Source organism: Astatotilapia calliptera, chromosome 20 (genome assembly GCF_900246225.1).
Source record: "Astatotilapia calliptera chromosome 20, fAstCal1.2, whole genome shotgun sequence".
NCBI lineage: Eukaryota > Metazoa > Chordata > Actinopteri > Cichliformes > Cichlidae > Astatotilapia > Astatotilapia calliptera.
Genome location: NC_039321.1, coordinates 25,920,899 through 25,988,013, shown reverse-complemented (window position 1 = coordinate 25,988,013; position 67,115 = coordinate 25,920,899). Strand labels below are relative to the sequence as shown.

At 40.3% G+C, this 67,115-nt stretch overlaps 1 protein-coding gene across 11 annotated transcripts; it reads left to right on the top strand.

Moving 5' to 3' along the window:
- Positions 1-13,556: 13,556 nt before the first annotated feature.
- Positions 13,557-62,056, top strand: chl1a (cell adhesion molecule L1-like a). 11 transcript variants are annotated; one of them, XM_026153862.1, is made up of 32 exons: positions 27,714-28,045; positions 31,174-31,336; positions 31,701-31,809; positions 31,909-32,096; positions 32,199-32,321; positions 34,291-34,461; positions 34,802-34,840; positions 34,988-35,099; positions 35,205-35,386; positions 35,524-35,658; positions 36,184-36,324; positions 38,014-38,125; positions 39,158-39,321; positions 39,621-39,786; positions 40,133-40,257; positions 40,426-40,530; positions 42,563-42,760; positions 42,900-42,970; positions 43,080-43,302; positions 43,457-43,492; positions 44,124-44,239; positions 44,662-44,866; positions 45,069-45,191; positions 46,955-47,140; positions 52,461-52,499; positions 52,946-53,008; positions 53,458-53,571; positions 53,855-54,016; positions 54,341-54,517; positions 55,497-55,569; positions 55,753-55,822; positions 61,235-61,295. In XM_026153862.1, the coding sequence occupies exons 2-31, from the start codon at positions 31,255-31,257 to the stop codon at positions 55,820-55,822; spliced, it is 3,810 nt and encodes a 1,269-aa protein (XP_026009647.1). In that variant the 5' UTR covers positions 27,714-28,045; positions 31,174-31,254; the 3' UTR covers positions 61,235-61,295. The 11 variants fall into 11 exon arrangements, with proteins under 11 accessions (XP_026009642.1, XP_026009647.1, XP_026009651.1 ...); XM_026153857.1 differs by lacking the exons at positions 27,714-28,045; positions 55,753-55,822 and adding an exon at positions 13,557-13,748 and having other exon boundaries at positions 61,235-62,056; XM_026153859.1 differs by lacking the exon at positions 55,753-55,822 and having other exon boundaries at positions 27,722-28,045; positions 54,341-54,472; positions 61,235-62,056.
- Positions 62,057-67,115: the final 5,059 nt, after the last annotated feature.

The window sequence follows — 67,115 nt, the reverse complement described above, 5'->3', positions numbered from 1 at the left end:
CTTCCAAATCAAGGTCTGCAGGGAGAAGACAGTGAATTAAATGTCTTTCAAGAAAATTTGTGCTATTAGCCTGCCTAATAATTGACTTTACTTGTCCTATTTTCAGCAAACTTCAAATGTTCAAAGACCCTAATAGGACCAAACTTATGCTATTTATTACTTCTATTTATGACTTATTTGTTTTTCTTTGTTCTTGATATTTATTTTCTTTAAGGAAGAACAGATTTTCTACCACCAGGGGTCACAAAGTGTTAAAGAAGAAAAAGAAAATGAGTTCTGCTCTGCCTTGTTTTTAACTTTCTTTATCATTTACTTGTTTATTTCAACAAGCCTCCATTTTACGCTAAACAGGCGGCATAAAGGTGGGTGGACTTGTGCAAGCTTTTGAGATAGGAGTGGCTACCTGTCATAATATGTGGGGTTGGTGAGAGCCATTAGGACTCAAGTATACATGTACCAGAAAACCAATGTAATGAGCTGTAAGTGGCTGAAAACATGGCAGAGTGGGGTGTTCAAATTACTCCAAAATATGTCGATGTGGCTTCTCCTTTGTGTGCAGTTGGGGCATGCATGGAGGCCGAGTGACATCCCTCAAACTAGTTTCTGATGGGATGAGATTGGAGTGGTGTGGGTACAACTGAACCTCTCTTTTTCCCACAGTACCAATCACGGTACAGAAAAAGCACCTGGTTGTCATGGAAATGTAATGGAGCCCTAACCCGTGGTTAAAAGCTATTAAAAACAATATGATAGCTCACCTGAGCTTTTGTGGAGATACAGTATGGACAGCATAGATAAAATATAGAGACAGCGAATCTTCCACACCCTCAGACATGCAACTTCCACTACACTCTGAAGATCTGGATGGAAGACAGACTCCATAAACTAAAAGCTGCAAAGTTGGCCAAAGTAATTATTTGATCCCCTGCTGACTTTTTAAAGTTTGCTCAAGAAATGAACTCTCTATTTATGGTAGTTTTATTTTAATGCAGAGAGACATAATATCAACCAAAAATAGAGAAAAAACACACGACAAAAGTTATAAATTGATTTGCATCTCATTGAATGAAATAAGCTTTTGGTTCACTGCAACCCAGCCAGAATTCTGGCTCTGGCAGATTGGCTGTGTGCCCATGTGGCACAGAGATTCCAATCAATCAATCAATCAATCAATCAATCAATTATAGATATTGACTAAACTACACACCTCTCCATGTAATCAATTTCCATTTTAATATTCACCACCTAAGAGCTGTCAAAGGACGTCAGGGACAAGACTGTAGACTTGCACAATAGTGGAATGGGCTAAAAGATTAGCAGCAAGAAGCTTGGTGAGAACCTGCTAACTGTTGGTGGAAGAAACATAAATTGACCTTGACCTTCGGTCTGGAGCTCTATACAGCATCTTGCCCAATGGGGTAATGATGATGATCATGAGAAAGGTTGTGGATTTGTTCAAAACTACCAAAGTCACTAACAACAGCACTGGTAGCACACTATGCTGTAGTGGGCAGTAATCGTACAACATCCACAAAGTCCCCCTGCTCAAGATGGCACACGTACAGATCTCTTTTAGGTTTCCCAGTGAACATCTAAATGATTCAGAGAAGGCCTCAGAGACAGTGCTCAGTGTCAGATGAAACAAAAAAATGCTCTTTGGCATCAACTTGAACCACTGTGTTTGGAGGAAGAGACATGCTGAGTATGACGCAAAGATAGGGTGACTAACCGTCCTCTTTTCTCCGGAGGAGAAGGTCGACAACTAAATGTGTTTCAAAGTATGTCTAAAAACATTCTGTCCGTGTGTCCAGGGGGATTTTCAAGATTGATGGAAATGTCTGGGTTTTCCTATAGGCCTAAAGAGGACCTATATGTGTGACGTTATTTGATTTGATTTGATATACCTTTATTAGTCCCACAAGGGGAAATTTCATAAGGCTGCCGATCTATTGCACGCAATGGCGGCGCCATCTTACCCTCCGACCATGCATACATTACACAAAACATCACATGGGGAAGACAGGTCAGAGAGGTATAACAATGGAAAATGCACCACATGAGGAAAGATAAGGAGAAAAAAAACACCTCTGCACATAGCACATGAAAAAACTCTTAATACACCAAAGAAACACATGACAAGCAACAGGGGTGGGTAAAGGGTGAGAGACAGCCGATTTAGACAATACATCCGGGCCTGCAGCCTGTGCGCTGGTCTCCTTGATCCACCGTCAGCATCGGAAGGGAATAAGCGTCGAAGGCGTTATCCCGTAGTTGCTGCTTTGTGAGTGGTTCTGTGCTCACAGATGGGACAGACAGCATGAAGCAACGCGCCTGATGATGTTTAAAAGATGCCAAAGCGCAAGTACATCTTTTCAGATGAACTACAAAAGAAATTTCCCTCGTACCATCCCAGTACTGGTAATTTTTTTAATACAGATGAGGCATTATTTCTGTATCATTATTTAATTCCAGAGGGTTATAAGTTATTTTTTGCACTTGTTAACTTGTAAAAGCCTTTATGACATTTTGTATTTCACCATTCGTTAACCGCACAGAGAAGGCAGCGTTTAAATATGTTAAAATTTTCTTTAAGCAAACAGTATTATTAAAGTTCTTCATGACTGGGGCAAGTGTCCTCTTTTCTGGAAATCAAAATATGGTCACCCTACCAAAGAAAACCAACCCTGTTCATACTGTAAATATGAACATAATTTCCAGGATGAACATCATGCTGTATTGAAGAGTACTTGAACGTATCAACTCAGACTATAAGCTTCTTAGTAAGATGTTAAATGAGGCATTAAAATCAACAAAAAAGTAGAATAAATGGCCTCATAGACCTCTATACGATCACACTTGATTTTGCAATCATAGGAGTCATCCCCTGCTGGCACTTGTTCATGGACTGCATTGACTTATTTATTTATCTTTCAACAGCGCCCAAGGCTATGTCTATCCTTTAAATATAGTCTATTCCTCAGACACACAGGAGGAAAAACTCAACCGATCCTTTCACCCACGAATAAAAGACATTATGGTCACATGGGACAAAAAAAATTTACTCATGTTTATTTTACTTAATTTACTTAATACTGTCATTGTGACTTAGCGGTTTATTGTCTTTCTCACTGAATTCTAGCACCAGGAAAAACCTGTGCTCTCACTGCCCAACTCTCACAAGTGCCGACCCACAGAGAGTTAAACTCTGACCTGCATATATAAATTTAATATAACAGAACACAGAAAAACAGAGATAATTCATAGTTCGTGGTAGAGAATACAAAATTCAATTGCAGCTCTGCTGATTTAAACAGTCTGTAGGTTTTAACATATAATTGCACTCAGGCACTGGTTAACTCCCAGCAGCCTTTGCTACTAGTTTTAAAACTGGCCAACCTCTAAAACAGGATTTATTGCTCACTGCTCCTTAGTAGGTTTTACTTTTTCCACTCATTATTTTTTCTCTTTGCTTTATCCAAATCTATGGATAAAATGAAAGTTTAAACTGCACTGATTCTAAAGTCGTCTGAAAGAAATTTCGAGCTGCAGAAAGAAAACTTATTAGACTATGATTCAAGTTTGTTTCACCGACTGAAAAGGCCTGTTGTAGGTACTGAGTTGCAGAAGGCTGATGTTTGAGTGTTCTTGATAAGCATCCGCTGACAGCTTTGGTTCATTGTGAAAGGATGCATTTCCCATGACAAAGACTGCAGGAAAACTGCTTTCTCTTCCAGTTCCAGCTCTTTCGGCTTCTCTTTCTAGTCACATTCTCCCGCTCTTACAGATAAACAACTTCCCTGCCTCTGTCAGTCTCTTCTTTTCTATCTGTCTGTGTCTTTCTCTCAGACAAAAACACTGAACGCCCTCTTCCTTATACTACTGTAATCAGGTTACCCTTTTGGACGTTACCAATCTTCCTCCAAAACACAAACACATGGGTCAATATCTTCGCTGAACTTCAGTGAAGTCTAACTATATTATTTAAGTCTCGTAGAACCCTCAGTCTAATAGGAACCCCATTAAACTTACATTGATCATCCTCATTCCAGGCCCAGGTTTCTTTAACATGTCCAGAACATCGTTAATAATGTTCCATACAGCAGCCATTTGACATTTCCTTTAATTAGGCCTGTAATTTATTCATGCACTTGATCCTAGGAGCTTGTTGTGAAAAGCTTCCTTGAGGAATATTTTATCCTGCTCCTCTGGAGGCTCGTGGATTAACCATCTTAATAGCAAACCCCTAAAGGTATTACTTTCTTCTCTGTCTGTATGCGTGCGTGTGTGTGTGTGCGTATGATGGCAATGAGGATTGTGCCTTGAATGCGTATGTTAAGCTGCAAAAAGTCATTAGGTCTTATTTCTCAACCATTCAGGAGACTCAGTAAATTCTCTCTTATAACTCCTGTCTTGTCTAATTTTGCGCGAGAGCATAAAGAAAAGAGCAAACGGTTGCAAGATGTGCGCTTATCGCACAATGCAGCGACCCCCATGTTTAACCCAGTTTTTGCGGAGGAAAAACATCACTGCTTAATTTGCTCACTCTGCAGGTTGGTTAACAGACAGCGAAACACAGCAATTTCCCACAAAGTAGAGCAGGAAATCTCAAATGCACACACACACACCGGCGCATGCACGCACACACTTGAAATGGGATTTAAGATGTTAATTATGATGTTTCTTGATCATAGAACATTGCTCAAATCCTGACTGCACACCTGACAGAATCTCTTAAGGCAGTGAGGGGGAAAATGCATGCATTCAAAGATTGGGAAGTAAAGGCTCTTGCATGAATGGGACACACACACACACACACACACACACAGAGGTAGAAAGGAAGGCAATTTGTCACTCGTAAATGGAATTTAATTTGACAATTTGTCATTTGTCGGGAGTGGAGGCAACACTATAGCATACTTTATTATTTCATGAAAAATTTAACAGCTATTGCTGCAAATATGTAAACCTATATCATCTTCACCTTTTTTATGTAATCATTTTTCACAAAAAACATAAATCCTCCTCCTGTTTTTTTTTTTTCATCCATTTGTTCTGTGTGGTAATACATCCAGACACAAAAAACATCTCTCGCCTTTACAGCAGTCAATCTAAAGCAACTTGGGTGTTTTCTTCACATCACTTAAACGTATATCACACAGCCACTTTGTGGGAGGGAGGGCTCGCTCTTTCTCTCTCTGCTATCAACTAACACAAGATTTTTTTTCTTTCTTTTTTTTAGCATTTCTGGTAGCTTTAGTTCATTAGCTAGCTAGGCTCCTTTCAAGAGCCTTACATAGAAGACTAATTGGCCAGCATACCTTTTATTGCATACAGCAGTTCCACGGCTGTGGAGGATCAAGAAGGGAAAGATCCACTTTGAGATAAATCCGCCTTTTATTCAATAAGAAATTCACTTGCCTACAGAAGACACCTGCAATTAGAAACCAGCTTGTGAGGTCTGACACGGGGTGTACCGAGAAAAAAGGCAATGCATCTGTTTATCTATGGAAATGCATATGAAGGCAATTCATTTATTACAAGGCAGCAGAAATAAATTTAATATCTTATGGTAAACAGCAAGAAGAAATACGGCTTATAGAAAAGGGATAATCACATAGACAGACATTTTGCACCACTTAGAAGAGATACTGTTTTGTACCATAAATTGCTACTATTGTACATAACACTGCCTCGTTAAAGATGTCAAGGTAAGTGTATGAAGTATAACTATATTCAATATCGATACCACTGCTGTTTAGTTGCAGCTCTAGATGACATTTATTTTCCTTTTACACACCAAAGGCAGAGTAAAGACAAATTTGGGAAAATTCATAATGATTAGATGTGCCAGAGACCATGGGAGGTGTTGTTTCAGCTCAATGGTCATTCAGAGGATACGGTTTGTAGTGTCATTAAGCAACTGTCCTGTTAAGTGTTTTCAGTCGGTTGTTGCTGAGGGTGTACTTGTGACTGCTGGTGCACCTTACTATAGCGTTCAATATGTTTATTGTGACGTTCCATTTGGTGTATTATATAATTTCACGGCTCGAATGATGCCCCAGAAATTTTAGCAGTGACAACTGCTAAAACAAAACAAAACAAAAAAAAAGCCAGCTTCACACAAGTGAGTCATTTTTAAGCTGAATACCAACCAAGCAAGAGTGTTGCCTGGTGTAGTGTAACAGTGTTCTGATAATCTCAGTTTTTATAGTAAGTTTTCAATCAGCATAAGGCAGCTTAAAGAGGCACAAAGACGCCGAAAAGTCTCTTAAGCAGTACATTACCCCTGCAGTAATTTGGGGTTTAGTGCCTTACTCAAGGGCCCTTTCGCAGTGTTTGTGGTCTGTAACAACTGACACCTTGCAGTTGATAGCTTGCACAGTTAATAGCCTACACTCCTTTCCCAGTGCCAGAGATGAAGCCAGCACAGTATCTTACAGTAGTTTATTGATAGTCAGTATCTCTATCTCTACGCCAACCTTGAAGTTTTGACAAGATTAAACTGCGCTGACATCATTATCGTCATCTCTTGGTATCTTTACGATCCTGGTAAGAGGTCCCTAAATCCTAAACTCGTGGTGCAGACGGAGTTAGACTTAACGCCTGTAGCCTCTCACTGCTGTGCAGCAACACTGGGAAAAGAGCAGGTGGCAGGAGACATCACTGCCCACGTCCTCATGCTAGTCTGAACAGGCATTTCCAGTGCAGCTGATTTAGATATAAACTCTGCCAATGGCAACACATGAAGTGATAGCCGTGTCAAAATTGCCTTAATGCTTTCGTTTCAGTTGAGAGAGGGGAGGGGACGAGAAGGGAGGTGTTAAGTGTGGTAACGGGTGAGAAGAGAAAATTGTTAAATGGGACAACTCGCCACGTGTTAGGAATTTTCAGAGAGGCAGTCTGTTCTACTTTCCGACTTTATGTGACATTAAGAATGGGATATACAGATCTAACAAATTTTTTTAAGACAATGAAACTCTTTGTATCCATAGCGATTGACAAGTCTCATAAACCGCATGTATATACTCATGTATACATCCTCAGCGCTTAGGTTGTACGGCAGTCCCATTTATTTAGGCAGCCATAAATATTTTAAAATGTATTCTGTTGTGAAGGCATTATACGCAAGCAGTCTCAGCTGAATATTCATGACCTATAAATATTTTAGCTCTCATTTCACCAGCTTTCCATTGACTCATCTTATATGGGTGTGTTCGCATGCGTGTATGTGTTAATACCTATGAAGATGATGTTTTCAGTGTTCACTTTGTGCTGCCTGATATCTGCAATCAGTAAAGTAAGGCTTCCTCACATGATGCTGTCAGGTTTCCTCTCACAAAGAAAAAAAATTGCGCACAATTACACGTTCTTTGGTTGTGTGCATGTTTACATTTATGTAGCGAGTCAATATTTACTTCGCTCATGCAACGAGGTCAATGAAAAGAGCAAATTGATGCATTAATATTTATTGTTTTGTACTTACATAAAACTTACAAGCAAATTGTTTATTTTTGGATCCACAGAGAAGAAGGCTCAGTGCTATGAAAATGAAGCAAGACCTATTTGCAGGCAATGTAATGTTACAAGATTTTTGTCTCCAGCTTCATCCAACTTGCTTAACCGAGCATGTGCTGCCTTGGTCCCGTAGCGTGCCTCCTTAAATGAAATGTTTGCCTCCTTCATGAGAAAACAAGGCAGTTTGGAGTTGTGTTTGCTTTCATTTTGAGAGCATTACGGGCTTATATGTATGTGAACCCCGCTATGTAATGGAGCAAACAGTGGGAATGTCACCCAAGCGAGGTATCTATACCATCCATTTCCTCTTTGGAGAGATCTCCGACACAGAAACACACATCACGAGTGTTCACCTAACACACACCCATACGCTCCCGCTGTTTGCCTTCACACATTGCTCTCAAGTGTTCAATGAAAAGATCTACCCCGGGTGACTGAGATTCAGATATGTAAAGATCCATGCAGCAGGCAGCTTCATGGATTTTCAATAGTCTCTTCTCAGCGCGTGTTTTCACTCGGTACTTCCCAGCGACACGATGATCCCCTGCATTTAGCACATTTAAGAAGCTGGGAGCATTAACAGCTTGAGCATAAAACCAAATTTTTCAGAGATGTACTTTGGTCGCAATTAAACACCAACATCGACACACAACATGTGGCGCTCGAAACAGTCTCTTCAGCATGCTCGAGAAAATGAGGAGTTACAATTAACCTCAAACAGCTGGTAACAAGTGACTACGATGCAATTCTCAAGTGTTAAGTTGCACATTGGAGACAAATGAGCCAGAAATAGGTTAAAAAAACTTGCAAAGTTTGATCATTACAGCCACTGTGAATGGCATTTCTGCTTGGCTCTCCAATTTTTATGGACAGCCATTAGCCGGTTAAGGGTGAACACATCTGTTTCCTGGTGCTTTTGTCTAGCTTGACATCTTGGTGTCAAACTCATGAATTATTCAAGCGTCTTAATTAACATAAAGGGTACGATGACGCTAACATGCTGGATAATAAGTGTAAGGTCTGTGCTGAACGAGTATTAGGATTAAACTCTGGTGCACTGACAACACGCTAGTTATAAATATATATGAAAACAACGTATAAATGCCGTTCTGTTGTATTAGTTCATATTGATAAACGTATCAAATTTAATTTTTCCCCTGGGGACCAATAATCTTATGAACTGCCTGTAATATTGTTAAGTGGTGATGATGTAAGTTCTCGTATTGCACAGCAACACTGATATTACAGCACTCTCGCACACATTCACACTCCTGGGTATTGAGTCAATAAATGAAGGCAGCTGCCTCTGACTGCACTTATCAGTCAACATTTATTCCCGGTCCGTCTCCATGTAGCTCCCACTGCATGGTTGTTATCTCAATTTCTTTCTTTTTTTCTGTGCATGATGCTCACAGTGTAGTATACAAAAGGAGCAGTCATTAAAATACCCACACAGCGCAGGCATTCTTTGTAGGTATGAGACACATCTCTCTTTTTTCCGACACCTTTGTCTTCCACTGTGGCTCTCTTTTCTCAGTCACCTGACACGTTGGAACCCCTCGGCTTCTGCATTATAGTATATCAGAAAAATCCCTGACATCTGCAGGTCAGCGTGATCTGCAACACAAAGAAATTAATAACCTGAAGAGTTTATAATGTATGCAACAATACCGCTTTGGTTTGAATAACCACTGAAACACTGTTATTATTCCCAGTCTGTATGACAGCCTGCCCAAAGGACTAGCCAGTGTGTTTGCAGCTGTAGTGTCTGTGATTTTACTGCACCAACATCTTTTTTTTATTTTATTATTTGTTTATTTTTTGCTTTTTGATAACATTGTATATATTTTATATATCTCTAAATTCCTTATCTTTGAGTTCACCTCTTTAAATAGATGGATGAGCAGCAAAATATCTTCCTTATTAGTAATTAATGATAAGAAGAGTAGTTTGGAGAGCTGCTTTAACACCTGGATGTCTGTGCTGTGACTACACACGGAGCAGTGTGGCAAAGAAAAAAGAACTCAGGAGCTCCCTCTGGTGTTAATACATAAAATGTTTCCATAACAGACCAGTGGAAACAGAACAAAACCCAGAATTTCCCAGCTATCAAAGGCTAAAACAGCGGGAACGGAAGGGCTTTTGCAGCTTCTGGAAAACATGGTTTTCTACTAACATAAAGTCCACCCAGTGAGGTGCAGCGAGCCTGTGAAAGAGCGTTAAATCTCATTTAGATATCATTCAGATTTCAGCTTAATTAACCAGTTTGCGTCTCCCTGCCCGTCGCCGCAGATGGCATCAAGGAGTAATGCTTGTATCCCGCACACAGACACACAGAAACACGCATGCACAAAGAGGTCTGGTTAAACGATTTCAAAGCTTTCCGAACTTACTGAATAAGACGACTTCGGATTGTGCCTCTGCTTCCCTGGTGTGCAGAGCCATCTAAGATATCACTAGGGGGCATTGTTACACCGCAGGAAAGGCCGCCAATCAAATATAAGTAGATTTCCATGGCAACTACATTTTCTACACTCCTTTATCTGTCGAATATATTCCGTGTGTTTCCACTGTAAGTCAAAACCTTAAGACAGAGTACAGTGTGAACTACCATTGTGAACATCCTTTAAAAGAATGCAAAATGATCAGATTTATCACTTTGAATAATCAGCATTCAACTTGGGTGAAGCGTTGTTTTTTGTTTTTTTTTTAATATACATTGGAAATAATGTTATTATTAGTACTTGGGTCTATACGGACTCAGATGTGGAGAGGTATCAACAGCCCTCGCTTATTTGCAGTGAAGTGTTTTGAGATGGAGAGAAACACAACTCGAGGTCAAGATTCCAGGTCAGTGCAGCACAATGGCCCCATAATGGGTGAAAATGTGTGATGTCCTGGCAGTGTTCTGGTGCCTCTCTCAATTGGGGCTGATGTCAAGGTTCAGGACTCAGTGTTCACTGCTGGTTTGAGTGGTAATTGGAATGTAAGCTACTTCTCTATAGCTCTACGATTGAGCTTAGTCCTTATGGGAACAGAGAGTGGCACAAACTTGAAAGTGAAGAGCTCCATTTTCTTCTCTTCTTATTGATCGGGGTGCTGTTTTGTCTTTTTTATTCTCTATTTTTACTTCATGAAGGGCACTAGATTGAGATCAATGTTTTAAAATTATAACATGCTTATTCGTGTTTCCATTAGAAGTGTAAACTTTGGTTTTGTCACAAGGACACAGTGAGGTACCTGCAAATATGAAACTTCTTAAACCTGATTCTGAGTAAGAGTTAACAGATGTGAGAGAGGCAATAATGATGCATCAACACTATGCAGATTGCATATAGTAACACTTTTATTGTATAGTGGGGTTTTTTTAGCATGTGCATGGCAAAATGAGCACAATGAACAAACTGATTTATTGTCTGTTTAGGTTTGGTTAAATGTTCCAGGTGTCTTCAAAACCTTCTGTGTGCACGGTCACGCAACATGCTTGGCAATCAACAAATCAATCAGATTATTAAATCTGGCACTGGGTGCTCATCTTTTATACAAATGGTTTATACAAATATCCAAGAAAGTCTTTGCTTCCTCAAAACTAAAAAAAAAAGATGACATGAACTGTGTGATGTGACAGTCAGCTTTTGATACCTTCACACCAGCCCAGCCTTGACATAAGCATATACTATGCCATGTGTTGTATAATGCAACATACACTCACCATGTGCACCTTGCTAGTACCAACAGGGACCTGGTTTTGCCTTAAGAACTGCCGTAATTCTTTGTGTCATAGATTCAGCAAGCTGCTGGAAACATTCCTCAGAGATTTGGGTCCATGGCATCACACAGTTGAAGCAGATTTGTGGGCTTGCACATCAGTGATGTGAATCTCCTGTTTCACCACATCCCCACGGTGTTCTTTTGGACTCAAATCTGTGGAGACCGTTTGAGTACAGTGAACTCAGTCATGTTCAAGAAACAGGTTTGATACGATCTGCACTTTGTGACATCCTGCTGGAAGCAGCCATCAGAAGATGGGTACACTGTGGTTATAAAAAGATGGACGCGATCAGCAGCAAAACTCAGGTAGGCTGTGGCATTAAAATTATGCTCAGTTGGTACTGAAAAGTCCAAAGTGTACCAAGAAAATATCCCCCACACCACTGAAACACTTATACAAGACAGGATGGATCCATGCTTTCATACTGTTTATGACAGTTTGTGTAGATGCTGTAGCTTATCTGCTTCAAGGTTTGATGCCCTTTAAGTTCAGAGAGGCTCTTCATCATACCTCGGTTGTAACAAGTGGTTATTTGAGTTAATATTGCCTATCAGATTGAAGCAGTCTGGCCATTCTCCTCTGACCTCTGGGATCAACAACACATTTTCTCTCAGGGAACTGCAGCCTACTGGATGTTTTCTGTTTTTTGGACCATTCTCTGTAAACCGTAGAGATACTCAGACCAACTCTGGTACAAGCAATGCCACTTAAATCTCCTTTCTAAGCTATTCCGATGCACAGCTTGAACTACATGTATACACTGCTTTGATCAGTTTTTTGTGTTAAAGTGTAAAGAACTAAAATAAAATGTCCTTTTAGCACACTTTGAAATTATTTCATTTATTGTTATGCAACAGGACTCAAATGACTTAGCCCAGCGTCGTCACAATAATCATGTTTTATGCTAGAATTTGCCTAAATCAAAGTAACTGATAGATTAAAATGCTCAGAATCCAAAAGTTTAATAATTTGAGGAAACTTTAAATTAAACAAACAAAAACATCTAAACACAGTCTGCAGTTTAGTACTTATAATAGCCTTTGTCCACTTGTGTTTATGTCAAAGAATATTCCACACACTCAATAAATAAATAAATAAATAAATCTGTCCAAAATGCTGAATTTGACTAATTTAATTGCATGTAAATTTTATATGTCATTTTGTCACATAGGTACAGTCTAAAATGTTGCCTCTAATGGATCCTGGTCAGATGAAATTTACTTGACATTCAGTTTATACCAGGCACATTTTCCTTAATGGTTTTATTATATGACTTAAAAAACAAACAAACAAACAAACATTGTTTTCATACATTTCATTTGGACTTAACTCAAAACTACTGCTTCATGTTTGCAGAGGGTAAACAGCATGTTTTTGTTTTTCAGTGTCTATCTGCACTTCACATTCTTGTTCATGCTCATGAAAAATAACTTCAGGCGACAGTGTCTGTCAAGTGTATGGTTGCAGACAGTTGACACACACAGCCCATCTTTATTTGCATTTGTAACCCGTATTATTCACTTATTACGCTGATATCAGTTGCACGTGGGTGTGGACTCAGTTTTACATACTGTACAAACTTTTTAACCTACATCCTCTCTGTGGGCATAAAAAGAGCAGGACTGGGCAACTGTATTCTCTAGCGGTATCGACTTCAAATTCAAGCAGGTAAAATGGTTGATATGCGTCGATGGGGAAAGTAAGGTCCACTCAGCAGCCATTCACCCTCTTTATATATCGGGAAAGGGCAATTACGTGCATGAATGAGCAGTAATTGTGCTTTGAATTCATCAATAAAGAGGCTCAACTGTTTTGAATATTAGAAATGGGCGCCCCGTGTGTGTGCAGGTACAGTATGCGTGGGAGTGACGAACCTGTGGGCTTGGGCTTTTTGCCTCGATTGATTGACATGCCACAGACTCGCGCGCACGCACATGCGGACAAAAATATTTCCCAAGGTTTTCTATATGCGCATATTTAACTCCAAGCCCAGGTGCCGATATATGACAGACAGCAGTCCACACACACACACACACACACACACACACACACACACACACACACACACACACACACACACACACACACACACACACACACACACACACACGCACAGACTCACTGCTTGTCCTTTGACCTCTGAAGCTTCCAAAATAGAAGAAAGACCTTGTGGAGACTTGTTGCAGTTGTTGACTCCGCACTTCTTGGCTGTCGTTCAAAAAAAAAAAGAAGTTTCTCACAAGCGGAGGATGAGGTGGAGGAAAAAAAGTGCGCATGCAGCTAACTTGACGTAAAGTCTTCCAGAGGGAGATGTTTGTCATACCGTCAGCGCTTAATCATAGCGTGGACTAAAAAGTTGTCATCCACTTAAAATGTTAAATAACAGAAGCGCCTACCGTGAAAGCTGAGGGCAAATCCCTGATAGATTGATTCATCACTCCAGCTGCTCTTCTTCGTAGGGGTGAGTAGTAGAACAAAAAATGTGACTGCCTTATGTTATTTTAGTCTGACTTGCGGAAGAAAGAGGCGTTCAGCTTTGTAATAGAGGGATATAATGCGAGAAGAGTGGATGGGCTATTTATCAGTGTTTATATACAGAGGCAGACTTTTAAAAACCTGCACTTTTACCTCAGCATGATACCGGAGCTCAAGTGCCAAATCATTTAGTGAAGATAGAGAGCCACAAATCCCTGCAAAGGTTCTCATTAGACTCTTACCTTCTTACTTTAACGTTAAAGTCACCTGCTCACTTTCCTTACATCTCTTCCAAATGGAGGAAGCTTTACGTGCAAACGGTTCATAGCCAATAAAGGGGGCAAAAGATCCAGCACTGGTACTGGTATCTGATCCGTATTTTGTTTCTATCCCTTGCTATATACATGCACAAGCCTTTTAGTGTCACCTGTCACACCTAAAGTGCTTTAGAGACAGATACATTTAAATTCCATCTCTCCCCACAAAAAAAACGTAGAAGAAGAAAAAAAAAGGTTCAGAATACGTGAAATAGTGAAAGGTGTGTTGGGTTGTATCATTTATCTATTTATTGTGGAAATTAAGCCATTTAGTGGTCATTAAATGTTTAAAATGCGCAAATTGATGTTGATTCATCTCATAAATCATGGCACCCCCTAAATAAGCTGCCTTTATATGTTAAAAATATTGCAATCAGATCCGTACTAAAATTTATAGTATGGCCCAGCACTAATAGTGCGTTTCACTCTCTGTTACTCGGTTACTACGCCTCTGAGAGGGTGAGGAGCAGTGGTGGGTTAGTGGGTGAGTCGCCCAGAGCATTAGCCAGGCTTAGTCCTGTGAAGCTGGCCTATTCAGGACTCTGCAGCTTTGTCATGGTGAAATGGGTCGCATCTCTTTCTTTGCGTGACCCAACATGACTGAAATGTGGTAATTGGGGAATTCTGCGGTCCTCACTCCCTGTGGTGATGTTTGTACAAAGCTTTCAATAAAGTAATTTACAGTAGAACAGGCTGTGGCACGAGAACAGGGTCAGCTTTTAATTTTAAAAAAACATCCTGTGTTGCGATTGTTGTCAGCTTTTTCAGATTTTTCTCGCGTGTCAAGGGTCCTGTAGTCTCAGCCGATGGAAACACACACTGTGAATATGTGCATACAGATGCTCTTTGCAGATGTCTTTACTGATTTTGTTTGGATATGTGAGACACACGCACACGCGCACACGCACACACGAATGTGACAACAATGTTGTTTGGTCTGTCTGATGGGTGGCCTGCAATCAATCATAAGGAGACATATTTATGTGTACAGTAGCAACTACTATATATCTCTCTTTTTTAATGAAGACCATCTTTAAAGGACAAATCATAATTTTGATGACCACCGCAGATAGGACAACATTTTCCAAGATGTAGAAATCACCCATGACTGGTTACCTTATGACTAATGACAGAATTCAGCCTCCGGTGCTCTACATCCTCAAGTCCAGCTGCAGATTTTTAACCTTCAACAGTAGGGTAAGCAGTTTATACTGAAAAAATATTTACTGGTCAAACAAAACCAGACATTCGATTTTCTCACATTTAGAAACATAAAAAATTTCAAACACCCACTGCAGTTTCCCTGAATCCAAACTGAAGCTTGCATTTGATGTTTTTTATGCAATCAAAGTCAAAGATCCTCAGTTCAGGATAGAATTTTGGTGAAGAAACGACTGCAAACAATACGCTGATCAAACTAGTCAGTTCAATTTTCTATTGTTGGCTCAAACAGTGCACAGAAACACTCAGTTATTTTGGCTCTTCCCAGTTTAGTTTTTTTTTTTTTTATCATCCAGGTTGTTTTAAATAAATGCTTCCAGAACAACATGAATTGAACCTTCCACATTCATGACTCACCGGCATTTTCTGGTTTATTACAGGCACAGAAAGGATGGTAAATTTGAAATGTCAGATGGTGAGTGGTTTTTCTGAGTGCACTTATTGTGAAGCAAGTGACTGAATGCAAACTGATGGTGGATTCATGCAGGAAATGTCATAACACTTTGACACTGTGAAATAAAAATCAAAACTTTCAAAAGCAAACACGGGAGCTCCACAGTGGCACCAATGAGACACCATAAATGAAACGGAGTGCCAGGAAAGCACCTCCTGCTCCTGCTTTTCACTTCACAGGTTGTACAATACATTGTCACCCCGGTACCGGCATTTCAGCATGTGTTGTAACATGCTAGGCATGTTGTCTCCACCTATCTCAGCTACCTTTTGAGGCAAAAGACGAGATAATTGCTTTTTGGCAACCTACATAACCCTCTACTGCATACATATACTCTACTGCATTATATAATTGGAGCCTGCTGCATTAGTAAATCATGTCCTTCTATTCAGAGGCTGAAACTTGACAGAGACACCTCCATAACTCTGTAACATACACATTTTATTGACTTAATGTTACACTCTAATATCCTGTTGTACATGGCATATGTTTCCAACAGTCAGCTGTTGCTTTATAGATCGCGTGGATTTAATATCTTGCCAAATGTGTTGTGACAGAACAGAGTATATTTAGCTGCCGTCAGCATTTGAGCAGCTCATGGTTATCCATTAGAAGCAGATAGTTTAATGTAAGAGCCTTACCAGGCAGGGGGTGAATTTCTCAGCCACTTAATCAGTGATGCATGGGGAAGAGTAAAACTCCATGCCAGTCACTTATAGTCAACAAAATTATGGTATCAACATGAGGCCACTGCTTGAATGACTATAACATAACCCAATAATCAAATTTAATGGTAGAACAGACCTGATTACTAATGGCTTTGCTTTTCTGTCGCTTCCAGAGACATTTCAGGCAGTTTAATGTGCGCGTTTCTTGTTTTCAACAGAAATTGATTTCTGTTTTGAAGCTGCTGATGAGGCGGTTGGAGATTGCCATTGTGAGAAAGTGAAAGAACAAAGTCAAATAAAATTTTCAGATCTGCGATTAGCTGTTTATCATAATGGTCTTTGTGACTTAATGGGCAGAAGATGTTAAATGGTTTTGTGTGCACAGCTATGCAGCCACAGTAAATTGTAAACTAATAAATTCTTTGCTGCATAAGTTAAGTTACAGATAATTCACAGAAGGCTTCAAACAATTCATCTGTTTGAGGGGAACAAATTAAAGTTAGTGTTTTAAAGTAGACGGCAAAGGCAGCAGGATACTGCAGCAAAAAGGAATGTGAACGAAACAGGGATGATTACTATCCTAGAGAAGCACAGCGATCACATCTTTTGCATATTAGTAGACTCAGAGAACACGTTTGTGTGGATTAACTGGTAATCTGAGAATACCACACATATGAATAAATTAAGAGGAGCATGTGTGTGTCTGTGTGCTTCTGAACTTGTTCTTTAGAGTAGAGAATGAAGATAACAGCTGTGAGAATAGTGTCTTGATTGATCTTGGCAGGTTTAACTAATGCTTTGTGCAAACTGTATTTGTATATTTTTCTTGCATTTGATTCACTATCGAGTACCACGGCGCCATACGCGATCTGTGCACAGCCTTTGATACAAAACAAATCGACCAAAGAAAATGAAAGAAAAGTTCGACAAAGGTGGCTCTTTTTGCTCCAAGACGTTGCCTTTAAACTTGGTCGATAATTTAGTTCTGCTTCGTTGGTCCGTGTTAATTAGAAGATGACCACTGAAGATGCACTACAGCTCTGTGCGTATTTGGTGGGGGAATTTATTGCTTTGCTCCAAGGACAGCCAGTCCACCTTTGGAATGCTTGTAAAATATTTACAGCAGGCACTGACACAGGGAGTCACTGCGCATCAACACAGTGGTTTAAAATAGCGGGGGCACTGCAGCGTGAGAAACTGATTGTGTCTTCAGATTGTCTATCTTGCCATCTATTTAAACAATTGGTGACAGCTTTTGCAGGCATCAAACTTTCACTCATCATGGGATAAAGCTTTTATTCTCTGGAAATCCCTTACAAATTCCCAGTAAATCTTCCCGACATAGATACCAGTATTTCTGTTACCATGGTTGTTTGGCTTTCTGCCTTTCAGCTCTGGCAGTTCCTAACTACCAGGAGCAAAGGTCATGACTGCTCCAGCCGACAAATGTTGGGTGAAATCAACGCCTCACGCAGGGGGCACAGATAACTTTGGACCCCGTCTAAATTGGAGCAACTGATACTTCTACACGAGAAGGTTGGGATGATCTGGCTTTGAGAGCGGTCACGAAGGCTGTGCTCAGCCTACTTTAACCCCCCATGCCGCACCTTCAAGAGTTTTTCGACAAGTTCAGTTGACAATAGGATGAATTCCTTCCAGTGAGTGGGGAGCATGGTGTGTTGGCACTTGAAATGCTCTTCACAGCATTCTGTTGGACTCTCGCTTTTGAACACTGCCCTCACTGTTAAACCCCTTTTCCAGGACAAAAACATACTTTTAGACAGAAGGGACAGAAATAAGATGCGCCATCTTCAGCACATCGCCCTGTTGACTGGGACAGCGTGTTCCTGTTCCCGGCTATGAAGTAAACATCCTCTCTAGCAAAATATATCATTGGAGTTTTGTTGTTTTCCTGGAACCTGGAGAGAGATGTGCACCTTTAGATAGACTTCAGCAAAGTTAGGGCATATCACAAAACCAAAACAAAGTCTGAGATTGCACTTGGGTCACAAATGTGAAAATGTAGAGTGCTTTTGTTGAACAGGAGTCAAGAAAATTTGCCTATGACACATACCTTCTGTGTTCTTACATGTTGCCCTGCTTTGAGACTGATTTACATGAGCCAGGACAAGTTCACACTACACAACAAGAAGGCTGAAAGCAATTCTTTTAGACTTCATTCTTCTCTGCTCACATGACTCATTTAGTTGGCGGTATTCCTTGATGTTCACAAAAAGGATAGACTTTTGTGAAAGGAATATTTACAATGCTCTATATTAAAGATTGTGTGTAAATAAAAGCCACTGTTTTATCAGGTTTCCCTCCAATTAGTAGTAACTCTATATCATTTGATTACTATTTCTTATTTATGTGTTAAAATAATTATCATTTGATTATAATCACATAGTTGTAGCTGGTCAGCATGGGGCCCATTTTATTTAAAGTGGGAAATCTACAAATCTACAACCATTTCAACATTTTCAAATCTAAGGTAAGGTAATTAAAGGTAATTAAAGCATTTTTAGATGATGAAAATAGTCAATGTTTGCACTGAAAGAGCTAGTGAGGATAACCAGTAACAGAGGCCAGTGACTGTTTGTCCCAACTAACTGTTCAGTTGATTGCAGTAAACGCCTAATGTCATTATTGCTAATTAATGTTATTACCATATATTAAAATTAAACTCAGGGGCTTCTTTAATATTCAAAAGCAGTGATGCCTTTCAGAGTTTAACTGCTCTGTGCACATTACAACAGTAATACCACAGTATGCAATAATAATACTTTTTTACAATAATTGTTATCTTTCCCAGGTTTCTGAAATATTAAGCTCTCCATTTGTTGCAAAGATTAGCTTTGACCATAACATTCAGTGCAATAATTTCACTAACAACAGTCCTGAACTCAGTGTCTGTCTTTTCCGCCTGCTGGAATTCAATTCAAATGCTAATGAGCAGAATTCCCATGGATTTCTCTCTCCTGTGCCATAGATATCACCTCCACAAAACTCAACAACACAGCCCCCCCCCCCCCCCCCCCCTTTCTTTCTGTTTTTGTCTCTCTCGTACTCTCTAACTTTCATTCTTTGTCAGGGTCGAAACCTTGCTCACAGCAATCTGGCACTAAACTGGTAGTACCCAGCGCTACCTTTCCAGCAGGTATTAATATGCATATGCATCACCATCAGGTCATGCAGCGGCTCTGAAAAATCAACTGCTATTTTCCTTCTTGCCAGAGATGCTACTTTCCCATGAAGATAAGATGGCTTAATATTTCTATTCAGATAAAATTTTTCTTTTGGGGGACATAATTTATTTATTTATGGTGGAGAAATCCCCTAAAACTCCAGTGCAAAAAGACTGTGGCTCACATTTGCTACTTAAAAAAATGACAGTTATAGCAATAAATTTCTTTTAGACCTGTTTAATTGTATGAAAATGGTGATTGTGTATCCTCCACAGTTATTCACTGTTTGACTTTTTCATCATGAGCTATTGCCAAAACTGAATAAACAGCACTAGTAACCATATGACTACTGTCCATGGGCTCCATCTAACTGTAATTGTAGCAGTAACATGTGTTTTAAAATGTGTACTTGTAACTACTTAAAAAAACTATTAAAACTGTCAGACTTCTTTCTTCATGGCAATATTTTGTGCTACCTTGAAGTCTCATTTTTCACTGCTAAGCTACCAGAGTGCTTCCTCAGTCCTAGTAGTAACCTTGTGTGAGAAGTGGAGGTATTTGCTAATTGCAAGCTAGCAGAGTCGCTTGGGGGGATGTTGCAATCTCTGAGGTGCAGTTATGAGACTTCACTTGATACTTGGCTCTGAATGTGGGACGAGCCGCCCTGGTTTTAATCACAGCTTGCCAGCTTGTTGAGTCTTTGTTGAAACATTTACTATTCTGATTGCTGTTGTCACATGTTACGCGGTGCACCTGTTCGTGACTGAAAGACGCAAAGCAGTGTGTTGTCTTCATATAAACTAATGTGGGTGGAGGGTAAAGGTAGCGTCGTGTCTCTGTTCTTTTTCGTCCATCTTCTGGCGCTTTCCTCTACACACCAGCTCCCAAACTTCCGACCTAACACAGAAGAGCCCCTAAAACACTCTTTAATGGACCCTTTCAATTGGACGCACAAACCAGAACAAACACTTTCATTCATGGTGTTCCAAAAATGCTAATGAAGCAAGGCCCTGACACTTTCACAGGGGTACCCCTGTCATGAGCCTGTGTTAGACAGCAGTGATGCTTTTGCTCAGACAGAGAGATGCAAGGTACAGCTCTTATGGTAGTTGTCCCAACAGTAACTTAAACCTACCAAGGCAAACGATCTTCTCAAGTGCACCTGGCTCTGAGCCATGGCATATATGGAAGAAATCAGGGGAAAAACCAGATTGAAATTCTGAAGAACTAATTGTCGCCTTTTCTCAAACAATTCTTGAAATTCCCCAGTTGCCTTTTACGCTGTCAACGATGTGGACAGTGCCAAGAATTTCTATATGTCATAGTTGAGATACGTAACATTTTCCAGGGAATCGCTGTATGCAAGTGACAGCCAACATTTGGTGATGATCTTCATACCTCAGCAGATAACTGCATGTGCTGCTGTGCTGCACTCACCAAGCTGCAGAGAAGACCATGGATTCCCAAGTGTGGTCAAAGTCCATTAATCTGCAGGTTGAGAGACTTCTCATCATTTAATCGATGATATACACTAACCGGACACATTATTAGGTACACCTGTTCATTAACACAAATATCGAATCACTCAATCATATGACAGCAACTTTATGCATTAAGCCATATAGACATCGTCAAGATAATCTGCTGTAGCTCAAACTGAGCATCAGAAAGGGGAACAAAGGTAATTTAAGTAACTTTATATTCACATGTAGTGCTTTTCTACTCTTCCGGAGTACTCAAAGCACGCTATGCAACATGCCACATTCACCCATTCACACAAGCACTGTCTTCTATGCTTTTTAAGTGCTTACTAACTACCATTCACAAACACTCCGATGGCTGCACTCATGCAACTTGAGCCAGAGATCGAACCACTAACCATCTGATCAGTAGGTGACCTGCTCTACCTCCTGAGCTACATTACAACTAAGGTGATTTCCCCATATAATTAATTATCCTAGAGTTTACAGAGAAGGGCCCAAAAGAGAAAAGTTCGCTTGGTGAAAAGATGGCTTTGAGGGAACAGTAACTCAAATAACAGCCAAGCTATGCAGAAGAGCATCTCCAAACACAAATGGACTATGACAGCAGAAGACCACACTGTGTGCCCTAAGCTAAGAACTGAAGCTGCAAATCATGCAGGCTCACCCAAAATTAATGGACTTCTGCATTTTGATGGTAGGGTCAGAGTTTGACATAAACAACATGAAATCATGGATCCATCCTGCCTTGTATTAATGGTTCAAGCTGATGCTGGTTGTGCAGTGGTGTGGGGGAAAGTCTTGGCTCACTTTAGACCCCTTAGTACTAAATGAGCATCATTTAAACGCCACAGTCTACCTGAGTTGTTGTAGTCCATAACCATCCCTTTATGATCACAGTGTATCAGTCCAATGATGGCTGCTTCCAGCAGGATAGCTGACCATGTTGCAAAGCTCAGATTACCTCAAACTGGTTTCCTAAACATGACAGAGCATTGAGTGTACTGAAATGCCCTCAACAGTCACCAAATGCACATTATTTACATTTTACCCAGCATTTTACTTGGACAAGTACAAACCTCGATTTTCAAAATCAGATTGCATTTGACTGAAAGTGATCACCACGTGAAGTAGACGACGATAACATCTTTTTCGGTTGGTTTCTAAATAGCTTTGTAGTTATCTAACTGAGTTACTGGGATCCGCAGATTTCTGCGGTATAGGTTTGAGGGAAAACTTCGAAGTGACTCATGAGCCTTATTCTCTTGACATGTTGCAGCAGATGCTTTGAAACTCATTTATTTCCAGCTCATCAACAATAGGCAGACAACTAATTTATTTCTGATGAGTTTCTCACGAGTGAATTCTTTTTTAAATTAGTTGATACATAATAAATTACCTTTGCTTGTGGTATTTGTTTATTTTTTGGCTGTTATAGATATAATCCACGTTCTGTGCTGGTTACTCATGTCATTTCTTATTCTCACACACATATGAAAGTGACCTGAACTGTGTCTGTGAATGCTTTTCTTAACTGAGGAGGCTGCGGGCTGAATTTGTTTGAAGCGAGATAGAATAATTTATGTTTTTTAAAATGATACAAAGATTGCTGTTTTAACAGCCAGAAACTGTGTTTTGAGTCTTTAAAAGGCGAGGTGAGAGGTGATGTTGAGTAGAGTGAGAGTGTCCGCAATTATGTGTTCATCCTACAAGATGAGGCAAGTTGCATTCTTCTGTGAGGATTTATTACTTTGTCTGTGGAACTGATTTCTTTTTACACTTACAAACAGTGGATCCATATGGATCCATCACAAAATACTTGATGCACTATGACAAAACTACAGATTGAATACACATATTCTCTGGCATTTCAAAAAGAATTAATTATGACTGAAAACCACATTCTTATTTGTTACTTTCTTTCACAAACAGTGGCAGCAATGTGTTTATGGGTCACTGGAAACATTGCTTTGAATGAAATGAAATTTGCTGCCAATGTGAATTATGTGTTCTCCCAATAGCTAAAAAAAAAGCCACACTGACACCTAAAACTGAGTTGATCATTTTTAGTACATTACAAACAGAAGCCAATAGGGGCATATTAAATGATTTCCTTCTAATGTCTTCAATAATAGTAATTCTGTTGTAATATAGAAACATATAATGTCAAAAGTTGGTCAGAATGTAAACATTGTGCTTTAACTGACAACTTTTGCAAGTTTGTTAAGCAAACTAACGAAGGACAGCTGCTGCACAGATGACTGTTTTGAAGCAAAAACTCTTACAAGACTTTACTAACCCAGCTAAATACCACTTTAGGCCTTCGAGATTATCCCATAAACTAATTACCGGCTTAGTTCAGACAACAGAGCACAACACTGCTCCTTTATCTGCCTCTCTGCAACGGTGATGAACAATGTTTTGAGATGAAGGCAGGTTTGATGAGGTCTTCTTGTGGCCTGACTGTCTGAAGGGAGGAAGTTGAGTGTGACAGCTTGTCTCCAAACTGTCTGTCTCTTTGCTGCTAGCTATGGAAACTGATTAAGCTTCTGAATGCCACCCTTTGTCACCCTACAACTGCAAGGGACATATTTCAATAGTGATTCATGTTCTTTTATAGGCTGTCTCACTCAGAGGACTTTGACTTTTTCTATGAATGGAAATTCAGTTTATCTAGCAGTTTTTTAAAGAAAACACATCATTTCTATTGAGATGAAAGATCTGCAAATGAACTATCCTGCGCATAGTGAAATTTAAAGACTGTGGGTTGAGCATTAGGAATTTATAATCCTTATAGCGTGCGTGGAATGCGTGCCATTTGCGTGCCAGGCTAGCTCTTGTTTATTGAGGCAGCTCTTCACATGTCACTCCACAAATCACTGTGTTCCACAGCGGGAAGCACTTAAAGCACAACTGAGTGAGCTTGGCAGCACTTTCATGAGCAACACACACTCATCAGGCCTGCGCAAAGCACATGTGCTTTGCAAGTTACAGTCACATTAGGCAGTGACGCAAGGAAACCTCTGTTGTGGTGCTAAACTGAATGAGCATGTGTTAATGACTGAAAATCTGTGTGGTGTTTGAAATTTCATAACAAATCTGCGGAGGAGATGAATTTCAGGAAACGAGCACAAAGACAAGTGTGTTTTCAGGAGAGTGATTAATAGCACAAGGAGCATTTTTATGTGTAACTTGCCACGTGCCTTTGTATGCATTACAATGTTTTTTTTGTAGCTTTTTCTAGTTTCGAATGTGAGCTGCTGCACATCTGTGGTTTTAAACCTGTTATGCCTGTATAGAGTGTAAAGCGGAGAGCTCCGGCCTCTTTACATAACACCGGCAGCACAGGTTTGATGTGGAAATGTTTGATGTATGTCAGGGAGCTGTTTGTGTGAATTCCGGGCATAGATGATTACCGGCATGTTTAATTGCTTGAAGGACTTAAAGTGAAACGATGAAACCAACAAGTTACTACAGATCAACGCTTTGAATGTGGAGGTAGGAGCAGGCACGTTGTTGCTGTTGACAGGGGAAACAGGTCAGTTAAGGCCACATTACATATCACTAATGCTAATATTGTATTACAGCCACTTTGAGCTGGAACTGTACCAGTTTACTGGTGAGTACAGGTAGTTTTTAAGATGGCTCTGTATTTTTGAATACATTTTTTTGTTTTTTAGTACTATTACAGCCGGAATGAGTGGCCTACCGATACTTACCCATCAGCGAGACTGAGTAGGTAAAGAAATCATAGAAAGAAACCAGTCATTATCTGAAGAGATCTCAGGGTTTGTCATAATTGTGGACAGTTGAAATATCACTTCCACTTCCACAAAACATTGCTTACACTTATTTTGTCTGGGTGTTAGTTTTTTTTCTCCAATTTTGTAGATCAAACTCTAAACAATCTGAATAGAACGGCAGCTTGGATTACTTATAATAGTTAATCTAACCAAATAACTATTATTTACTATGAAATCAAAGGTACTCTGTAACATAGTAGTTCTGATTTACAAACAAATATTCTTCATGATTATATTGTTTTCTGAAGAAGTTGTTTGCCAGCAGATGTTTGTCAGAAACCCGATAGCTGCCATTTCAATGCTGACAGCAAAACTAGTCATGCTTTCCTGTGCGCTTTTGTCACCTGACACACTGAAATTGTAACTCAACATCTAAGAATGTGAAAGAATGAGTTACAATCTTAGCTGCCGTTGCAACTTAAAGCATAGGTGTGCCTCTCTTCGATGATACTCATTGTATGCACGTCACAGACATGTATTGTTGTTTTAACCTAGTCATCTCGTACTACGCGCCCTGCTCCATTATTGTATGTCAAGCTTTTTTGAAGGCAAGTTTGTTTGGTAGATATTTTGCAATTACCATGAAGTCTGTAGAAAGAAGCCTTGTAATTATCAGAAAGTACCAAGAAGGTTAGAGAGGACATGCATTATGACAAAGGTACTGGGGAGGGCTACGCTGCAGGGAACCGAAAGTCTCCTTAAAACATGAAAGGGTGGAATTTGCAAATGACGTGTTTCTGTCGTTTGTTTTAAAAGCTATGCGTGGATTTAACAAACACAGTGAAGCTGGTCATGAGCAGAGACTCTGAAAACACTTTTTTTGTCCATTCTCCTGGAACGCTCTTTATTTATTTGTGTAGGAGCTTTGCTAAGCTGAGTCATTTATGGAGTGGGCTATAATTAGAATAATGATATTGTGAATCTGGAGTATATCATTTCTTTTCTTTTTGTCAGTTAACACAGTTTAATAGCAAATATTTGGTCCTGTCTAGAAAGAGCAAGGCTGTTAGACTTAGAGTTGGGAAGGTGCGGGTGACTGTCCCAATCACAAGAATTTGATGGGGTTTAGTTAGCAAATAGCCGAAAGACTAAAACACAGTGGACAATATATTAGGTCAATGCCACAAAACATAAAATTCTCAGGAGAATTTTTAAGCAATCGGCGGGCAACCTGCCTTATTTCATGGACACACACATGCTGAGAGACACACACACACACACACGCATGCACACACATGTCGGGTATTCATATCTTGTGGGGACATCTAATTGACATAATGCCTTGCTAGTCCCTTACCCTAACCCTAACCATAACCCTGACACTAAAACCACATTTTGAGTCTCAAAAACGCCTTCAAACTTGTGGGGGACCAGGATTTTGGTCTTCATAAGGGCTGTTGGTCCCCACAAGTATAGTAAACTTCCAATTTTGGTCCCCACAAAAATGTTAATATCCGTATACACACACACAGACACACACGCACACACACTCACAAACGTACACAGTCTCTCCTCTCTCCTTTTCATCGGGCTGTAATTCGTGCCTGCTGCAGCCACCTTTAACGAGGTAACTCTATACTGGATGTATTTACTTAGATCAGATAAGTGGTCGTGCTACAGCGATTGTCTTTTTATTCACGTTAATCTGAATGCCCATTCAGCCTAATAGCATGTCAAACGATGACTGAATTCGGAAGTCTGTAAGAGGCTTGGCCTTTTAAGTTTTTATGTGTTTACAGGAACTGTGCTCTTCTAAACATGGAATAGGTTCATTTAAAGCGATGACAGCTCTCTTAAATGAAGTGCATAATTATGTCCAGCCCTTCAGTGCTAAAAGCGACTTTAGGTTAAACTGTAGTCAAGTGAATAAAACGCTTTGATTTAAAAGTAAAAAAGCTGAACAGTAAAACTAAAAAGTGCAGCTTTTGTAATTGTAATTGTAGACAGATTGTTAAGATATTTAGACTTCTAATTTTAGTGCAAATGCTTTTCTTTTTTTTCTTTAATTGCTTATTTTTACTTTTTAATTGGGGTTATAGATGTCCTAAAAGTGAGAGAATATTGTGTAAGCCAAGCAAGGAGCTTACACTAGCAGTCTTCAGACTTTAATATACTAGAGAGTAAATGTCAGCTCTTTTTCCTGCTTGGATGACCCTACAAGGCACCATGAGAATTCTTCACCCTCTTAGTTCAGTCATTATGTCTCCATTAGAATAAAAAAAAAAGATGTCTAAGGTAGAGTATTGTAAAACAAATCTGGAACAAACTCAAGACCAATTTAATATGTCTTGCCCATATTGCAAATCCCTGCTTTTTTTTTTTTTTTTTACTTGGAATATAAACAAGACCTGATGAGGGAACTACAGTTAGATAACATCAGAGGCTCTACATACGAGAAATATTTGTTTGAATAGCTGAATGAGAAATGCAACCTTCGTAACATATCTCCAGATAAGAAACTACCTTGAGAAAATACAGGAAGGTAAAGCCAAGTCATGCCTTTTATCAGTGCCATCGAGTCTGTTTCAGACATGTTTTTCCATGCCTCCGTCTATCAATACCCTGGAGCACTGCATGGGAATGAAAGTACACTTCCACAAAAGATCTGGCCTTCTGAGAGAAGATGACTCCGTTCTCTTTTCAATGGAGCTAAGACACACTGCATTAAAATCATTGAGACCGAGCCCGGTGTAAATGGGCGTGCATAGTTTGTAGAGGGCAGGATGGAAAGATCAAGGAAAAAGGGTGAGAGAGAGTGAGCTGGAGAGGGGGACAGACATGCCTGCGCTTCCTCTCCACCCATTCTTTAATGCTTACTGAGTAGCCCCGCAGTGCACCCTTTGTCCCAGTTATTGTCACAGGCTTAGAGAGCTTCTTTGCCAAGTGAGAGGCTTTGGCGACATATGTCACTTCAGTGAGTCTCCTGTCGCTCCTTGAGCTGCTTGAGTAGAGGGGCGGGCAGGGAGGCGTGTCTGTGTACCAGGAGGGGAGCAACGTGAGGTGGAGGAGGAAAGGACATGTCAGAGATGTTGATTCAGAGAGAGTTGTTGGAATGATCCCCTGGAGGTCCTGTACTTTTTATGCGGACTTGTAGGGCTGCTGCCTTGAGCCTCTGCTAGAGGTGGACATAAGATGTCAAATGACTCAAAAAACTGTAAGTATTGGTTACTTCATGAACAGGCTAAGTTGTAGTCCTTGGGAAATGGTTGGTTTCTGTGCTTACTCCCTCTGTATTTGAGTGGAATGACATAAAATCAGTTGTCTGTAAGTTTGCAGCCTGTACTCTGCAGCTGCACATGCACAGTCTGCAGAGCTTCTGGTCTGTCCGAGGAAAGGCTGTACTAAGTTTGCTTTTAAGGAAGTAGAGGAGATCATTGTATACAGTGTGGGCTGACAAGGATTAGTCATGTAGAAGACACACTCTCTTCTGGCCAGGTATTAGCCTGGGTTACACAATCCCTGTGGATTTGTGGCTATGAGCTGTCATGTGTCAGGTAATGCATCTCTCAGCTCCGAAAACAAATCCTTTGTTATGTGTTTACATAGTGACTCCACCCCATTTATGCTCCAAGGATTTTTGAAATGGACTATGTCAGCTTTGTTTGAGTTCTCAGTGAAGTGGCAGGTTTGCAGATCTCGACGTGTGTGCAGAGTTGAGTAATTTGCCTGACCAACAAAGCAACCAACAGTGCATTTGTACCACATGAATGAAATTGGCCTAAAATCTGTTGTCGTGTTGTTAGGATAACTGAAAATCTTTTCAAAAGCTCGAGCTTCCTTTCCCCCCCCTCCTGTGTCACTTGAGGACTTGCGGGCCTCTTGCCTGAAGACGACTTTGCAGAGTCTGTTTGGCTGATGGAGTTTTCTTCCTGTCACATAAATCTCAACACTGTCACTAAAGTTGTTTTTAATGCCAGTGCAGTGGTACTCTGGGTGGTCTCCAGTGGAAAAACTTTATCTGTGTGTGCCGGTGTGCGAGTGTGTGTTTTCCTCTGGGCTTGAAATACACACTACTGTTGTACCAGACTAGAATAAGCGTGGCTTCCAGCTTCACTGCAGCATGAAAATGTTTGTTCACTCCACTGGAACAAACATCTAACAAGCTTTGTAACTGTTCCAACTCAGGAAAGATAATCACAATAAGACCTTATTGCAAACAATACTTTGCAGCAATCTCTCTTAATTTGTTTAATTGGTTCTAAATTCGAGTGGCTTAATCCTAAATCGAGTCTATAACAATCACCACATTAACCTTGCTCACTAAGTGGGAGCAGCACATGCAGCCATGTGTCCTTAGAAGAACCCAGAGTAGCGCTCAGCCATTGTTAAGCAGCGTACTGTATGACTGCTGGAGCTCACCGACTTCATTCTACTGATAGCAGGATTAACTGGAGGGTGAACCCATTTGGCATTGCCGGTGCTGCTGCCACAGTCTCAACACTGTGAGAGCTAAGCCGTGAAACAGTGACGGGCTTAGACCAATTTATAAACTGCCATCTTGGATCTAGCGATCGTTGCAGACAGCAGCTTAGCTTTTGTGCCAGTCGGGTTTACTGTAAGCATGTCATGCGATGCCACCAGCCAGGCTTTACAGTTCAAAGGGTAATCACAAAACAAGTGCTCTGCCACAACTTCACAACAATGAAGGACATGAAATGGGTGTTGTCTTCAATAGGATATCTTGCATCAAGCAGTCACAGCTTCTTTAAACTGACCGTTTTCAGAATATTAAGTTTGCTTTGTTTTGTAATCCATTGATATTTATCATGGAGCCTGTTCAGAAATCATTCAGCATATTTAAAATAACAAACTAAGGAAGAACATTTAATATATTTTTAACTGGGATTATTATTGCATTATGTGTTTTCAACAACACCTTTGATGACTTTCAGAAATGAGCCTGTCTGTGCTTTATCAATCAATCAAAATTTATTTATATAGCACATTTTAAAGACCGAAGTACACCAAAGTGCTTTCCAGTAAAATCATGATACAGATAAAAATCACAATATAAAATATAAATTACAGATATAAATAAAATATAAAATAATTACATAATCTAAATGCAAAGCCAGATGTAAATTACCCTAATTAGCCTTGAATGCCAGGTTAAACAAATAGTTTTTAGACGTGATTTAAAAGACTGAATGGAATCTGATGCGCGAATATGAAGAGTTTAAGAGTATTCCATAACCTGGGTGTGGCAACGGCAAAGGCACGGTCTCCTCTGGTCTTCAGCCAAGACCAGGTTGCACTAAGAGCAGTTGGCCCGATCTTAGTGCTCTCTGAGGGCTATACAGACAGAGGAGATAAGCTAGGTAGACAGGTGCCATATTGTTTAGGATTTTATAAGTAAACAATAACATTTTAAAAATCAATTCGATATTTAATAGGGAGCCAATGTACGTTGTCCAGAACAGGGGTGATAGGATCATACTTTCTAGTGCCGGTCAAGAGACGTGCTGCAGCATTTTGGACCAGCTGCAATCGCTGAAGAAGAGAAGATTGTAGGCCCACGTAGAGAGAATTACAATAATCCAGTCTTGAAGTGATGAAAGCATGAATGAGTTTCTCCAGATCTTTGCGTGGTATATAAGGTTTAGCCTTAGAAATTAGGCGTAGTTGGTGAAAGCTGGTTTTTACCACAGTAGAAACCTGTTTATCTAGTTTGAAGGAACTATCCATGAAAACGCCACGATTCCTAGCAGCATCAGTGAGGTGGTTAGCAACAGGCCCGAGTGTGCCAGTCAGTTGTCCCAGAGGCATATTTCTATCATTTAAAGTAAGAAAGTTACGCGATAACCAGTCTTTGACATCCCTCAGACAATCAAACAGAGGATGTAGTGAAGATGAAACATCCCCAGTCAGGTGGAGGTAGATTTGAATATCATCAGCTTAGCAGTGAAAAGAGACATTATGTTTTTCAAAAATGGAGCCCAAGGGCAGCATGTACAGAGAAAACAACACAGGACCCAATGCCGAGCCCTGGGGCACACCACAGCGAAAAAGGGCAGAAGAAGAGGAATATTTTCTCATCATGACAGAGAACGACCTCTCAAAGAAATATGATTTAAACCATGATAGAACATTTCCTTTAAGGCCTACTACTTGTTCCAACCTTGCCAAAAGGATATCATGGTCAACCGTGTCAAAGGCTGAAGTCAAATCCAATAGAACTAAGCGCCCAGAGTCAGCGATTAGAAGAAGGTCATTGAAAACTCTTTGTAGGGCTTTTATGGTTGAATTACTGAGCGTAGGACTTCTGTTTTCTGACTCTTACAGGTCCTCTTTGCCTTCCAAATTACAAGTGACAGCAGTTGACCAACACATTCTCCTGATCTCTGTTGTCTCCAGTGGAGGGTGATGACTTTGGCAGGGAGCCTGTCGCTTCGTCTGCTTTTGGCCTTGACCACCATGGCCTCAGGCCTTAATATCCCTCTAGAAGGTATGAGTGTCATGACACAAGTGCTTACTAGTTCTTACTTGTGCTGTGCTGAAATATGAAGAGTCATTTAACACAGTTAAATTCACATGGAATGCCTGTGCTCTGCTTCATGTGAATACCGTAAGATCCACAGAATCAACACTCATTTTTACGGCTTTTTAAAGCTAATTGACATAAACTGAGTAAGAGTAAGTTTGTGTTTATTATTATTATTATTATTATCATTGTGTTTGACCGTTCAAGGCTTTATTTGTGCAGTATGGCTGGCATACACTTGTGTGTATTATATCTTATTTACTTCAACAACTTTAGTGTTACCTGTCACCGTTCAGTAACGATTTTTGTATGTGGCTTTATTTCATAGTGGAACAGCCTCCGACCATAATAACGTATACATCAGGTCCCATAATTGTACTTCATTTTGACACGGCCATTACTGTCAAGTGTAAAGCCCGGGGCAATCCACCACCAGAGTAAGTGTTGTCAAGTGACATGAGTTGAAAAAAACAAACAAGCCAAACATTGAAGCCTTGATCAGTTGCATGGATGTGAATCGTATTTTGCTCTAACAGGTACAGATGGGAAAAGGATGGCCAAGCATTTGTCCCCCCAAACTTCCAAACAATCAGAGCAAACCAGACAAAGGGCTTACTTGTGCTTCACAGTGAGGACATGTCCAAGTTCGAGGGAAAATACAGATGCTATGCATCGAACAAGTTGGGAACTGCTATGACAAATGAGATCGAGATTAAAGCTTTCAGTAAGTAATCTTTAGATAAAAAAGATCAAAACCCAGAATTTTGCATTTCAATGTCATCACTGTTTTGTTTTTCATGTTGTTGAACATTTGCTTTTCAACTAGGTATCCCTAAGTTTCCAAAGGAAACCCTCAGTCCCATTGTTGTTACTGAGGGAGAACCAATCACCCTGAAATGCAACCCACCAGAAGGTGTGGCCCCACGTCTTATCTACTGGATGACTGTTGGTAAGCCATGAGGCGGTTTATCATTTTTGTGATTTATATATTGCGTATTCCAGTTTATTAATTTGTTAAAAAGAAAAAACAACTCTTATTACTGCTTCAAAGCAGTTTTTCTAAAAGTGACTGGGGGACAGCTGAACGATTATTACCCCACTCCAGGCTCGCACTCATGTTTGTGGCGAACCAGATGCTGTATTTAATGCAGTAATAAATACAGCCCCAGCTTCTCCACAGGAACTTGGAGCTGTATTGATCACCAGGGTCTCCACAAACAGGAGTGTAAGATTGGAGAGGGGTGACTGTTGTTCAGCTGTCCTTCAGTCCAGTCATAGCTCTCCTTCACCGGGTGGAGCTGGCTATGCAAGACCAACCAAAGGTCCACAACACTACAGTATCACTGCGTCTAGGCAGGATTGTGATATTGAGGCATTCAGTCATAATGGTAGCTCCTCAACATTGGGGCGCCAGCTGAGTGCATAAACTAGATGTCTAAATCTACAATTTCTCTCATACTGAACTGGATTATTATTGCAGCGGTGCTTCATCAGTAGGCTGACCTGCCTAATGATAGTCTAACGATGAACATTTTTCCAGGAAATGCTTTAAAAGCACTGCTTAAAAGATCACAGCAACACTCAAGCTAGTGTTTTAATTTTTCCTAAATGGTTTGTAGATGAAAAAGGAAAAAGGCACACTAACTATTGTATTTTTACATGATAAAGCCCCACTTTTTAGTAAAGTTGGTCATATGTTCTAATGAGTGCTATTGAAATTGTTCAAATAGGCACCCAGAAATTCAGGAAAAAGGAGTAGTGTCTCAGGAAGAGCTTAACCACATGCTTTGATCTGCTTTGCACACTTGGGGCATAAATGTGCCAACCACATAATATAAAGATTCCTGGCTTCCTAATTTTCCACATATCCGGTCAATTACAGCATAATTGTCAGTGTGGTCAAATGACTACTGCAGTCTATTACTGTCTATGATTGACATGTTGCATCTAGTAGTTCGGAAGGTGTTTGACGTAACAAAAAGTACTTAGTTTAAGCCATGCCTTCGCTGTTCCTGAGTTTGTCATTGGACTTGCACTGTGGAGCGCTCAAAGCTGGGGTAGTTTTAGATAGTGTGAATCTCTATCTGACTGCACCAGAAAATCCCCACAGATGAATGTGGCTGGTGACACATTGTATCCTCCGGCTATCAGCAAAGTTAGCAGTGACAGTAAAGACAGTTCAGGTAAAGGTACACACTTGAGGTCCAAGTGTTTATTGCACATCGGGGTTCTTTTCCCTCCACCACCGCCAGAGAAAGTGATTCACTGTGTATAAGGTCACCTCAGTTGTGTCTGAAGTACTTCACTGAAGATCCTCAACCTCCTCCAACAAACCTGACTGATGTCAGGAAGAAAAAGTTAAGAGGCTTTCAGCTGCTCAGAAGGATAGATCCAAAGCCATAGGGCAGAATGAATGAAAACACTTGTGCAGAGCTGTTGTTTTATATTATGTTTCAATCTGTTTTTTTTTATTAGTTTCTTGATACAAGATGCAATGTGGAATCGAAAGGCTGCCATTAAGCTTAAAAAACTAAACAGATGTTGTCCATCTGGTGACATCTCTGTGTCTGCTTTGCGTCCACAGTTGTGCGTGTCACCGATCCATTATTGAAATACTGGCTATATATACCTTATATTCTGTTGCAGTGCACTTATGAGTTCACCAGGTCTTTGCAAGAACACTCTTTAGAGAATAACTTCCATATAAGATATTAGGCCACACTGCAGTTAATTTTCAGGCATGGCTGATTTGACGTGTTATCATCTAAAAAAAGTCCCTCTGATGCACCCTTTAAAAGTTTCTGTCCAATTGGCGCCTTCTTATCAGCCAACATGAATTTCCTAGGCACATGCTATGAAGAGTTACAATTGTTGTAACAGTGATTTCACATTATTTATACAACTATGTTGTTTTCCAGATCTCCAGCACATTGAGCAGAATGAGAGGGTTTCCATGGGAACTGATGGCAACCTGTACTTCTCTAATGCCTTAAAGAATGACAGTCGCCAGGATTACGGTTGCTTTGCTGCCTTCAACAGGATACGCACAATTGTCCAGAAAAACGCCATGGCTGTCGTGGTCAAACGCTGTAGGTTTATGACAAAATCTCTCTGGCTTGGAAACTGCACTGTAGCTCACTTGTTTAGCATTTTGTCAATATCAGACCTGCAAAAATGTTACGTGTGGTACATCTCATCTTATCACACAATCGAAGATGACCAAATCACTACGACTTCTTCAAAGCAACTTTTGATCTTGTAATGAAGCGGGGCTTGCCTTGTCATGTTAATGCTGAAGGAAGTTTTTGTTATGACTCAGACTGATGACTGATATTGCTGATTGTGTAACTTTTGTTGGTGAAAACAAGCCAACACTCTTACTTCCAGTAAAATTGCTCCTGTATTTTATTATGTTTTTTTATGTTCCAGTAAAACCTGCCAATGACTCTTCAGAGAGCAGCCACACTCGTGAGTGATAACCACACATCAAAGCTTTCTTTCATATTATCTGAACAGCCACTAGAAATTGACAATAAAGCGTGTGTGCAGTTTAGAAAATAAGTGGATAAAATTATACATCAGAGCAAGAAATGATATTGTCTGCTTTCGATGCAGCTGTGGCCCCCCCAGCGAGAATACCCAGCCTTTTGCTGCCCTCTGGTGTTCAGACTGAGAAGGTGTTGTTGAAGGGAGAGGATCTACAGCTCGAATGTATACCCGAGGGATTGTAAGTGCACATTCTGTATCATCGCTTCTGCAGTCATGTTGTCACCATATATAAATAACCGTTTTGTTCATTATGGTGTTAACACGCTATTGTCTCACAATCTAGCCCTACACCATCTGTGAAGTGGATAAAAATGGGAGAAGTCATGAGTCCTCGGGTAAAATTTAACAACTACAACAAGCTGTTGAGCTTATCAGCAGTGGAAGAGAGTGATGAGGGGAAGTACATGTGCACAGCTGAGAACTCTGCTGGGAAGGCTGTCCACTACTTTGATGTAATAGTGGAAGGTTAGTCAACATCAGGAGCTAATTACGCTTCTATTTGTGGGCACATTTGTTTATTTGCATCAAAGAGAAAGCTCTTGACACGTGGATGGCTGTTTGTTTTATCTGAAATCATCATGACTCCTCTTAACATCTCCCAGAGCCACCAAAGTGGCTGACAGAGCCTCCTCAGAGCCAGCTCACTGTGATTGGGTCTGATGTGCACATCAAGTGCTCCGTCAGTGGAAAACCACAACCAGCAATAACGTGGAGGAGGAATGGAGTAATGTTCAGAGGTGAGTGAGAATAATTGTTGATGTGGTTTAATTCATATTGCGCCTCCGGGCAGGAGGGCAGTGCAATGAGCAGCTATCCCTGACGTCAAGCTGGAGTAATGTGACAGGCAACAGTCTGCTTAGTGTTTGAAATGATGAGATAACAGATTTTATTTTTCTCCTTCAGAAGTTGAAAGGCAAGGTATGCTGAACAGAAGCATGCGCTAATTAAAAGTAGTTGGTGCCTTCTCTTGTACAGTGTCTGAGTAGGAATCATTTGTTTTGAATATTATTAAATTTCTCAAAAGGAAATGTGTTGTGGCAATGTGGCAATATACACATAATTACGTGGGTTTTTAAAAGGTTATATTAAAGAGAAGCTGCTATCTGACTCTTATATATTTAAGTTGTATTCAAAACATCTAGATTTTTTACAGATTTATCCAACACTGATGCTGGTGCTATCCTGAAAAGAACATGTTGATATATTGAGTTGCTTTTATGATGATAAAATTGGTAATTTATTTATGTCTGTGTTGCTGTCAGATGACCCAGATAAGAGGATGCAAGTGTTTGATGACACTGTGATACTTTTCAATGCCAAAGCAGAGGACAGTGGCGTCTACCAGTGTGAAGCCTCCAACAGACACGGAAATATTCTAGCCAACGTTAACATCGTGATCATGAGTAAGTTCTGTGTTGTAGTGCTTTACCTAAAAAGTAGCTCATAATATAACATCTTATAATAATATGCTATAAGGAACTGTACTGGAAGCCAGTTTTCTTTAGCCAGTCTCATTATTTTTGCTGATAGAGATTGTTTTCCTGGTATGATTCATAAGAAGAAACACTTACACCCACTGCTTCATAGCCCTGAGATTTTCTCCAGTATCTTATCATTGTACATCTAAGATCCACATCTAATCATTATTTGCCTATTAGGGTGAATGTAGAGTTTTCTTTCAGCTGAAGTCTGAGTGGACTTCCATTTGCTGTAGTATTCTTTAGAAATGATAATGGAGCCTTTATCCAAAGCACCTCTTTTCTTTCTTTCCTCTCATTCACACAGTGGTGGCAAGGAGCTCTAATGCAAGCGTAGCCTGATCATCAGGAGCAATTTCAGGGTTCAGCGTATTGACTAACTGCAGTGTAACTGATTTCTTAGTTATTTGAGTATTTGTTATGCTTAAATGATTTAGATCATTAAGCACATTTTAATATTACACAAAGATAACCCCAGTAAATACAAATGTAGTTTTCAAATGATCATTTTAAAAAGTTCTTCAAAGATACCTGGAGGAAAAAGCAACTACTGGTCTGTGCCAGTCTTAGCAGCAAGAATTGCTTAGGTTGGACAGCCTTGAATAAAAACTCCTTTCTTAGATTATCCAGTTTTTAAGGTTGAGTAAGTAATTTACTACATTTTAACACTTGGTTAATGTTAGTTGTTAATATTACTTCTAAGGCATGAGTCACCAGGAGACATTAAAGGACCAGTGTGAAAAATTTAGCAACACTTTAGGAGGAATTTGTAGATTTCAGCCAAATAAATACATAAAATAAATTAAGATTATTCTAATACTTATTATACTTATTCAGTAAAAGGACTACGTGTTAGAATCCCTGATAATGCTTTGCTTCAAATGGAGAAAATCTTGAGGGATGGCTGTTATGAGGAAAGGCAGCCCAGAAACTTTACCAGCGAAACACATCGTTGTGTGCCTCAACTTCACACGTGTTTCGGTCTTTTACCCAAGCTAATCTGCCTTTTTTTTTTTACCTTCCTTGGTTAGGGTTTAGGGATCTGATCTAGTTTTCTACAATTTTCAGTTGCTAGTTCCCGGACTCACTGAATGATCTTTGTAAGTTTTGGTCTGATACAACATCAAAAACAATGATAAAACAGCATATGTGTTAGAGTGGACCTGCCTTGTGTCTCTATCTTCACATCTGGTTTCAAGACCGCAGGACACCAACAGCATTTTGTTCCTTTTAGCTATTATCTTAGCTGCCTCAAATGACCAAAATGCGGTGATCTTATATGTGCAAATTACTTTCATGATCAATTATCAATCACAAATATGTGAAAATTAGAAAAGTCATTCGAAAGATGGAACTAAATTTACTGATGATGAAGATCACGTCCGTTTAGTTTGTGTCCATTAAAGTATTGTTTAACAGGCAAATAGTTTTATCTCTACAGTCGTGTTTGATCCAGCTGTGTGGACATAACTAACTGGTGTGTATCTATGGATTAGGGCACAGGACTGAGAAAGATCATGTTCTTGGATCAGTAGAATTGTGCAGTGTTACCAGAGCCTGTGATTATCTGTATTTTCTTTGGCATTTGAGTCAGCTCCTTCCTCTTGCTTTTAGATATGGCTCCGCTTATACTGACAGAGAACAACCAGGAGTATGCTGCAGTAGTAGGAAAGGAAATCACCATGAACTGCAGTGTTTTCAGCTCTCCACCATCCAGCATCTCTTGGTAAGTAGAGCTGGGTTTGTCTTAACAAGTAAGACAAGCAAGCAAGTTAAAAGCGTCATTAGTAATTTACACTTGCCTGCCTTTTAAAATATAAGAAATAGCCACTTTTACATATTAATGTGGAAGAGTGTAAAGAGAAGCAGTCTAAAGAATGAACCCGAGAGCACTATCACAGCAGTGAGTCATGCTATCACTCCCACACTGCTTCAGGTGTCTGTATGACACGCTGTGATGTTGACACTTATGTCTGGTTAATGAGATAATCATCTTCTGTTCCTTGAAATTGGGCAACATGAATCCCATTTACTATCACTGCTGCTCAAAAGAGAAACAGACAGTCCGAGGCAAGACACAGACGATGCCACAAATGCCAAATATTAAGATAGAACTTGTCATTGTAGAAAACCTGCGCTTCATTTCTAATCAGCAACCCTGTGTGTTGCTTTAATTAAGTAAACTGTGTAGCCCATCTGTTAAAGTTTAGTGGTGGTCTTGGGAGCTTGAAAAACTTCTTCATCCCAAGGATAAAGGAGTGCTTGGAGCTCTACACTGGAGAAATCAAACAGCCACTCCACAAACAACATAGAAGAGCCACCTCCACAGGATGAGACTCACCTGTACATTTACACCTAAAGGACAAAAAATATTTTGAGGATGCCAAAGTTCTCATTTTTGCATCAAGATGGTTTGAAAAAGGAGTAAAGGAGGCCATCTTTGTCTGCTGTGAATGACCATCGTTGACCTACATCAGCCACCTACAACGCAGTCCTTTGAATACTTCAACCCCCACTCACACCTTGTCTCAGGTGACCTCAATAGGTCACATGATAGGATCTAGTTGCCTCCTATTTTTCAAGCCCTTAAAAATAAAACACGGAATAATATATGACATTCTTTAAAGTCGCAAAAGTGAAAACACCAGACGCTTTCAAACTCTGAACTTGCAGCAAATCGGCACCTTTTGATTTGCATTTGAGGTGTTGGATAAGTTGTGTGGAAGCACCAAGTAAAGTTGAAAACTTTCTCTCCTAGGACCAAAGATGAAAAAGCCATCGAGGGGGAAGGTTTCCTTGCTTTTGAGAGCGGACAATCATTGAAAATCATTAACGCGGAAAAAGGTGACAGCGGGAAATACATCTGCGTTGCGAGTAACATGGAGGGCTCGTCGGCTGTCACTGCTGTGCTGGATGTGAAAGGTATCTCAGCAACATAATTACTGCTTTTTGTAGGCAGGGATATTCGTAGTCGCTGCGCACAAAGGTAAAAAGAAGAAAAGAAGGAATGTATTTCTTTTGAATATTCTGTGCTTTAAGTAGTTTAATAAAGCTAGGCAGTCTCTCTCATATGTTGAAGGAAGTTCCAGCCATAAACAGTCATTTATGAAATCAATGATTTGGCTCAATTTCAGAGACTCACATTGCTATTTAAATCAAGCTGGGCTTGTGAGGATTATTTCACTTGTGTTTTTCCCCCCTGGTTTTTGTGTTATCTTTAGACGCTACAAAAATTGTAGGTCCACCTCAGAACACGCAGGTTGACAGTGGGAAGTTGGCCAAATTGATGTGCAAGACTGAATATGATGCAAGTCTGCAGGACACGTTTGAGCTGGTGTGGAGAAAGGAAAACAAGGAGATCCCACTTTCCTCTGAGAAAAATTCCAGGTAACTGGTTTTGCTTTGATGGTGCTTTTATGCTGATGCTCTTACTGAGTAGAATAATAAATTCATCAATATAAACTTTTATGTGTATCTTGATCGGAGGATGCATTTTGCTGACATATTGTCTGCTCATCTCTATTTATCGTTTAACATGCTACGGTTTTAGTTACAGACATTAGAAAGTTAGGCTGTAGCATCAACCAGTGCACTTACTGGATAATAAAAGGCTAGCATGACTAAATTATGCATGGCTTTAAATTCTCTTTTATTATGCAGCTTTGGTGGAGGGGCCTCTGCTTGAGAGGTGGATTGAAATTACTTACTCTGACAAATCTTCACTTATGTTCAGATACTCTGTGAAAGGTGCCATGCTGGAGATCATGAATGTAAACCTGAGTGATCAGGGAACATATACATGCACTGCTAGAACAAGCCTAGATGAGGACTCTGCCACTGCAGTACTCACTGTACGGGGTAAGATGAATTATGTATGGTTAAATATTTATCGCACATTTTTGGAAATGATTTGGCTTCAAACAGTTAAATAAATATTCTGGTATTTGTTCATTAACACATTTGAGATTCTCTAGATGTTTTAGTTATCACGTTGACGGTTGACGGCTCTTTTGTTCTGCACGGCAGATGTTCCTGATGCTCCGATAAAGTTAGACCTGTCCGAACTTGACAGTCCAAGGAATGTTGTTTTGTCTTGGATACCTGGAAGCGATCATAACAGCACCGTAACAGGTAAAAGTTAATGGGCAAAAAGCAGAAAGCCTGGAAGAAGGTTTTTGTGTATTGTTGTAAATACTTGTTAATAAAGATAGGATAACAAAAAAATGGAAGGTGACTGAATACTTTTCATTTATTAGTTACTTTTACATGTAAGACACACCCTAACTGAACAGAGTATTCAATTCAGTTCAATACTATTCATTTACATAGCACCAATTCACAATAAGAGTCACCTCAAGGCACTTCATGCTCTAAAGTAAAGACCCTGCAATGTTAGAACACAACCCCAACCATCAGATGAGAGTCCAATATCATTGTCTAGTTCTGCAGTTCTTTAGCCTCGCCACTGGGAAAAAGAATCGTATAATGCATAATCAGTAAACAAAGCATATAAAATGCATGCACACAGCTGTAGTGCCTCCATAGTGTAGTAGTTTGCACTTTTGCTTGGTAAGAGAAAGGTCACTTGTTTGATTCTAGCTGAAGACACAAAACCCTTTGGTATTGCGTCAGGAACACCTCCAGTGTAGAGCTCTGCCAAATCAAAACATCCAGGGCGATTCGATGTTGCGACCCCTTGTGACAAGGGAGCAACTGAAATTAGCATTCAGGCACACCTGTGCTGTACGTGCATGCACTGACCAGAGCCCGAGTATGCGGACTAAAGCTGCTTCACAGTTGGAAAAAAGTCTGCAGGTTATTATTAAAAACTGAAATTGTTTTTTCGATGCAACTTTCAAGTGATTTACTGCAAATCACTGAGCGTTTTCATGCTTCCCGTGTGAAAAAGAGATTTAGTTGATGCTGTGATCACTTAAACAAGTGAAGAAAGCTGCAAAGCGCTGAGAATCCCAGCAGGGGAGCTTGTCTCTCATTTAGGCTTCAAAAGGGAGGGTGAAATTATTTTTGGTGGTAAGAATTTGTATGGGTTCATCAGTGTTGTGTTATTAATATTCTTAGCTGTGATGGTTGTTACAGTGGGGAAAAAATGGCTGTTTTTTGTGACTGAAATCAGATAAATCTTTTAGAACAAAAAGCATTTTCAATCCCGTGATACTCATCAATAAGTGTTAATATTTAACAAGGATGACAGCATTTTTTCTTAGAAGAATCTTTCATTATAGCCATTTTTACTAGTTTCATTCTTCCTTTCTTTCTTTTTTTGTATCATTTCTAGGTTTTTTGGCACATAATCACCACCTGTTGATCAGGAACAACATAACGCCTTTTTTTTTAACAAAACAAAAAACCCCCAGATTATTTACAAAGTCACCCACAGGCTCATGGGGGCGCTTTCAAAAGACACACAAAACATTAGCAGTAAAAAAAACCTATATACTACATATCTATACAGAGTTTATTTAAGTGCATGCTAATGAACATCATAACCAAAAATATAGGATTGAAAGAAAACTGTAAAGTAATGAACATAATTAGTCTTTAGGAAGATAACAAAATCAGAAGCGCAAAAATATACAATGGACAGGAGGCTTTTAGCTCTTTCTGTGATGTGCCAATTTGTCTTTCTGATCGCTGTTAATGACAGCGTGGTAAAGCGCCTTCTCACTATCCCCTTCAGCTCTGGCCCTAGTGTTAATACCACTGTCAGTTCTTAATTTAATAAATTCAAATTAGAGAAGGTAGCACAACCCTTAATCCTAGAAGTTTCGTGGCACAGAAAGGGTGATAAAAGGGGTTAATATGAATCGTCTATCTGAGAATTCATAATACCACCAGAAATCCTTTTCTCCCTGGTACTTTTTTTCTTACTCACATTGTACTACACTAATGGTCCCTGCCTCCAGGTTCATAATTAGAAATGCATGAGTGGTATTGGTAATCTCATTTAACACTCATATAAGATAATGTTGAATTATTCATTTATCAAGGAAGGGGTAAATCAGCACTCATAGATACTGATCGGCGGTGTAGATAACCTCTCTATATGATATAATCTAAGCAAAAGTATAAAAGCCTAATATATGCTTTTAATAATCAGTGTCATTGTCACAACTGCGTGTGTCCTCTCTCTTTGTGAGCACAGAATTTGTAGTGGAGTATGAAGAGAACCGCTGGGAGCCTGGAAGGTGGAAGGAGCTACAGAGAGTCACCGGTAACCAAGCAACAGCTGAGCTAAAACTATACGGGAACCTTAACTACCAGTTCAGAGTGTATGCTGTTAATGCCATTGGACCCGGACCCCCGAGTGAGCCGACTGAACGACACAAAACACCCCCTGCTGGTGAGACCAGCTCCTATTTATTAAAAATGTCTCTCTGGTTATGTGTAACATGTCAAAGCATGCAAGTTTTAGTATTAAAAATGGCATCTTTTTTATTCTGCAAAAAATGATTTATACAAATGCACACATGTCTCCAAAGCACCCGATAGGAACCCAGAAAACATCAAAATTCAAGGCCATCATCCTCATCAAATGGAAATCAGTTGGGAGGTATGAGAATTGTTTATTCATTTAAATTTAAAAGACTTGTTATCTGTAAGAATTTTCACTAGAAGTTGTTATAGGATTGTAACAATTTCTCTGCACTGTCATATTGTAGCCGCTGTCACCTGTTGAGCGCAACGGCCCAGGCTTTGAGTACAAAGTGAAGTACCGCCAACTTGGGGTGGAAGATAGCTTCACGGAGCACATGGTCAACAGATCTGTGTTTCTCGTGAACAACACGCCCACCTTTGTCCCCTACGAGATTAAAATCCTGAGCAGAAACAGCTACGGCTGGGGGCCAGAGCCTAAGCCTGTTACAGGTTACTCTGGGGAAGATGGTGAGTAGTATGTATTAATATATTTCAGCGTACGATATAATTACCTGCAACTGACTTCATTACAACATACCCCAAAGCTGAACTGGCATATTTGTCTGTTGGTTTTCTTTTAACTCTGAACTTCTCGTGTTATGATTCTTTACCGTGTTCTCAGTTGTCTTTTGGCATTGTCTGCGGGAAAATGTGTCAGGTTAAGTTCTTTTCTTTTTCTCCCCCCTCCACTTACCCAAGGTTTTAACCCTGTGCAGGTGGTGCAGTAGTGACTTTTCCTTCCTTTTGTAAAAGGAAAAACAAAAAAACACCACTGCTAGCAGGTGGCAGATAACCTTTGTAGAGGAGAGGGATGTCAAATTTCCACTTCTGTCTCAGAAGCTGTTGGGGATTTGATAGATCACAACACGCTTTGCGCTGTAGGCCTACTGAGGCACGAGGGCTGCTTCACTTTCCAGTGTCTGCCGTGCTCCTGTCGTTACAGTAACGCGTAGAGTAGAAAATATTTACAGTGCCATTTTGTGTCTGGTGTGGATTTTCCCCCTGCTTTCAGTAGCTAATTTGCTTCATTTTGCATGTAGCTCAGCATATTTTCTGTGCACTTTCTTGGCTTTTTATACCAGCACCAATGTTTTGACTCATCAATTCATCAAGCAACAGAACACCATTCCTCAGCTTAAAACACTGTATTAATCTAACAAGGTTGATGTATTTTGTAACTTTCTGCAACTACAAACATTTTATTTTCAATATGTTGGGAAAAAAGTCGGAATAAAGGTCTGCTGTTCACAGACTTTCTGTGTTTCTCAACTTCCTCCCACCGTCTTTAGTTCCTACTGCGGCACCACGGGACATTGCTGTGGAGGTGATCAACACCACTGTTCTGAGGGTTAGCTGGACCCCAGTTCCGCCTGCCACGGTGCGAGGTCGCCTGGGTGGTTATAATGTAAGTTGTCAGCTTCTCAAACATCTCTGCATTTTCAATTCCAGCAAAGGAACTTCAAACAGCAGCGTGTTTTTCTCGGTATTTGAAAATCCTCCAATGTCTGCTTTCTGAATAGCGCGCTTTTTCTGGTGGAATGATTTTTGTCATTTGGAGGACAAACTCTAAAATGAGATCTCTGCATGTACTCTCATCGTGACAGCACATTTTGAGAGTTTTACTTTTGGTTGGATATAATTTTTAAACATTTTTTAAAAAATTATACCCAAATTTATCATTTAATGAGTTTTAATGCTGTACTTGTGTTGAAAGTTTGAAGGATGCACAGTGGCAAAGTAAAAGAGTGACAAAAAGATGTGTGTGTAAAGGAGCTCTTTCATTATCTTACTGTCCTTCTTGTTGTTTTATATTCCACCCTCTCACAGGTTCACTGGGTGAGGAGAAGAAGTCTCCTGAATCCCGACAAGATTTTAGATTTGAGTCACTCCATGTCCTTTTCTGGAAACAGAAGTCATGTCATTGTGCCAGGACTCGAACCTTTTTCTGAATACAAACTCACTGTTTATGTTTTCAACAAGAAGGGCAATGGACCCAAGAGTGATCCGGTGACCTTTAATACACCAGAGGGAGGTGAGGTGATACTGTGATCACACACGCTAAACAACCCATGCTTCAGGCGTTTATGCACACGTGCTGAAAACTGTACAAACTATGAATTCAGCTTTAAAATGAATTGCATCCTTGTGACAAGATCGGTTTTAGATCAGTGTGTTTTTCATCCCAGTTTTTAAAAAAATGTGTGCTTATCTTACCACTGTTGTTGTTTGTGTAGTTCCAGAGCAAGTTACCGTCCTTACTTCCTCCATCATCCAGAGAGATTCAGTTAGGCTGGAATGGGCACAGCCGCCAAAGTCAAATGGCATCCTCACCAGTTACCTCCTGCAGTACCACCTCAGTATGTAAACACACCACACTTTGTAGACCTTTGAACCTACATGAGGTTTTCCATCATAACAGAGTTGTCTCTGCTGTAACTCAGGGCTTTGTCTGTAGTGTTACAGTGGGCGAAGTGTAAACAGTCGTTCAACAGCAGCGTCGGTAAAGGGGACGCAAGAGAGGAAAAGATTATTAAAGAGAGAAGGAGGTGTAGAGGGGGTGGATATGTGATACTACAGCTTCGATTTACACATATGGAGGTTTAATTTCGATTTAAAAAACATTGTTGCATACACTATCATCTGCACATCACCTTTTCCCTTCTAATCTCGTGTGGCGTCGTCCCAGACAGTAGGTGGCACTGTGTGACACTGAACCCTCCTCCAGTCTGCAACGGCCTAATTGTTTCAAGATACTTTAGCCCGTGGCTTGACACTTTCCTCTGTGTTTCTTATCTCATATCCTCCTGCATGTTTCCTCCCAAAAGAAGCATTTAAACCAGTGCTCTATGTGCCTCTTGTGCTATTTTATTTGTATTTATTTTTTTTTGCATTTATCACTCAGAAGCTTTTCTTTTTGCAAAAGAAAAAGAAAAAGCACCTTTATGCTGTAGTACAGTAAGAATGGACAAGTGAGTGAGGGGCTTTCATTACACTCTCTGTTTTCAAAGCCTACACTCTCGTTGGCTGACATTTCTGAAGTCTTTTGTGTAAAATGTGAAGGCAGAGACAGCCCTGTGCCGCCTCCAACAGCACCCACAGAGTCTGGCCAGCTCTTCAATACACTCTGTCCCTCTATTTCTGCCTTTTTTTTTTTCCCATATCAGATGTAAGACTTTACACAGTTATTCCCACACACTGCAATCTGTGGGTGTGTTTTTTTTTTTTTTTTTTTAGTTGAACTGATTCACCATATCACTTAAATGAAAATTTGGTTCCTATGAATAAACAATATATGTTGCGCTGTATGTGCAGTATCCTTTGGTTTCCTGACAGCACTGTGTGATCTGTTGTCGGCAACGTAAAATATCCTGTGCTCTCTACTGCCGCTGCAACCCCCCCCCCCCCCCCCCCCCAAAAAAACCCCCAAAACATTGTTTTTGCAAAGTGGTACAATGGGCTTGGCACATCAGCTCTCACCTGTGGTTCGGTATTGGCACAGTAATGGCATCACTGAGGGAGGTTTCAAAAGAAGTGTTGCTTTCAGCAGTGCACACATACTGTACTTTGATCTATAATGCATATTTGGTGATATGTTGTGCTACTTGTGATTGTAGCTCTTCTGGTTTCCTTCTACTGCTTCCTTATGCATTCTTCCCCCTCATTGTCTTCCTTCCCATCACTTGTTTTTGTAATTTTTTCTTCCTTTTACGCAGAGTTAAAAAAAATCCCTTCATAGTCTCTGCTCGGTTACCACTTCCTATTACTTTTCTCTTTTCTCATCTTCTCCACCTCCTCTTTTCATCCGTGCCCTGCCACTTGTTTACACCCCCCCCCTCCTCTTGAGCTCTTTATTTCCCTCTTTCATCTTCTCTCTTCTTTCCTCATAATGTATTCCTCCTCAGCTTACCTGTCACAACATGTATCTGCTATATTCACTTCCTTCATGAGACAGCATAAAATCTCTTCATCTCTTCCTTCCCTCGACCGCTGACCCTCATTATAGCCGTGTTACGCTAACCTCCCACACGACCCAGCTGCGATGACTTTTTCTGCATCGATACATCGTAGGCTCGCTCTCAGCACGTGAACCGACCTGACCATCTTTCTTCTTCGTCTACAGTTAATGAGACTGCACTCGAGGTGATTGATTCCAAAGAGATCAACATTACCGGGGCTGACACCAACCATTGGACACTTCAGGGATTAAAGGGGGACAGCCTTTACCGCTTCGACCTCAGAGCGTGCACTCGAGCAGGTTGTGGGCCTCCACAGGCCGAAGAGAGCCGAACTGATTTTCCAGAGCCAGGTGAGCTAATGAAATGCATTTAACTTGGGTGGTAGTGTGCCTGTTTATTGGATTAATATATGAAAATCCCACAGATAAAACACAGCACTGCTGTGATGTATTCATTCATACAAGGGAGAAACATCATTATTAAGGCCAAAACTACTTTGTATAATTCAAGTGAGTACAGATCAGACTTTGAAGAGGTCATACTGTCATTTTTGTGCATACAAGCTGTGTTTTAAAAGAAGGGATTGTCCTGATAGTGATATTGGACTTAACTGAACTTAGAAACCATCTAAGAAAGATGAGATTGGAAAAAACCTGTGTGTTGAAATATTACTTCCTCTCTAGAGCCTCACTCATCACAGCTTAACCTCTCCAATAGGAGTGTTTGTCAGACACTGTTTAACAATCTAGCACCAGTTTTTGTTTAGTTCAGCAGAATATAGTAATATTTGTAGTAAAATCCACTTTGAAATCACATCAGAAATTTGTGATATTTTCATGCAAAGCTGAGAACAACTACATTTAAATCATTAAAAAACACAAGGTGTAACAATTTCAAGGTCAGCAATAAAACGAAAGGGCAATTTTACAACATTTTTAGCTCTGTTGTACAAATCCTTCAGTTGAGAATGTCCTTCAAGATACTAAGGTGGGTTTGATGTGCTTGTCTAGGGCAGAAATGTACAAATATGTCTGTGGCTCAAGGACTAATTGGTATTTTGATAGGGGGAAACATGACATTGTAACTAACTAAAAGTGTTAGAAGTCAGATTGTTATTCAGAGCAAATGAATAACATCTGCTTGAACTCAGATGTATCCAAAACACAATCAGGCAGACCAAAAGAGACCACACCATCAGAGGATCAATACACGACGCTTTGTTCACTGAGAAAATGAGAATTAATACATTTGCTAACTAAAGAAAGCGAGACCCCTATCAGAAAAGTCCTATCAAAAACATCTGTCTTGTTGTGGTCTTAGTGGATCATTAATGCGTCTCTAAACCAATTCTCAGGAGGGGAAACGAAGCCAAATACTTGGGGTGGGCCAAGATGTGCCAGCACTGCACAGAGGATGACTGGAAACAAATCCTATTTGCTAATGAATCCCACTTCAATCAGAAATGTGTATGTATGAAGAGAAGAGAGGATGAAAAAGCAGTTTATCAAACCCGCACCTGCATTGCATCAACTCCAGATGACATAGCACTCCAGCATGACATGCTGTACTCTGTGGTTTGCATCTTTGTGGAGAAGGCTTCATACCACTGAAGGATAATGAGCCCAACACAACTCAAAGCTTTGTAGAACTACTTGAATACTAAAAGAAGCTCAAAAGCCATGGAGCATCGAATCATACCAGGTTATCAGGCTTTGCACCAGCTTGTCCATTCCAGCTCAAGTGCACAATGCCATTAAAGCAAAAGCTGGGCAGAGCATTGAGTATATTACAGAATTCTAGAATTTATGTACATGTTTTGAAGATTAAACTTTTTACCCAAATTTATAAGCTCATATCATTTTTTAATGAGAAAAGCTATATTGAACGCGAAGCAAATGCAAAATAGAAGTATCTTCACAAGCCCCCTCAGACTGTAAATTATATATATAAGATGAGGGAGCTACTGTAACCGAAACGGGCAAATTAAGTGTCAAGCTGCTGCCTTAAAAAGCTCGGTGAAATTGCCTCCCTAATGTCCTTGTAAATGCTTTCCGCAGTTTGCATATAAAAAGGTACATCTCCAGTTTTCGTGTGACAGCGGCTGTGAATATTCAACAAACCTGCGAGCAGAGGATCCGAGTGAACCTCCGAGTCTGCGGTTTAGTCTTGAGCCAGTTAGAGTTTAAAAGCAAAACGACGATTTGGAAATTTTGAAAGGATACGCTGAGCATATTGAGTGCAGCTCATTTAAAACCGGAGCGCTGTGGTTCCTCTTTTTGACTTTGTTTTGAAGTCTGGCGGCGGACGTGTGCAAATATTTTATGCTTTAAAGACTCTTTTAAATAAAGCGATGTGAGAAATTACAATAATGTGATTAAAGAGACTGTAAGTGAAAGCAGGAATTAAGCTGGTGCCACTTTGCTAACTAAGAAATGCCTGCACCCTCACAAAAGTCTTAGAATTAAGGGCTAACTTGACTCATGTTATACAAAATGAATTTATCAGAGGAGCCAGAAGTTGTAGACTTGGAGCAGATCACTTGCTTAGCCTTGATGTCAGGTAGAAGCAAATCAGTCACATGAGAGCATAATAAAGCTTATATTTGACAAAAAATGCTCACTAATTCACAAATAACTACACAGATGGTGGTGGCTTTAATTTATATCTTGAATAAAATCCTCTCCACGAGCTCCTCCTTCTAGTGCTTAGCATCCATTTGCTGGCTCTGCATATTTTGATAAAAGTTATTCAGTCTTCCTGAGCTTTTATGCTTCCTTTGAGAAGCTCTGCATCTTGTAGGTGGATGTCCGGCCCGAGAGCCATTAGATGCATTGTTTGTAAATATGGTTGAGTAGAGGCTCGATGCGGAGATAAAATAGCTCTGTTTGAGAGAGCTGTCCTCGGGGCACGTTAGTCACAATGCAGTGGAGGAGATTTATGGAGACCAACAGCACAGAGCAGGGGCAGAGTGAATTTAGAGACGTTAACGGGGAGTGATGGAGTGACAGCAGGGCAAAAAAGAAAGATGAATGCACGGGAGCTAGTGAGGTCAGGCGCTGAAGTAGTCCTTTTATAGTTCACCTTTTTGACTGAATAAGCTTTTAATGCCTCTCACCATTTAGCTAGGATAAACAGCTGCCTGCCTTGAAAATATTCTGGACAAATCACAGAGTGACATGTCTGAACTACAACAATTACGCAGACCCGTGCACGCGTCCACATGTCTGTGCTTGAAAAGTTTGCAATGCCAGTGAGTTTCTGGAGGGCAAGCCAAAAAAAGGGGGGAAAAAAGGGTAAAAGAATGTGTTGAAACATGAGAAACACGAGCAGGAAAAAAAACGGGAGAAAAAAACAAAGCTAACAGCCACAGAGAACAGCGTGGCACACAGTAGGAGAAATATCTATTTTTCTCCATCAGGTCTCAGGAGATAACAAAGGAGCAAAGATAAAGCAGGCTGCAAACTTGACAAAAAGCACAGAGGAGCACATGCCTCAAAAGTCACACAAAAATAACCAGTTTCTCTGGAGATTAAATTATTGCTCCCCGACACAGCACTTGAACACCTAAGTTGTTATCGGCAACAAATTTGCTAATGGCTCGAACGCATCTATTTATTTACTTTGAGTTTCTTTAGAAAAACAATCACAGTCTGAACTTATACCTCGGATATCTATGTACACCCCCCCCGGCTATCCAGTGTTCAGTCTGCAGATTTTCTTGTTATTTAAACTTTTGCTTGCATGCTGCGCTCTGTTTTTGGATCCTGGATATTTTAATGTAAGCTCAGGTAGCGGCACACTTAATTCGCACCAAATGATGTGAGAGATAATGCATTCAGGAATTCACCGCATTCACAAATGAGGTAATATGTGTGCCACAGGTAAAGATACCTTTTTTCCTCCCCAGTTAGAAATTCAAACCTTGTTTAAATTCATATAACTATGAATAATGTAAACATGCAGGACTGGTTCTAGCTGTTTGGTGGGCCCAATGCAAGATGTGTGTGTGTGTGTGTGTGGGGGGGGGGGGGGGGGGGGGGGGGGTGCGGCTAGATTGGTAAATCTAAATTCAACGATCTCCGGTTGACCGAGAAAATGATAATAAAAGGTAAACTGTGAGGCTCCAGGTGCTGCATTTTAATCAGAAAAATTATTGTTATTCTTTTAAATTTAAGAAACGAAATTCTTCAACATGAGAAAACAATAAAACAATAAGTAAATAAACTGGGCTGTGGTCCAGATGAACACAAACTAAATGAAACCATTACTTGGAATGAAAATGTAACCAGCGTTCTTGCAAATGTGCGGACGGCAACACAAGATGAAAACAAAATAGCATATTAAAATGCAATAAACGAGCATCTGTTTTGAAGTGCAAGTAGTAAAACCAGAGGCAGAGCAGTGTTTATGTTGCAGTTTAAAAGGAACCGCGTGTAACTGTGAACACAGCCTTTATCATCCACAACATGTCTGCTTGCTGACATTTTTTTAGCAAGGCGGCTCAAACACTAGCTCCCCTTTCCACCTCACAAGCGAATCTACATTGTTAACAAATGCCTTACCTTTACCCTGTACACATTACTCATCTTCATTTCCCTCCTTTTTAAATTTTTGGGCTCAAGCTGAATCGGGATAAACCCTTTCGATGCCATTCAGCAATCACTGTTATTCTCCTGCTGAGGTGATGTGCGGCTGTCGACTATCCCATCATACATGCCGACACATCACTCATTACCTGACGGCTGATGATGAGGAGTTTGAATTACCCCACAAACACAAGGCGCAGCTTCGTTTTCTTTGTAGCTTAGTTTGAGGTTATATCCTACATTTAATACTTAATTGCTTCACTAAACACATGAAGAGTTTAGCTGGCTATAAATAAAGACAGGTCATTTTAATTGAGGCTGAGCATCTGCATCTGTGTATTCCATATATTTAAAGAAACAGCTCTGAAATAAACAATGCAGCATTTCAGACATAAAAGGGTGAAAAATGTCAAAATTGTTAAATAACCTCAATTAACCAATAACTATATTGCTAGCTATAATTATATACTTTGCTGGTATTGTTGCTGGTGCTTTTCACCTCTCCAGATGTTATCCTCTTCTCTGTTCTCCATGGAAACACCTCTGTAGCACATGTTTAGCTTCATCGTATGAAGACCAGCCCTCAATATAAGGGACTAAATTATAACACTGGTTATTACCAAAATAATTTTTTATGTTTGTATGTGCAAGCTCTTTGTTTAAAATGACGAATTAGAGAAACCAGATCAAATTTAGACAAAAAACAGGAATTCAGTCATTTTTAAAAAACGAAAAATATTTGTGTTTTCTTGTTTTTATTTGCTATATATGCACGTATCATCTCTAGAATAAGGTTATTAGTAATTTTCCGTAGGTAACTGTCAGAAAAAAAACATAGGTGTCATCTTTTGGTTGCACAGTGCCCTCTAGTGGTGCAGATGTCAACCAGACTTCAAATCCAAACAGCACTTGATGCAGCTACACACACAGAGCTTGTATATGTTTGTGAGAATGCACTTTTGTTCTCCGGTGGCCCTGCAAATGTGTCAGCATGTGTTTGTGTGCCTGGTCTATAAACCTTAAAGCGGGATTTTCATAAACATGTAATCTTCTGCTTCTTCGATTTCTTTTTATCCCTCTGAAGATTTGTCCCAGACTCCAGCTGTGGCCCCTGCTCAGAGCAGTATGTATCACCGCCTGCAGCTGGTGTAGCTAGCCAACATAGAAGTGGTGGTAGAGACAGACGAGGTTGTAGGCGTGTTGGTGTAGCAAGTAGCTTTCCATAGCCTCAGCAAAAACATGTCCTTTATAGTTGTACAAATATAATTTGGGTGAGTCCTGTATACCACTTCGGGAGAGACAGAAAGACATTTCTTTGTGCAAATCATTTGCCGGAAAGTGACAGTTGTGGTTTAAATTTGCAAGTCAGATTTATTGTTGTGCTGCAGTTACAGGGTGTCTACCGCGGTATAAATTGCGCTGTGCTTGTGCAGTTACTGCCATTAATGCAGTTTTCCCAGTCGCTCTAACAAATTCCGCCTTTATGTAGTCTCGCTTGTTGCACAATATATTAGACTTGACAGCTTTTGTAGAAGGAATCTAACATCTGAGGTTTCTCTTTCATTCCAGGCTACAACTGCTCTCTCTCTGTTCCCAGCTCTATCTCAGGCAATTCTACTCATCCTCCTTTAGGTATATAGCTCACACTCACACATGCGCAGCCAATATTAAGCCTGTGAGCTCGTCTTGATGTACTTGAACTTTCAAGTAACAACAGTATTCGAGGCATGGAGTTGTTTCAATCTGCTCTGATATCTACTCGTGGTGGTGGGGGGTGCGCCACGAAATGCCAGCTTTATTTAACGTAGAGGGAAAACTAGATGTCACTCCCGCCCACGATCTATATATCTACCCTTTATGAGCCCAAATCCAACTCCACTCAATTAAGTCTGGGGCCGGGAAATGCCTTTTGAACTGTCTTTTTGAAGGGTTTCTGCTAGACGGATTGTTCTCAAGCTGCAGGGGATCCTATTTGCCTCTGCTAATCCTCTTTTCCTGCCTTCTCTCTCCTTTTCTCTCTGCCTGTCTGTGTTTTCCTTTCCTCCTTATTTACTTCCCCCTATTTCTTCTTTCTTTATCAGTTCCAGCCCTGTTGAACATAAGCTCTTACGTGAGTGACACCTTTGCCAAAATCAGCTGGACTGCCAGAGAAGAGCAGCGGAGCTTGCAGCTTTATGTGGCTTATATGAATAACCGTAAGCTACTTTTCCTGTCCCCGCCTTGCTAAAAATTGATAGGAATTTAAGGTTGTATCATGTTCAGGTACACCTAGGGATGTTTTATATTAACACCTAAAAAATATAGCGTAAGCCTCCTTGGTTGCTTCAATCCCTTCCCTTTAAAAATGGATTCAGATGTGTTTAAGTTATATTTAGTGTAACCATAATACTGGAGAACCATTTATTAGTCGCCAACAGCACATCCTCTTCTGCTAATACAGACTTGCTGCTTGTGCACTTCCTGTGCTTGGCTGTGTAGGTGATGGGAACTGGCGGATTTCAGAGGCTGTAAACGCTTCTCAAAGTTTCCACATAATTGACGGGCTCGAACCGGGGACGGTGTACACTGTGCGCCTCATGGCTAAGAGGCTGCTCGATAACGCTAGTATTTTCGAAGACGTTATCGAGACACGCACCAAAGGTGAGAGAAGCAAAGACTGTCAGCGTCAGTAGATTTTAGTGATAACAACACCAGCATATCATTATCAAACTGACTGAGTGAGTGACTGACTGTGCTGAACGTGTGAATTTATTCATTTCTTTCTTATGAATCCATGCACATTTGCTTTTGTCTTCTTCCTGTCTAACATCTGAGTAAAGAGTCAGTGTGACATCAAACCTGAGCTCATCACATTTTTTTTTTCAATCAAAGATCAAGTTGTTTAAGAGTGCTCGAGTGGTTGGGCCCACCTAATAGAGTCGGTGTGTAAAGCTGGTTCTTGAGCTCTCTTTCACTTGTTTTCAGGTGCTGCAAGTCAGGAGAGCAGCTTTTCAACCCACGGCTGGATGATTGGGACCATGTGCGCTGTGGCACTGCTCACCCTTGTTGTGGTCATTGCCTGCTTTCTGCGGAAAAACAAAGGTGGCAAGTATGCAGGTACGCCATCGCCACAGCGACAAGAAAATCTCGCCATGGAAAAAGGTCAGTTAGTCCTTAGCCAGGGTTGAGTCCCCTAAGTCATTTTGAGCTAAAATTGAAATCCTAAAACTACTACCAATTTATCAGGATGATGCTTTTTTTTATAACTTGGGCCTCAACCCTGAGCTCAAACCTGTTTATGCATGTGGGTCACCTTTGCACAGCAGCTACAAGCTGCAAACAATTGGTGCGGCCGTGTTAGTTGTCTTAGTACCGCTGATTTCATACTTGTCAAGACAGACAAGCGGGAATCAGCTGCCTTTGTTGCACTCCTCTCCACTGCTCACCTGAGGAGACCTTCCGAGCTCTTCCATCTCACTATTGTGCTGCCATGTATCAGAGTCAAATTCAGTCTCACAATGGGCCTGCCTGCAAAGTGTCTGTTCACTCTGTTTCTTTCCTCTGAACCTTTATGCTTCCCCATCTTCTGCCTACTCCACTTCTTTGCCTGCTGTAGCTGTAGACAAAAAGTACTGAATTTTTCATCAGCTCCTTTGGATTCCCCCCTTTTGCCCATCCAGTTCTTTTCAAGGAACCCCTCTTTTAGCTTTCTCAAACGCAACTGGTCTTTTCAAAGTGTTGTTTGCACAAAGAGCTGACATCTAGCACTTTGTGCTAGACACGCAGAAGAGAGGGTTTCCATGTAAAGACTTAATGTAATGTTTACACAGATTTAGCTGTTCTCAGATGCTTTTGGTCGTGACTTCTCAATTTCTAATCTTACAGTGTTGAGATTGCGTATCGCTAAGTGGATCTTTTAAGCTTAGATATGGATATGTCCAGTTTTGACATTTCTGCAGTTTCCAGAAATACTGCTGTTTGAGTTATTTTCCCTTTGTAGGATGGTAAAGACAAGATCTTCTAAAATAAATCTGAATCTGGAGACTTATGGATGCACACACGAGTAAAATGTGATTGCATCTTTGTGTGAAAGTGCTGCACTAACAATGGTGCTGAAGTGCCTGTCTTGCCCTCTCTGCAGTGAAAGAAAAGGAAGAGCCCCACTCTGACACGGAGTCACAGAAAATGAATGATGACACCTTCTGTGACTACAGGTGAGCTATACCCCTTTTCTGCACGCTGCAGTACCAAAGATTGATGAGAAATATCTATTTTTTATTATCTCAAAAATCACTATGCTGTAATTAATATGTTGTGCATATGTTAAATGTTTTCTGGCTGAAAAATAATTTTTTTGTCATGTATCACTGTGATGTCTTTCCCTCCCAACCTAAAAGCAAACCACGCATTCATGAGCTTTACCAGGATGAACCTAGAAGCCAGTGCTCTCGTCATTTAATGGGCTAGGTAATCACACGGTGTAGTTAAAAGTAGTGGTTAACACACAGCACAAGCTTTGTTCCCTTTTAGTTGGAATTATGTTCTTTTACTCCTGATGACGTGCATGTGTCTGTTCTGCAAAGTGCTTAAGTCACGTAGTTGCTTTAGGCATCAGTAGGCCATTTGTGTGCTAGTCTGTGTATGCTTTTATATAGACATTAATATTTTTTTGGGGGGGGGGGGGGGGGGGGGGGGATATTTGTGCACTGCTTGCCTCCTTTTGTGTGTGCGTTTGAGTGTTTTATTGGTGTGTTTTTTTTTTTTTTAACTTGCTGTCATTCTATGTAACGCAACTTACTGCATATATTTCTTTGAGATAAATGCTGCAAATTTTAGTCAAAAGGTCTAAATATTACAATTATTCCATAGACTTCTAATGTCCATAGTTTTTGCCCTCCCTTATGAAAATTCTCAGGTAAAAAGTTAACAAACACCCTTGACTGCAGCTGGGGCAGGCTGGAGGCATCAACAAACCTCGAAATGCATTTGTTTACTTGGCATTTGCATGGCTTCAAAATCCAACAGAGAAAAGATTTATAGATATGATCAGTCTTTAAAAGATCTTTTTCAGACAACAGCTCTGATACCAGCTATTTAAACTGGTTTTTTTTTTGGTAAATCTAGACAACAATTAAACTGTGATTTCACTGCAGTCTCACACTACTGACATGAGCCTGTGTTACTGACAAAGTTCTCCTTTCAAATACAGTTGTGTTGCGTAAAAAGTTAGACATTTGCAGTCGGCCGCATAGTGAAAGACACGCCATACTGTTAAGACTGGATTCCACTTAGAAACAGGAAGCTCGTTTAGTTTGCAAGTCTTGTTCTCTTTCATGCTTCTTGTTTTTACAAAAGGAAGTTTTAATTTCAGTTTAGCTTTAAGTCTTAGACCCACTAATAGTTCTTCCTGTTTAAAGGGAGTTCTTCCTTCCCACTGTTGCCAAGTGCTTGCTCATATGTATATATAAAATAGTTTAGCAAACTTTAACATGGAAAGATGACTTTAGGGATAATAAAGGATATTGAAACATAACTAGTTCCTGTCTGTAGTGCCTCAGCTTACTTGGGAACTTAATAGATGCAGATTTACTTAAATAATTTTAAGTAGTTTTAAAAAAGAGGAAGCTCCTACTGCACACGCACAGATTCTGGATACACGATAATTGCTGATGGAAAATATACGGTGAAAAACCAGGCCTTTGAGCCCGAGGCAGGCAGCTGTTGTACTTTATAATAGCTGTTGAATTTCCATTGTTTGCATTGTTTAGCTGCTACGGTGATAATTTTGGGGAATCGAGCGAATCCTATTTTGCTTGACAGCATTGCGGCAACTGTGTGACAATGGTGTGTTTGTTTGTGCAGAAAGCACCTAAAATAGCCTCTTCTGCCTGCTTTGATTCTTCTCGTCATCGTATTATTCAGAACATGATTACTCACAATTGTGTGGTTGCTGCCAATTGCGTTCCTGTGCTTCTTGCCAAGACTGTAATTCTGTTAAACAGGAAAGAATGGATTGTCCAGTGTCCATGACCCTGTTTTTGTATTACGGACCACAGTTACTTTGTGGCTCAGATTTGCTTGATGTCGCAATTGTGATAAAAAGTGCCAATGGGAGTGAAAAGTGTTGCAGGAAATCTACTAAATGAACAGATGCAGTCGGTTCGTTTCAGTAATGAAAACAAATTAGCAAGAGACGTGTAAATTAGCAGGTCAAAAATGAGCGGACCTGATGATAGAGCAAGAAATTGACTAAGAAAAAATGCCATCCATGCGTTTCCTGAGAAAGCTGTTCGTTCTGGAGCAAGGGGAAACGCCTGTGGGGTCTCAGAGGCTGTGGCAGCTGTTCTCTTGGTAAATCCAATCGCTCAGTCGGAGTGTTTATCCAGAGTAGGCATCCCTGTTTTGTTTTTTGTTTTTTCGTGCATGCCGTGTGAAGCTGCAGCTATTTATTAAGTCAAATCAAGGAATCTTACTCTCAGCCAGCTGTGGGAACAATCACTTTCTGTAAGATTACAGTTAAAATTACAAGGACATATTCTAACCTGCTCCAGGTCTGAGCATCTAGAGACATTTTTGATACTATCCATCCATTTATTTATTTTTAACCCAGTGCTGTCAAACTCAATTTACAACGTGCGCCACATATGGGACCCACTTATGATAAATGTGTAAATTTACAGAAAACTATGTTACTCCATTTCCACAGCTGGCCTGTAATTATAAAAATTATAAAATATAAAGTTTTCATTAATTCACAGAAAATTCATTATAAAAACGAGTAAAAATTCATTTTACTGTAATAGTAGGAAAACAAGAACGTCCCTGTTATTTCAGTGTTTATCTGTTAGTGTTTGGTGTAAGGGAGCAGTCTTTGTCAGGAAACACTGTAAAACTTAAAACTGTAAAAAATATACTTAAAAGTGCTAAATCTATGCACTCCTTCACATTTTCTAAAGCTCTTTAACATGCTGGATTGGAGACTTTGGTGGGCCGATTCTGGCTCCCGGGCCTTATGTTTAACAGCCCTGGTTCACCTGCTATCCAGTTCATGGGAGACTGGGGCCTTTCTTGGCCATCATAGGGCAAGAGACAAGGTATGCAGTGGACACGTCACCTCTATTACAGGGTCAGTATAAACAGTTGTAAAGGTACCTGGCACATATGCGTTTTTAAAATTTAATTAAATTTCTTTTTTTTTTCCTGGACAGCTGTTCTCCTCCTGATGCTCCACATGAAGTTCTGCTCTGTTGAATCAAAGTAGCAGTATTACTGACGACCACAAATATGTTGGGGCACAGCTCCAAATAATCACGGTGAAGTGGTAGAGGACAGAGCCAAAGCTTTGGCACAGCACTCACAGCTTTGGGCCATCCACCAGTCCTATTTATATGCTCATTCTCATAACTTCTCCCCCTGACTTTCCAAATAAATTAACACTCTTAGCAGCAACTATCGCAGCCAAATCAGCTGCCAGATAAGAAATGGTGCAACGTGCAGTAAACTGCTAGCCACAAACTTTAATAAATCACATTTGTGTGATTCTGTACTCTGAAGATTTTGTATTCTGAAAGAGAAACGCTCACACAGTGAGGGCAAGCAAGAAATAACTGTGTCCACACCCTCTGAGTGACTCATTTCTAGTAGTTTTGCGACTGTATTATGCATTAATTGGCTCAATATAGGTTACATGTATTCATTTAGGGCTGCATGCTTTAAAAAAAAAGAAAAAATGAAGTGGTGGCTACGATTCTGCATAGGTGCTGCAAGACTTCCAGGCATCCTTTTGGTAAAGTACTATTTTCTGCAAGGTTGATGAAATGGTAGAGAAAGTCTCAAGAATGTGCCCAAGTTTTCTTTTTTCTTTTTTTCCACATGTGAAGAACTGGCAAAAAACGGAGAATGCTGTGATATTGAATTTCTTTCTGACAAACTTTATTTCGGAGCTCGCAGGGCAGGAGAAACCCTGGTGTTTGTTTGTGAGCCAGTGCAGATGCTTTGCTGCAACTATCTGTTTAGAATGCTTCTCATGGTTAGTTTCATGAGTCTGTTCTGACTACTGTCCCCCAGAGTGCCCTTAGCCTTACTATGATGTTGTTTTCCTGGCTTTAGAGCTGGATTCAGGGCTCTGTAGTGCCCTTTGAATCTCTAAAGGCAATAGACCACCCACCGGTATGCCACGTGTCTGGGGAGCTGACAAGTGGTAATTATGCTTCAGATGATTTCTCTTTGTAGACAGCCCTCTATTGCTTTGCCCCTCTGTCCACTGCAAGAACAGCAGGTGTCATGGCTGGAGCAGGCCGTTAGCCAAGCGTGTGATGCAATTTTTTCCTCAGCCGGTTTATGTGTTTCTTTTTCTTTTTTTCCCCTTCCTAGCCTGGTGAAAGCTCTCATGTTCTCATACTGCTCATATTTTTATGTGCAATTTGGGAGAAGGCAGCAGATGCAGGGAAGTTATTTCTCCAGACACCTTGAAACTAGAATACAAACAACTTCAGCTTCACGATCGGGAAAAATACACCTTGCACCTGAAGTTTTGCTGCCCCCACTCTACCCAACCCCAAAAAAACCAAGTCAACATAGGTCAACAGGAAGACAAATTTAATTACCTCCCCCCCCCCCCCCCCCCCCCCCCCCCCTTTCCACCTGTAGCTTTTGAGTGAGGGGCTCAAAAGCACTCAGCCCCATTTTATCATGGCATTCAAAGTCACTGTGGGCGGGCTGCAGCGGCGGTGGCATTCCACTGCTCTTAGATAACAGCCACTTATCTGCAGCACTCTAGAGTCGTCAGAGAAAGAAGGTTTGATAAGAGCTGAAATGTGGACCTTATGTGGCTTGCATTGTAAACGGCCTCATGAAAACGGGCAGATAAGATTGGTTATTAAAAAATCCCTGCGAAGGAGAGCCATTTTAAAATCTCAGCTTGAACCGGGTCTCTGTGCTAAAATCCTGCTCAAAATGTTGAGCTTTTGTTTGACACAGGTGTCAACTGCAATATGCCTCAAATGGCGCTATCATGCATGTGCCACCTGAGCAACGCAGACGCTCTGTGTTATGAATACAAAGAGAGAGAGAGCGGGCGCGCGCGTGAGAGAGGGATAGAGGTGTTGCCAAACACTGATCGTTTAGGGAATTTGAAAAGAAAGACAGGGAGGAAAAATATCCTCAGTGCTTTGAGGTGACCCCCACGTCTTGTAGCAAGACACCTGCAAGTTGGCCAGTCGCCCAGCCTTAAATTGGCATCTAATCTCCTCAGCCGGAGTGTGGGCCCATGGGAATACTACGAATGACAGGCTGTTTGTCTGGGATTGCATATGCCCCACCTCCACTCCTCTCTTCCTTCTCCCTTTCTCAGCCTTTACCCTCCACTCCGCCCTCCACCCCAATACACAAATACACACACACACCTCCCTCTCGGCTTCTTTCTCACTGCTCTCTGGCAATTTCCATTGCTGGCTCTAAAGAGATTTGAAATTGCCTTCGGTCCTGAAGCCCTGGCAATTAGCAATTAGTGAAGTGATTGTACCAACCCGTTCCTGCCTCCCTTGTGCTCCCTTTCCTGCTGTGCAGCCGCTGGATCCACCCCTGCCTACTGCCTCTAGTGATGTATTGAAACCATAAGAACTTGCTTCATGAGCCCGTGTTTCTCTTAGCAAGTATTTGGCAGGCTATATGTGCTGATTATTCTCTGTTTGCTGGTGTTTGTGTGTGTAGCTTTTAATTTCGTGTGAAATACATAGTGTGCAGTGTGCTCGTGTCAAAGACGGCCTCTTAAGGCGACATGTTTTGCGCTCAAAACTGTTTGATGTGCTATACCACGAGTTTATTTTACCCACTGCACCGCTGACCTCAGCCATCCTTCTCTGTTCTTCTTAATGACAGCGACAGCGATGAAAAGCCACTGAAGGGCGGTAGCCTGTGTTCCCTGAAAGGAGATGATGCAACTGGGGACAGTGTCAGCAGATACACCCTAGGCGACTATGCAGACGGTGGAAGAGAGTTCAATGAGGACGGCTCATTTATTGGGGAGTACTCTGGACACAGGCATAGAGGCTCTGTTAGCGAGCCCAACGGACCCAGTCTTGTGAACGTATAAAAGCCGAGCTCCAACTGAACTGACTTCTACTTGAGATCCTTTCAGGATACTTTTTCATTCAGATTCCCAACATTCAGTAAAGCTCAAACACCCAAATAAGGGAACTGACTCAAGCAAAAAAAAAAAAAGCGGGTAGAAGTTTTGCCCACAGCCTTTAATGGTAAGAAAAAAGGGGGGAAAGTGTGTTTTTGTACATCCTGTATGTAAGATTTTAAAGTTTGATAATTTTATTAATGATGAAGTGTTTTTAACCTTTCAGCCACAGTTTTACATCTACATTGTTAATTTTTTTTTGTTTTTTACTGTAACAAAGGCATAAGATAAATCACTTTCCACAGAGTAAGTGTGCATTTAAACGTCAAAACATTTTTTTACACAGCAGATGAAACTAACACATACAGTAGATATGCTTATGTGTTTGCAGCATGTTTACATATTCATGCCGTATAGTTCAACGCAGGGTGTCATATTTATTGAAGACAGAATCACTCTTATGATTACAATACTGTTCTTTTACTGTACAGTTTGGTTGTTAATATGCAAATGTCAAAGTTGATCATTTGTAATTTTTTTATAATCAAAATGTTGATGTTCTTTTTGTGTCAATATATCAAACGTGTGCTTTCTTGCTTTTACATATCAAACAGACAAATGTTTCAGCAGCATTTATTAGTTTTTAGAAAGACAGATGAGTTATCTTCTTGCATTTGCAGTGGAGTGCAATCATGAAAAAAAAAAAAAGGTTTCACCTCAAGCCCTCAGCACTCACAACAATTTGTCATAAACCTATTTGTAATTTTTTGGGACTTTTTCAGTTATGTGCCTTAAATATCCAGGATATAACAGGATGAATCACTCTACATCCTCGAAGAATTACCGGGAAGCAAGACTTTTTTTTTCCTGTCAAATTCTTAATGTCGGGTACGTTCTCTTCTTTTTCCACTTGGTGACTCATCAGCATCAGTTCATTTTTGGCAACTTAGAAAAAATCCCGTTGAAGTTGAAGAGAGATGTCCTCTCATTGGACGAGGGATGGAAATACATGATGGAAACCCATTCTTTGTGAAATTTCGTTCACAAAGCAACACTGAAAAATGATACACTCACGGCTGAATTAAGCTCGACTTTATGAAAGGTCAAACACACTCTAAATCCCCACAATATTTTTCCCGTTATCTCTGCAGTACGTGCTGCAAATCGCCACATGCATAATGCATGTTGCTAAAATATTCATTAGGAATATAACTCAAAGTTGAAATTTGACCTATTCGATAAGCAGAACTAAGAAAACTGGGATACAGCAGTGCTAAAGGTTTCTTTGGTTAGATGCTCGTTTTTAGGTGCAAGATTAACCTTTGAACCCTCTTAAGGTACAAAGACCATTTGAAAACTAAAGGAGATCCTTGTGGAAAGCATATCACTTACATACCTATACTTATAGAACTGCAACTATTTCAAATATATTAAAGACAAACATTTGCACACGTACTAAAGAACATGAGAAAAGAACAGTGGATAATAAAGAGAGCCTTAGACTTAAAAACAACACAAGTTGTGAAATATAGTCAACTTTTTAGTCAATCTCTTTCCCATTACTGTACCAGGTCCCAAGGCTCCAATTATCTGAACCAAAGCGATACTTGCACTTCCCTTCAAGTTCTGAGGGGAAAATGTTGCACCTTTGATGAGGCAGAAATTCCAACTAACGAAGACGGGAGATGATCGACTAATCTGTCATTTGGTGGGAGCCTCTTTAAATCACTCAGCCCAGCTACCCCTCTGCTTCACTCTGTTATTTTTGAGCTGTTCAAAAAAAAAAAAAAAAAAAAAAAACAGCCAACAGCTTTCTTCTGTATTTACCATATTTGTTTGTTTCAAAATCAAAAAATAAGTAACTAAAAAAAAAATCAACAGCTTCAAATGTGAGTTTAAAATTCACAAGACAGCGAGATGGGTAGTAGTTACACATTTTTGTAAGTCACGATCTGAGCATTTAGTAAACTTTTCTATTATTATTATTATTTTGGAGCAGCGTTCCACTTGGCTTGTTCCATATCTCTGAAATACACCTGATGCCCTTATCTTTCCTTTTGAATGCACAGGTTCCATGCAGCTATATAGCCTGTCCACAGCCTTGTGATTTTAAAGAGGCATTCATGTTGTAATCAAACCAGACTTGGGATAGTGGAGTTGAAAAGCACTCTATGCTCATGGCAAGATAAAGGTCATTTAAAGAGATAATCCCAGTATTGTCAGGGATTACGCCCTCATCCGTTTTAAAATTGCTTTCTCAGTGAAACGTTAAAGCCTCTAAACAACAACAGAAGATTATTCTAGTCAAAGCTCTTCCGAGTGTCACACAGCCAGCTTTTTTTTCCTTTTTTTTGGGCTTTACTAAATCTATTTTGAGGACCTATAAGTGACCCTTGCAAATAAAGTTATGTTAGCTCTGTTTTGGAACGATTACAGGTCAGGCCGTTAGTATCATTCAAATCCTCGTTCAAAGGACTGCCAGTACTTGTTGTAAAGCATTTTGCTGTTGTTATCACTGGAGAGTGCAGCACACTCACACACAAACTTATAGATCACAGCCCGAAGCAGATCACTCCCTTTCAGTCGATTTGACTGGAGTTGATATTTAGGCCAAGTGCCTTGGAAACTGCCTGGTGGGAGGAAATTGATAGTATGCTCATGCATGCTGTGTGTTTGCCTCGGCATGGTACCAACTTTAAACCGACTGACGCTGCAAGGACAGGATGCTGTGCGAAAACAAGTCGTTTTCTCGGGGTGCCACATATTGCAGTTATGCTACAAAAACCAAGTGAAAAAGAATGATCTCATCAATATTGAACGCTGTGTGGTTCATGGAAAGGGCAGTAGTGACAGTTGTTTCTGAAGATGCTCTTAAGGAAGATCTTTTTTGTTTTGAAGGAATGCACTTAAAGCTTTTTCCATGGGATCAATATCAGGAGTTAACTCAGCATTAGATCCAGTCGGACCTATTTAAAGCAACACATAAAAGTTTGCATGTTCAATCTGTGAGAGGTTTGCTTGAGAAAATGGTTAAAAGTAAAGAAAGGTGGGCGAGCGTTGAAGGTTCCTTGGCAACATTACTTTCACTCAAGCATCTTTCAGCAACAGTGCAGGGGGAGAAAAGTAGCTAAGATAGGCAGCTCATGACAAATGACAGCGTAATATTTTCTGTAATGGCCTTCCCCAGGTCGGAATTTTTTTTTAAGGAGGATGTGGGATGCTTACTGTTTTACCAAAATCCAATGCAAACTAACAGGAGACAAAAAGAACAGCTGTGGAGCAAGTCATCGTTTCGACACGCTTTCAAGAAACTAATGGGAATAGTTGAAGATGCATTTTGTCTGTCTCTCTCTCAGTCTTTCATTAAGTTTCCTAACGCATACCTTCTATTGATTTCACTTTTGAAAGAACGAAAATAAATCAAATCTAAATGCATCGATATCTCAAACAAGATCTGTCACAGTCACACCCAGAACTCTCGTCTAATTTAGCTTTTCCTCCCCTGCCTCTCATTCTTTTGTCGTCTCAACATGGTGCAAGACTCACCTGGCAAAATTTAATTTGTCTCACCAGAATTCAAATAGAATGGGATGATTCTGCATACAGAGAATCCATTTAGAGGGCTATTATTTCCCCAGTAAACTGCTTTAGATGCAAGCCCAGACACTCTCAAATGCCAGCCAGCAATTGACTAGATGGTTGTGTGTGGTTTTGTGTGTGTGTGTGTGTGTGTGTGTGTGTGTGTGTGTGTGTGTGTGTGTGTGTGTGTGTGTGTGTGTGTGTGAGAGAGAGAGAGAGAGAGAGAGAGAGGATGAGAAGAGCAGGAGGAAGCAGAGACACTCAGCCTTGGCACAAACTAATGAGACATGCATTAGTAATATGATTACAAAGTCAGCCTGGCTATGTCACTGACCAGGGGGGCGCTTTGGCGGAGACATCTGCACAGGTCATAGTGGACATTGAGATATTCATTTGCGGTGCGTCCGCATCACTGTGAGCGACAGCGAAGTGGCAGTGGGTGGAGATGCAGAAAATGATGCTCACGCTGGCTGTCGTTTAGATAATGAAAACACATTAAAAAAAAAAACGAAGCATGACGAAGCGGAATTTGAAATTAAAGAACGCGGCCCCGGTCATTTTAGGTCAACATGTCCTGAGTTTGATCCAGAGAAGGATTTCATCTTGATTACTGCTGGAGTATTAGATAAGAGACTTCTAAGTGCTGTGTGGGTGGAGAATAATTCTCACCTTTCTTGCTTAGCTCAGGGCTGTCAAGGCAACAACTTGGCATCAAAGACAATCCGTACACAATAGCCTGCTGGAACCATGTGACACAGCCACGTCACATGGTTGAAGCATGTGTTGTCCAGCTAAGCCAAGCCGTTAACTAGCACAGGTAAAACAAACGTGTCTTTTTTAAAAATTTGTTCTTGTTTGAATGTTGATGTTTTTGGTGTTATATTTAGGACGCCAGCAGCTTGTTAATAATCATTCAGTTCGCTTGGAGAGCGTCCCTCTTTTCTTTGCTTTGCAGGCAGTAATCACACTCTGGTATTATACAAGCAACACTGCGAAAAGACAAATTGAGTCTGAAGCTTTGCCCTTACATTCATTTTTTTAAAATTAATGCTCAAAAAGGCAGGTGGCAGCGAGAGAAAAATTGAGTGGATGCAGCGAGTGCATGTGTTGCACTTTACAAAGCAGTTAAATGAGTTATTTCCATTTGCTGACATTTGTTAATAAGAAAGTGATGAGCAGTTGTGGATATGAAGCGAAAGCCAGAGATACTTCACTTTTTATTTTTCCAAAGCAATCCTTTTTTTTTTTCCTGAGAATTTGCTCCTGTGGTGTATTTGTTGTGGAACACCACTCCTGAATTATTCATGATGCCTTCATTAAAACACTTCTATTTGCATAACACACCGGGGCCGCGTAAGATGCATTAGGGCTTTTGATCCTGTTGTACATGTCAAGTAATTTAACTGGACCACTAACATGGAAGTCTTTAAATGTCTCAAAAAAGAAAAGGAAAAAGAAAAAAGCAATCTCATAATAAACGTTATTGGGCTTAAAGTTTGAACGATGAGATGTAAGTGGGTCAGTGAAGATCCCTGTGGTGTAATAACTATGATAAAGAAGTGATGAGTCGTGGGGACATTACCGTCTCACTGGAGGAGCTGTAGCATTTATTTTTCTTAACTATTTTGATGGAGGCAGTGACTGTTGTCTGGCAAATGTGTTTTTCCAGATGTGTTGCTAATGACTGTGCAAATTTTCCTCAATCCCATGTCGACCTGACCTGACTGCCACCTACCCATCACATTTTAAGTCTGCTGCTTGCATTTGGTCTCTGGTTGCGACAATAAATCTAATGAGCACAGACTGAATTGTGGAAAGATGCACGAAAGACAGGTGTAAGTACTTTTCTTTGAGCCCAAAACACAGTTACAGATGAACTTCATTAATACTGTGTCTAACTGGGGAAATGTTTCTGTGGGTGCATTAGGTTCGCCTTGCTAATTTAAAGTAATGTCACATATTGTACTTGAAAACAAGCTTTAGCAACAGTGCTAAAACAACTTGCTGATGGTGGAGGAAAATTAAAAGAAAATCCTGAATAAATGAGTGAAGAAA

Bases quoted from the DNA above. Each gene is read 5' to 3' on its own strand.
- chl1a (XM_026153857.1), top strand. From the start codon at position 31,255: ATGACTTTGGCAGGGAGCCTGTCGCTTCGTCTGCTTTTGGCCTTGACC. The intron at 44,867-45,068 runs GTGAGGTGATAC...TTGTTTGTGTAG, and splicing joins CTTTAATACACCAGAGGGAG to TTCCAGAGCAAGTTACCGTC. The intron at 52,500-52,945 runs GTATGTATCACC...CTTTCATTCCAG, and splicing joins TGTGGCCCCTGCTCAGAGCA to GCTACAACTGCTCTCTCTCT.